At 41.2% G+C, this 72089-nt stretch overlaps 3 protein-coding genes across 5 annotated transcripts; all 3 read left to right on the forward strand.

The window, feature by feature from the left end:
• Positions 1-7093: 7093 nt before the first annotated feature.
• LOC139461010 (orexin receptor type 2-like) lies at positions 7094-32246 on the forward strand. Of its 3 annotated transcripts, none has more exons than XM_071242485.1 (3): positions 7094-7280; positions 21996-22141; positions 30785-32246. In XM_071242485.1, the coding sequence occupies exon 3, from the start codon at positions 30897-30899 to the stop codon at positions 32097-32099; it is 1203 nt and encodes a 400-aa protein (XP_071098586.1). In that variant the 5' UTR covers positions 7094-7280; positions 21996-22141; positions 30785-30896; the 3' UTR covers positions 32100-32246. The 3 variants fall into 3 exon arrangements, with proteins under 3 accessions (XP_071098586.1, XP_071098604.1, XP_071098597.1); XM_071242496.1 differs by lacking the exon at positions 7094-7280 and adding an exon at positions 10537-10564; XM_071242503.1 differs by lacking the exon at positions 21996-22141.
• A 16340-nt stretch (positions 32247-48586) lies between these two features.
• On the forward strand, positions 48587-51938 carry LOC139461025 (nematocin receptor 2-like). The gene is made up of 2 exons (XM_071242515.1): positions 48587-48788; positions 50810-51938. Exon 2 carries the CDS (start codon positions 50842-50844, stop codon positions 51922-51924), a length of 1083 nt encoding a protein of 360 aa, XP_071098616.1. The 5' UTR covers positions 48587-48788; positions 50810-50841; the 3' UTR covers positions 51925-51938.
• A 2705-nt stretch (positions 51939-54643) lies between these two features.
• LOC139461032 (rhodopsin, GQ-coupled-like) lies at positions 54644-59750 on the forward strand. The gene is made up of 2 exons (XM_071242528.1): positions 54644-54709; positions 58603-59750. The coding sequence occupies exon 2, from the start codon at positions 58635-58637 to the stop codon at positions 59748-59750; it is 1116 nt and encodes a 371-aa protein (XP_071098629.1). The 5' UTR covers positions 54644-54709; positions 58603-58634.
• The last annotated feature ends 12339 nt before the right edge of the window (positions 59751-72089 follow it).

A 72089-nucleotide genomic window follows, 5' to 3' on the forward strand; every position in this document is an offset into this window, starting at 1 on the left:
CGATGCCGTGTACTCCGATGCCGTGTACTCCGATGTCGTGTACTCCGATGGCGTGTACTCCTATGGCATGTACTCCTATGGCATGTACTCCGATGTCGTGTACTCCGATGGCGTGTACTCCGATGCCGTGTACTCCTATGCCATATACTCCTATGGCGTGTACTCCGATGGCATGTACACCGATGTCGTGTACTCCTATGCCGTGTACTCCGATGTCGTGTACTCCGATGGCGTTTACTCCGATGGCGTGTACTCCGATGGCATGTACACCGATGTCGTGTACTCCTATGGCGTGTACTCCGATGGCGTGTACTCCGATGGCATGTACACCGATGTCGTGTACTCCTATGGCGTGTACTCCGATGTCGTGTACTCCGATGCCATATACTCCGATGCCGTGTACTCCGATGTCGTGTACTCCTATGGCGTGCACTCCGATGCCATATACTCCGATGGCATGTATTCCGATGGCGTGTACTCCGATGGCATGTACTCCGATGGCATGTACACCAATGTCGTGTACTCCGATGGCATGTACTCCGATGGCGTGTACCCCGATGTCGTGTCCTCCGATGTCGTGTACTCCGATGGCATGTACTCCGATGTCGTGTACTCCGATGGCATGTACTCCGATGGTGTGTACTCCGATGTCGTGTCCTCCGATGTCGTGTACTCCGATGGCGTGTACTCCGATGGCATGTACTCCGATGGTGTGTACTCCGATGTCGTGTCCTCCGATGTCGTGTTCTCTGATGGTGTGTACTCCGATGTCATGTACTCCGATGGCTTGATGGCGTGTACTCCGATGCCGTGTATTTTAATGGCGTGTACTCCTATGTCGTATATTCCGATGGCGTGTACTCCCATGTCGTGCACTACGATGTCATGTACTCCGATGGCATGTACTCCGATGGTGTGTACTCCGATGGCGTGTACTCAGATGGTGTGTTCTCTGATGGTGTGTACTCCGATGTCATGTACTCCGATGGCTTGATGGCGTGTACTCCGATGCCGTGTATTTTAATGGCGTGTACTCCTATGTCGTATATTCCGATGGCGTGTACTCCCATGTCGTGCACTACGATGTCATGTACTCCGATGGCATGTACTCCGATGGCGTGTACTCCGATGGCGTGTCCTCCGATGTCGTGCACTCCGATGGGGTGTACTCCGATGGCGTGTACTCCAATGGCGTGTACTCCGATGGCATGTACCCCGATGTCGTGTACTCCAATGGCGTGTCCTCCGATGTCCCGCACTCCGATGGCATGTACTCCGATGGCGCGTCCTCCGATGTCGTGCACTCCGATGGCGTGTACTCCGATGGCGTTTACCCTAATGGTGTGTACTCCGATGGCGTGTTCTCCGATGGCTTGATGGCGTTTACTCCGATGGCTTGATGGCGTGTCCTCCGATGTCGTATGCTCTGATGGCATGTTCTCCGATGGCATGTACTCCGATGGCGCGTCCTCCGATGTCGTGCACTCCGATGGCGTGTACTCCGAGGTCGTGTACTCCGATGGCGTATACTCCTATGGCGTGTACTCCGATGGCGTGTACTCCGATGTCGTGTACTCCGATGGCGTATACTCCTATGGCGTGTACTCCGATGGCGTGTACTCCGATGTCATGTACTCCGATGGCGTATACTCCTATGGCGTGTACTCCGATGGCGTGTACTCCGAGGTCGTGTACTCCGATGGCGTATACTCCTATGGCGTGTACTCCGATGGCGTGTACTCCGAGGTCGTGTACTCCGATGGCGTATACTCCTATGGCGTGTACTCCGATGGCGTGTACTCCGATGTCGTGCACTCCGATGGCGTATACTCCTATGGCGTGTACTCCGATAGCGTGTACTCCGATGGCGTATACTCCTATGGCGTGTACTCCGATGGCGTGTACTCCGATGTCGTGCACTCCGATGGCGTATACTCCTATGGCGTGTACTCCGATGGCGTGTACTCCGAGGTCGTGTACTCCGATGGCGTGTACTCCGATGGCGTTTACTCTAATGGTGTGTACTCCGATGGCGTGTACTCCGAGGTCGTGTACTCCGATGGCGTATACTCCGATGGCGTGTACTCCGATGGCGTGTACTCCGAGGTCGTGTACTCCGATGGCGTATACTCCTATGGCGTGTACTCCGATGGCGTGTACTCCGATGTCGTGCACTCCGATGGCGTATACTCCTATGGCGTGTAATCCGATGGCGTGTACTCCGATGGCGTATACTCCTATGGCGTGTACTCCGATGGCGTGTATTCCGATGTCGTGCACTCCGATGGCGTATACTCCTATGGCGTGTACTCCGATGGCGTGTACTCCGAGGTCGTGTACTCCGATGGCGTGTACTCCGATGGCGTTTACTCTAATGGTGTGTACTCCGATGGCGTGTACTCCGATGTCGTGTACTCCGATGCCTTGTACTCCGATGTCGTTCACACCCGATGTCATGTACTACGATGCCTTGCACTCCGATGGCATGTACTCCGATGGCGTGTACTCCGATGGCGTGTACTCCGATGGCGTTTACTCTAATGGTGTGTACTCCGATGGTGTGTACTCCGATGGCGTGTACTCCGATGGCGTGTACTCCGATGTCGTGTACTCCGATGCCTTGTACTCCGATGTCGTTCACACCCGATGTCATGTACTCCGATTGCGTGTACTCCGATGGCGTGTACTCCGATGGCGTTTACTCTAATGGTGTGTACTCCGATGGCGTGTACTGCCATGGTGTGTTTCATTGCCCGGCTGTTTATATTTTTTAGAAGCCGTTGTGATACATCATGAATACTGGAGACTTCGGCGTTAAGCGGCATTAATAATTTCCCTTGAATTTCAGTTCACGCCAGGAACGGAAAGAAAACAATTTCGTAACTGAAAATCATAACATGGCAACATAACAAATGATAGGCGCGTTATAGTGAGCATACACTTATGAATGACGAGTATAGGTGTATGGGCCAGATACAGATACAGTCCACTTCCGCACTTTTATGTTAGGTATAATCACCCACCCCTGGATGTATTCAGTCAACAGCCCCTTGAAATTCAGAACGTAATGACTTGATATTTCGTATCCAGTTTTTTCTTTGACTCTTGTTTGTCACAAATAATATCCCCAGGTCAACCTATTGTTCAAGCTCAGCACGACCAACGCAATGGCATTATTTTAATTCCAATGATGTCAACCAACGCATTATGTTTGCTAAATGTACACTATTGCAGATTCACAATGGTCGGTCATTGACGTACCGACACCCTGACCCTAACTCTCAATCAACAGACGTGCTTGTAGTATAGGTCTTCAGTAATCCATGTTTGTCGTAAGAGAAGTCCAGTGATTGACACCACGAGCATCGATCCGTGCAATTGGGATCAATGACATGCATCAACCAAGTCAGCGAGTTTGGCCACCCGATCCTCGCCTCTTACGACAAGCATAGTCACCTCTTACAGTAAGCATGGTTGGCTGAAGACCTACTCCACCCCGGATCTTCACGGGTCTTGTGCATAAGAATCGGAATTATTGCTCAGACTGGAAAAGTCAAAACAACGAAATCTGACAAAAAAGTTTGCCTAAATTTCAGGTATAACGATGATAAGACATGGTTCAAATAACAGTCAAGTAGTCAATTCCCTTCCACTGATTTACCCAACTGAACTAGAAATAAAGGAGACCATTGAAACCAACTCATCTTATTCACAGAAAGTATTTGAGACAAGTGGAATTAATATTATGTGGATTCTAAAAAAACTTGACTTTTTACAATCTCACAAAAGAACCAGGTTCAATTCTGTCAAGAACGTTTTTCAACTTTGTACACAACAATCCTACAAGACAGTTTGCTGATGTGTTGAAGATTAACATATTGGCAACATCGACTGAGACTGTAGAGTGGCCTGATCCTTGCCAGTTAATATGTTGTACATACACAAGAAATCTTACGAACAGCTTGACAGATCGTTTATCTATGTTATCTATATAAATATGCCCCCAAACGCCGCCGTCAGATTAATGTTGGGGTACTTCTCAGGCTGTGAGCTTGTGTCTTCAGTACTCGTGAACGGTATTATCCTGGCTCTGTTCTGGCGATCCGCTCCAACAAATATAGATCTAAGAACGTCGTTTTCGCTACCATCTAGAGGTATATTTATTTGAGTCCATTTGCAGAAAAAGACCCACAGGTAGGCTGAAGCTCGTTTACTGATATTGGTGTCATGACAATTATATGACTGTGATGATTATTACCAATGATGATAATGCCATTCGCCAAAATGAACACGAAACATCCTCTCTGAACTCTCTAGATTTGTGTTTGTTCGGATTATAAGGTACTGGCAAAATCTGAGAGAACGTTCATCGTTTCAAGTTACGCGTGCCGATGGTTGTGTCATATGGATCGGACATATGTGTCTGATTGTTTTACACTTTCATAAGTTTAGTGGCCCTTTAAAAACTTTACAACGGAGGTAACCTATTGACAATTAGTAACGTCATAGAACATTATATTTTCATGACGCCACAAACAAGAAACGTGACGTCAATGACGTCACATTACAATAAAAGAGACGGCAGCCCGTCTTCAGGGAATTGAGGCCTGCTGTCATGTTACACTGACATGTAGATTTCTGGTAACGCGTGTGCATTTGTATGATATTTCTATCCATTTGAGCTTCAAAGCATATAACATTTGCCCTAAATGATTTCGAGTCCGTAATATTAGAAGGCAGTAAAATCGTATTTTTCTACACGCAACTGCCTCTATAATCTCACGTTTTCGTTACCGTTGAGAATAGTGATTATACGTAATAACTGTATTCTTTCCATTTGTTCAGTGTAGCGAGCTTCCTCGCCAATATATTATCAACATACACCCTGTATTCATTTAATCAAACATGAACATGTATATTTATGCATAAATTAGGCAATTATGTTAGATGAAAGATTTTTTCAATGCCAGTGCCGAACGTCCAAATGTCATGCGCTGATGGCATGTTGTCTGTTTGTCCACCGTTTATCTGTTATTTTGACCGTTACCTTTCGCCCTCTTTTCAACAATAGGGGAAGGGATAAGACTGAAACTTCAAGAAAATGCCTTGTACCATAAAGTGACTCAAATGTATTCATATTTTAAAAATATAATTATTTGAAACCAAATTATGAAAATGTCTTCTCAGACATTACGAGGCTAGCACGATTTGTTTCATCCGAATGGACTTAAGTTTGCGTCAATGTTCATACACAGAACAGGGGCGGTCGGGTAGCCTAGTGGTTAAAGCGTTCGCTCGTCACGCCGAAGACCCGGGTTCGATTCCCGACATGGGTACACTGTGTGAAGCCAATTTCTGGTGTCCCCTGACGTCATATTGCTGGGCAATTTCTAAAACCGGCGTAAAACCAAACTCACTCACACTCAAACGCTGTGAACTCTGACAAGAGGCAATATACTGCGAGTCTCGTCTCCCACAATACGGTGTAATATGCCCTGGGATATGGCTGATTGTTTCTCACCGCACCCCGACTGTTTGGGGCAGTTCTCTTAATATCAACCACTTGTTTGTTCACATTGGCCACCTCGTATAGTTGAGTGCGACGTAAAGCAACACTGTTCATAGTCTGACTATTCAGGTCAGCTCAGGTCGATACGTGTGGTGTCGACATTGTCAGAACACGAAGAAACGTAAACGTGTATTTAAAAAGTCGTAGATTTTAAGACCACATGTAGTCTTTTCTTCCAAATCCTTCTTTTTTCAAGTATGTTATGTGCTCTCTGACCCACGCTGTGATGTTGCTAGAATATCGCTAAATGCGGCGTAAAACCTCACTCACTCTTGATTTAGGGCGAGCTTGGACAATTTGCTCCCTGGTTTCTGCGAATGACAAGAGTTACTTCCCCTCCACATAGTGATCGACTGTAGTATACATTTATTAACGCATTCGGCGGGAATTGAATTTGTCTCAGCTTTCCTACTTACTACAGTCTGTACTTGTTACATGGAACCTTTTTTCTTCCTAGCGGATAAAAGTAGCTAAATATCTGATCCTTATGCGTAATCGATTAAAAAACAACATTAAAAAAACGACGCCACAAATAAATGTGATTATAATGCAACAATTCGCGATATTATTCTTGTGTCTTGTTTACTGTTTGTTTTAAGAGGTTTTAAGTGGTTTTTATTCAAGAATTGAAATATATTGAAAGTTGTAAAACTTTCCAGTCGTACTGTGTTAATTCCCTAATTGTTTGGTGATTACAAATATAAGTGCAGAAACGATAATGAGAAGTGATAGTGAGGGTCATTCTTCCTCAATAGGGGCGGTCGGGTAGCCTTGTGGTTAAAGCGTTCGCTCGTCATGCCGAAGACCTGGGTTCGATTCCCGACATGGGTACAATGTGTGAAGCCCATTTCTGGTGTCCCCCGCCGTGATATAACTGGAATATTGCTAAAAGGGGCGTAAACTCAAAACTCACTCTTCCTCAATAAACCTTTAGCTAGCGATGAACTGAGATACATACACGGATTACAGTGAATCATTGGATAGTAAACAGTAATAGTATTCAGATTTTCTCTCACGATTAAAAAATATGCATCAAACTTTGTTATTGTTCCTGCTCTTATACCAGTTGTGTTGTATTGTGTATACGAGATTCCACGTGTATATCTTTTTATGAACATAGTCTCTCTCTCGTAATTCCATTTTAAAATGGCGTGTGTGTATTTTTTATGATTCAATGGCATTGTATAATTTACTGTAATATTTGTTTCTTAATATAAACATTTAGGTAAGACTTTAATATATTGTCTGTCTGCCTGTCTGTCAGTCTGTCTGTAAATACAGAGTTTTATAACTCAATGTCATTGGGTGAATTATCGTCAATACTTCCTCCAAAATACAAACCCGATAAGCGCGACGATGAAACAATCGTCTCGCAAGGAACAAGGGAAGCAACTCTGTAATGCTTCTGTGGTCTCTATTTCTCATAATCGTTTATCAAAGGGGAGTATTTCGGGAGACGCGGCCCCGCAACCCGGTGTGACGTACGTAGTGTATTTATAGCGTCGCTACTGTCTCCCAAAACTTGCATGTGAGTGTATTTCTTCTTGACGTAAGCATCTGGGACAGTGTCGAGAGTTTAGTTCCGGGAGTCGCCTATCCCTGTGATAAGCAGGGGTTGATTGACAGATATGAACACGTTTGAGACGGTTTGCGATTGTTGAATGAGAGCTGCGTGGTTCAGAATACAAGGAAATGTGAACTCTACGATAAGGTAAGGACGTGAACTTTGAACTAATCTTGTGTTTATATGAGCTAGAAGACACCGTTCTGTTACAGTTAGAAATAGTCGACATGGAGTGTCCGTGGAAATATATTTATAAGGAAATCAAGGGAAGAACATATTCATAGCGATTTTTTCATAAGTTGGGATGAGGTATGTGTTACATCGCTGCCCCAACGTCATGATAATTCACACTTGTTTACCTAAACGGCTTTACAACAGCCGTCGTGGAAAATCCAGTTTTGTCGAGAGGCATTCGAAGGTTGTTTTTTTTTTAAAAATTGACATCATTCATCAAATGTTAATGATGTGAATGATAACATATATCAGTTGAATTTTTGTATTATTTCGACATGTATTATGATTCGATGACTTACGGGTAATCAGATTTCGTTTTTCGTAATCAAAGTTTGATGACTGCAACTTTACTGAAAGAGTGAACCGTATGTGTGTCTGTTTGTATAACGTGCCTGGCTGAACAAACGAGTAATGATATTCAGAGTAAACATGTCGACATGAGAGGCTACTGGGCATATCAGCAGACAGAATGTTTAAGTGTATGACGCTAGCTACCCCGGAATGTCTGTTATGTGTACACAAGCATGACGACGATATTACAGAATACTGCAAACAACCTGTGTGTAGGAAGCCGTGGAAGTGTACGCCCAGCTGTTATATACACCTGCGTTACGTTACGTGGGACACCGTGCACCATTCATGCTGCTGTTCGCCTTCAAGCGTGAATCCTGTGTAAGGATGGTCCACACAGTTTACTGTTAACTATGAAGTACTGCTATCATTGGTTCATCTACAACTGTGTTGTAAACTGTCGGGACAAAGAAACTACACACCCATGTTTAATGGTGGTTATCAATGAAAAAATAACAAGAAATGGTTATTCGATGGCGATGTCTTTGATACGGATATTATAGTTGTGATTTTGGCTTTAATTTCAGACCCGTGAAGATCCGGGGTAGAATAGGTCTTCAGCAGCCCATTCTTGCCGTAAAAGGCGATTATGCTTGACGTAAGAGGCGACTAACGGGACCGGGTGGTCAGGCTTGCTGACTTGGTTCATGCATGTCATCGATCCCAATTTCGTGAATCGATGCTCAAGATATCAATCACTGGATTGTCTGGTCCAGACTCGATTACTTACAGACCGCTGTTATATAGTTAGAATATTGCTGAGTGCGGCGTTAAACAACAAACAAAAATCTTAATTTCAAGATATATAGTAAATTATATTTGTTATATTATTATGATTTGATTTGATTTTTCCGCTTCGACCGGTTTGTAGTTTAAAAATGTATTTTCTTAGTTCCTTTGAATATTTATTTTAACTTACATGGTTTTAACTTACTTGGAAGTGATTGTGTGTGTCTGAACTGAAACCTTCGTGTTACTCTTCACTGTCAACTGTGTCGTTCATAGCGGACCTTGTGTTGTTGAAGATGCAATTGCTTTAGTTTAATTCACGGTTTAAAAATATATAAATACTTTGCATTTTGGGAAGTCTTGATATCAGGGGATGTATTTAATTATGAATTAGTGGTATTATTTCTGTGGATGTGTAAAATCGCGACGGCTGAGAATGTGCACCCTTTACCGAACAAGTGAGTGAGTATGGTTTTACGCCGCTTTTAGCAATATTCCAGCAATATCACGGCGGGGGACACCAGAAATGGGCTTCACACATTGTACCCATGTCGGGAATCGAACCCGGGTCTTCTGCGTGACGAGCGAACGCTTTAACCACAAGGCTACCCGACCTCCCCCTTTACCGAACAAGATGCACGTGGTTATCAAATGAAAATATAAATGTACAGCTTTATGGAAAAGTGTGTTTTACGGAAAGTGGTGGTGCACTTACCAAAACATTTACTCAAGTATGCATTGTATTTTTTTGAAAACATATCATCAAATGATTAAGTTAAATGTTTTTGACGTAATCAGTAAGCTTCAAAATGGGGGAAGGGGAGTTGCGTGGGAGTTAGGGGAGGGGAGGGGAGGGTAGGAACGGCACCCCTACATCCACCCTGGTTCCGCCTATGAGGTACACGTGTTCGGGTGGATGTGTGTGTGTGTGTGTTTGTGTGTGTGTGTGTGTGTGTGTGTGTGTGTGTAATAACATTTAACTGATCCGTTTGTATAGGAAAATACTATTACATTTACACTGTCAGTATGACTAGACGTGGCTGCCTATATGTTCATGTTTTGACGGGGCTTTGAGATATGTCAGTAATTAATGTCACTTATTAAATATGGTCATGCTTAAGGGGGGGTTGCACATCGTATATAATGCTTCTTATCCTGTTATATGACACTTAAACACGTATGAATGTGTTCCAACAATATGTGTGTGTGTGTGTGTGTGTGTGTGTGTGTGTTACAAAAAAACTGTTTACGTGTTTTCATTGCATGTAATGGTCCCACATTAATTTGATCACATTATACGGAAAATTTATCAAACCCTTTTTTTATCCTCGTTTAACCTTCACCCTTACTGTACGTCTGAAACTATCACAGTACATCTTTCAACGTCTACTACAGGGTTACAGTGTTATTTGGTCAGGTACATTGGAATGTGCATGCACCACGCCATCTTCCCGAGGCAAGAGACTTAACTGACTTTAAAAGTCTGGTTCGGACTTTTATAGTCAGTTTACTCCCTTGCCTTGGGAAGATGGCGCCACGCCGGGTGCCACATGAGGTAAAGTGCCCTACGCTTCCTACATTTAAATTCATCCTTCCCTAACCGACTTTGATTAACGATGGCGTTAAAAATAGTTATCAGCTGATATAGTCCGAAATATCTCGGTAATGGCCAGTACGATTTCTAAGTGTCTGCTTGATCTGCAGGCAATAAGATGAATGATCTTGCACTACAGTTTGATGTATGGGTAGTGGGTTTTTCATGTCATATATGCATGCTGGTGCTGGCTATATATTAATTCTATTGGGGCTAAACAGAGAGTTGCGTCCAGGATCCACTGTAAGTATCACGGGGCGTTTGGGTAGCCTAGTGGTTAAAGCTTTCGCTCGTCACGCCGAATGCTCAGGTTTGATTCCCCACATGGGTGCAGTTTCTGAAGCCCATTTCTGGTGTCCCCCGCCGTGATATTGCTGGAATATTGCTAAAAGCGGCGTGAAACATTACTCACTCAACGACCTTCATCGCGTTTGGTTTCAGTCCCCACAGCGAGGGAGTTGAGGTAGCCCAGTGGTTGAAGCGCTAGCTCTTCACGCCGAAGATCCGGGTTCGATTCCCACAGGTAAAATATGAAAATTCCTTCCTCGGTGTTGCCACCATGATATGGCTGGAATATTCCTTAAACGGCGTAAACCAATACTCACGCATTGTATGTTTTTGTCTTGTTAGAAACTGTACTTAAGGACTATCCCTGTCAAATAATCGCGTAGTAAGAAATATTTTGTTTCAAACTGGACCGGTTGTTTCGGGCAAATGATCAATTCCTCCAATCTTAATGAAAACTATTGCGACTGTCTCAAAATTACACCTTCATTTCCTCCACTGTGGATAATAAGCCTAAGCCTGCTTCAGCAACACGAGCCCAAAGCCAATCTACATATTTTAGTTGCCTAGCAACGAGATAAATGATGACAGAGAGTACACATTTTTTTAACCGTAATCAACTAACTGTTACCCGACAACTGTGAACATTTAGCAGTCGTAATCCTGGCATAGTGGTGTTCTACATCCGTCTTGTGCCCGGACGGAAGCTTCACTTCGTGAAACCGCAGCAGGAAACCAGCGAAACAAGTACTGTACTTATCTTACCTTACATGTAACATACTTGACTTGTATTGTTCAGTGACGCTTTGATAAATATTAGTGTACCCCTCGACGGCGATATGAAAATGAAAAAAATATATACCCAGCCGTTCTGTCAACAGACATTTTGACGATGTCTGTAAGCTTGCAAATTCAAGCCCGTTACAGCGAAATTTCGTCGCGTTATATATATTCACATTGAAACTGACTTTAGATGTACGTGAGGCGCATAGCCTAAACTTCAACCCATAGTTGTCTTTAGCTCACCTGGCAATATGGCGACAAACAAACGCATGGCATCTCAATCCCCGTTTGTTGTCAAATTATGGTGAATGATAAACATGGGGTGAACACGGCTTGACGTACCCTCTGTGTGGCTGTTTGCCCCTCGTGAAGCCTACAACTTATGATGTTCCACAATACAGATGGGGCAATCATGGTCACGGCTTAGCTCACCTTGCCTAGCTTTTTCTGTTGGGTATGGCAATCGGCAAAACCTTTTATATTTTCACCCAAGACGCACCGGTGTGACTTTCCTGGGAATTCTGGTAGAGAAAAGATCCCCAGTGCTGACTGTTATATTTCAGCCAAATAACGGCACTTGTAACAATATTTCAGCCAAATGACGGCACTTTTAGCAGTATTTCAGCCAAATGATGGCGCTTTAGTAGTATTTCAGCCAAATGACGGACGGCGCTTTGAGCAATACTTCAGCCAAATGACGGACGGCGCTTGTAGCAGTTCTTCAGCCTAATGACGGCGATTGTTGCAGTATTTCTATCGTATCACGGTGGTGGACATTAGGAATGGGATTCAAACACTGTGCCCATGTCGGAAACTGTACCTAGGTATTCGGCCATGTAGACTTCCTTCACAGAGTAATTAGTGAGTGAGTGAGTATGGTTTAACGCATCTTTTAGTAATATTCCAGCGATATCACGGCGGGGGACACAAGAAAAGGGCTCCACACATTGTGCCCATGTGAGGAATCGAAGCTTGGCTTCGGCGTGACGAGCGAACGCTTTAACCACTAGATTACCCCACCGCCCCTTGACAGAATAAGCGCTTGAAATAAGACCATTAGCACCTCCTGCCTATTCGACATGTTTTATTGTTAATTGTTTGCGTCACTGTATGATGCGAGCAGACTGACTCTAGACTCTAGAAATACTCATTAACATATTTGACCCGTGAAGATCCGGGATAGAATAGGTCTTCAGCAACCCATGCTTGCCATTAAAGGTGACTATTGCTGAGTGCAGCGTTAAATAACAAACAAACAAACATTAACATATTTAAATTGCCGACTCTTATTACAATCAGTGTTGGTTACAAGGGGCATATTCGTTCCCAGAATCTCAATGGGGCACTCGCTAAATGTATTATCATAGAGAACTAGGGGGTTGGCGAGACAAGCCACCCACGTTTGGCACATGAGTGGAGTCATCAACGCGGTATACATGTCCGGCTTATGTAACTATGTATGGCTTCTGTATTCACATTCAACGACAGGATATGACTTTTTCCGTTCTGGTTTTGGTTTACATTGGCATTGTCAGCACACTCCCTTCTATAGGCTTCACCGCGTCACGCTGGACCACAGTGAGTGAGTTGGGTTTAACGCCGCTTTTAACAGTATTCCAGTTATATCACGGCGTGGCAGCTTAATGTGGGAGGAAAGCCCGAAGTGATGCAGGTCTCAGACGTTTACCACTTAGGTGAAACCCATGAGCACGGGTATGGTGCTGACAAATCTAGAAACATAATCGGGACGAACCGGGATTCGAATCCACAATCATAGGTTTCTGGCATGCCCAAGGGACGCAACTCTGCACAGCGAATCGCGGCGTCTTAGACGACTAAACCCTATGTCACTGGATTGTCTGGTCCAGACTCGATTATTTACAGACCGCCGTCATATCTCTGGAATATTGCTGAGTACGGCGCTAAACAACAACAACAAAAATCAAATGAAAAAAGGCAATATGAATCGCGGATCCGCTGCACCTCTTGGTATTTGTGGACAGAATAGACCCCACAAGTACCCAGTGCTTGTCAACAGAGCTGTCTAATCTGAAAATCGGTTGGTTAGAACTTATGAACACGTGAATCGTTCTAACCCACCGAAGACTGGGCTAGGGACGCAACTCTGCATATCAACTAGTCAACAAATCTCCCAATGTATATTGATCGTGCAATGATGTATTAGAATCTAATCTTCGGTAAACGTAACACATCGAGATTCCGGGTTGGAACATAGCTCCCCAGCAACCGATGCTTTAACTTGGCAACGAAATGGATCAGTTGGTCAGGCACGGTGACTTGACTGCGTGTTATCGTGCCCCGACGGTGTGGGGGTTGCTCATGATATCAATCACTGGTCCAGGCAATTTACAGGTGAAAACTTTATACCTGTAATACCGCTCGTGGCGACTGTAAACAACAATCAAACAAACAAACAAACTTAAATGTATGATTGTATCGTAATGGCGCCCAGTACAAGTATTGTGTACCCGTGAAGACTCGGGGTGGAATAGGTTTTCAACAACCCATGCTTGCCGTAAAAGGTGACTATGCTTGTCGAAAAAGGCGATGAACGGGATCGGGTGGTCAGGCTCGCTGACTTGGTTGATGCATGGCATCGATCCCAATTGCGTGGATCGATGCTCATGATATTAATCACTGGATTGTCTGGTCCAGACTCGATTATTTACAGACCGCCGTCATATAGCTGGAATACTGCTGCGTGCGGCGTTAAACAACAAATCAATCAACCAACAAGTATCGTGTGTGTAGTCCAGGCCCGTGGCTCGTAAATCAACACAAGAACAGAAACCTAGGAACATTGGCATGAGGAATTTACATTTTAAGAAGCTAAACCAATATGAGTCATAACAACCTGGTGGAGTGGTTATCGTGACAGCCGTTTTTACGTAATATAATGAATTAGCTATGGTATGAAAGATCGTTACAGTCGTTGACTTGAATTATGGGAATATCTCTCTACCCGGAAGTCAGAATAATTTTCGATCAAGTCATGATAATCCTAGTCGAGATTGCTAACACCACTAATATTCGCTTCAGGCGCTTGTTGGGCAACAACGTGAAATTCTGACTAGACTATTAATACAGTAATGTCACAAGGCGAGTTCTTTAGTTTAAACGTCGCTAGATCAAGGACGTTGCCTCTGTGAAAAGCAATTACTAAATGGCTGAAATATTTCCGATGCGATGTACGCTCATACTACCTCTCTTCGGTGTGACAAGTCGATACAATTCTATAAAAGTCTATAAAAGTCGTTTGATTACAAATAAATATGTCAAGGCCGGGTAAGCCTGGCCAAATCATACATTCTCAGGCTTGAGAACTGGCCTATAATGTCATATTACCAATTATGTCCCTTCTAAGCCTCTCCTATGGACCAATCAGATTCCACCTCTCGTATCACATGCGTTTGCTTCACACAAAATGGTGGCGCCCAGTCAGGACGATTTGATCGATAATCAAGATCTATATTGTGATAAAACGGGTCTTACGTCGCGAAATGCATCAAATCACGTGAGCTCCTTGATTAAAAAACATGAAAGGATTTGGAAAATATCTGCTGACAACGAATTGGCGATGCACATGCTTTGCAAACCCTGCAATCGATCGAAATCTGCACGACAGTTTACGAACCGGATTTTGATTTCGGATCGCGATTTTGATTGGACTATGCATAGACTCGTTAGTGCAGACAAAACGTAACTCCATAATACCAGCCTAGTTCGGCAAGGGTGGAAACTGGACTTTTATAGTCAGTTAACTCCCTTGCTTCGGGAAGATGGCATTGCCCCTGGTCAGTCTGTATCTACACTAAAGCGCATAACTTGCAGTCACCGTTTTCATAGTCATCGGGTACCTCACACCAGCACGTACTAGTATGTATCATTGAACTCGCCACTAGAACTCATTGTAAGCCGAGACAGGACAAGCACATATCCGTCGTACTACTTGTCGCAGACCACCCGCTACCCCTTTCTTCACAATGGCACGCGCCAGTGGCCGGACCTCATACATAATCATACGGGGTTAATTGTCAGGCCACAACTCAACTTATCCTGGCTTTGAATACACATTGCCATTAAGAAAGTGGTCAAATGTAACAAATGTTATATTTGGGATAACACTTTCTTAGTACAGATTCTCGTACTTGTTTGGAGTTGAGTCCCATCCGGGATTCGAACCCACACTACCAGAGTGAGGCACCTAATCCCGGATGGGACTCAACCCCCCAAAAAGTACGAGAATCTGTACTTTACTAAGAAAGTGTTATCCCAAATATAACATTTGTTATAATCCTGGCTTCCCAGTTTTGCAGTGCTAAACTTTGTTTATTTGTTGTTTAATACCGCACTCAGTAATATTCCAGCTATATGGCGGCGGTCTGTATATAATCGAATCAGGACCAGACAATCAAGTGATTGACATCATGAGAATCGATATACGCAATGGGGATACGATGACATGCATCAACCATGTCAGCGAGCCCGACCGCCGGATCCTGTTAGTCGCCTCATACGACATGTATGAGCCTGGGTTGCGGAAGACCTATTCTTACCCGGATCTTCACGGGTATGTTGTGATAAGCACACGTTTAAAAATACTAAAATGGCGAAGTGTGTGTACTATAGAGGGGAAAACGACTATATCCCAACTTAACCGAATGTTTGGCAAATCGGACGATTTCTCGACGATTGAACAAGTAACGTCAATCGGGTAGAGTTGCATTGAGGCCTAGACAAGATACATTACATTAATTTCACTACGCAATAGATTCAAATGTTCTCCCGTTGTCAACAGAGCTTTCTGCACAATAACAGGAAGGCGAATTTCAACATCTACCGTTAAAACCAGGTTCTATGCAGCGTGCCTGAAATGTGTGACCCTTACAGTTTCCCATAGGCGGCAAAGATGGGGGTGGGATAGGCAACACCAGGGACGGGCTGTGCGCCAATGGCGTTACGTTATGTTTACAGACGAATCAGGGTTTTGCCTCCATTCACAGAAAGCGTTAGTTACGACATAGCGGCGAGCCGTATGCCAGGGCTACAACTCTTGACCATGATCGTTATGGTGGCGGTAATGTCGTGGTATGGGGCGGTATCACACATAGCAGGCGAACTGATTTGGATGTTAATGGACATTTGACTGGCCAGACTCGATTATTTACAGACCGCCGTCATATAGTTGGAATATTGCTGAGTGCGGCGTTAAACAACAAACCAACAAACAGTAAGTCCTCAAAGGGTATCTGTGGGATGTTCTCGGTTGGAGAGTGTAGACCCAGTTCCTGCCAAAGTGGCCAAGCTTGGGGTAGCGAGCTGGCGGGCAATACAAATGGCATACGCATAATCAACAGTATGCCATCAAGGTGTCGTGCATGCATCGCCCGACATTGTTGGTACACCATATACTGATCCACACGCCCGAAATTCTAGAGACATTTTCCGTCATTACACCTTCACTATCGTTTCATCAGTTCCCCTTTTTATTGTCGGTAGTATAGTAAACGACATGACAATCTGTCTCTCGATAGCGATGATTCGACTAATCAATTTATGTGAGGTACAGTAAACTACGGTTATAACGAACTCAAAGGGACCACTAATATAAAGCAGAACTACAGCAAATAGTCGGGACTAAAAAGTAAGTTCGTTATATCCGTCAGTTCGTTATACGCGTGTTCGTTATAAACGTAGTTTATTGTAGTTAGTTGTCTGAATATATCCATGTTGTTTTGAAATAGTGTAGGAACCTGTCATGTTGTAAATTTCAAAAACTGTATTAATTAAAATAATTGATTACACGAAATACCAACAATTTGAGCAAAAACATCTAATATTTACAAGTTTTTTTAGAAAATGCAAACCACCTCTACAAATTACTTCCCTGACGATCTTACATGTAGGTCTAACGGTTCATTTCTGTGTAGTGTTTGAACGTATTATAAAGGAGTTATTATTTTAATTTAATTTTCTAATGGGACAATTCTAGTCGAGGAAGATGATACGATAACCTTTTTCTCAATTGTATATAAAAAGGGTATAGAACTGCCTTTTTTGGCATGTCAGAATATTTTTCGTTGATTTGTCCTGAGCATTTGCCACAATTCAACCATATCTCTCAACGCACAAGCTTATCAACCCACATGTAGTTACCACACGATATACATGTTTAGCACTTGGATAGAATCGTCTGATTGTGCCGTACGCGTGACCAGCTCTGTGCTACTTTCGATCTAATGTCCATTTCGTAAGTGCTGTGGACAATATAGAAATGATACTACAGTAAACTATGTTTATAACGAACACGCTTATAACGAACTGACGGATATAACGATACATCCGGATATATACTTTTTTGTCCCAACTATTTGCTGTAGTTATGCTGTATACTAGTATATAACGAACTACGGTTATACCGAACTAAAAATAGTAGTCCCTTTGAGTTCGGTTTTACTGTATTTACGTTAAAAAAATGCATTTCCCCTTTCAAACACTGTATGTAAATTGTATTAGCTTCCAAAGATCTGGTCTGTTTTTCTGTTGACCATCAGTATATATTGAACACAAGATATTATTTGGTTGTATATGCCCATCGCAATCCATTACTTTATGACGTTCAGAACATGTCCAAATGTAAACATGACTAGACGAGTAGCGGATCTGAGAAATACATCAATATAATTGGTTGCTGCTAATATTTGTCTCTGGTGCTAGTTGGTTTTTATATTCCTGCATACGACCTTTGTCTCGTGTGGGCGACTTCTATCGACCCAGACAGTGTAAATGTGGCTTGGAAGCTGCATAGAAGCATCCGTCTGTCAGCTCTTCTGGCGTGTTCAGTTTCACCATCACTTGGAGTTCTCCGACGTTGATGGACGACAGGTTACAGGTAGGAGGTGGCGTTTCTGTACTAGTTGCATTCTACAGTGATTGAGAGGGTGAATGTTTGTTTATTTCGCCCGGCTCCCAAGGAAACCTTCCATTATTATAACATAGAAAATTAGGGTATACGTATGTTGGTTGATTGGTTTGTTGTTTAACGCCGCACTCAGCAATATTCCAGCTAATACCCAAATACTTACTTTGGCACTTTATAAAAAAACACACTACTGGGCGCACTCTTTCCTTTTTTTCGCCAAGTGTTATGTAGAAGGTAGTGAATACACCTTTCTCAGATAACAGAATTATTCAATATCGGTTTTATTCAATATATGTTTTAATATACCGACATAATGTATTATGTAATCTAGTTTAAAAGGACAAATAAACGTGGATGTGCATTAGAATACGTGTATCTCGCCCCAGCAGTGACATGTAGAACGGCTGATCATAAACGATAACCGGGTGCGGGGATACGATGACCGCAGCTAACATGTGACTTCCTGGGCTCAAACAGATTTCCTACATGCAAGAACGCGGGCATTAACGAAGTATGTGAGAATGTCCATTACATGAAGAACATTTGAGAACTTGAAAGAGAGGGAAAACTCGTTTGTGTTCGTTTATGGAAAAATGCGTTCGATTGCAGAATCGTTTGGACTTTCCCATCAATGTTCGATTATTTCAATTATCGGAGCACCATTAATATTTTGCAGGCTACACAATTGAAGGGATCCCAATACGATGTCGGAAAATCACGATAGCACACTGGATACTATCCCGTTGAAACGGTCAAATTACGATATCGTATTAGATACAGTTTTGTTAAAGCGGCCAAAGTGTTATGATCGAACTTTCCAAATATGAAAAATATATGTTTTGGTGGGATAACGATTTTCCCCAAATTGCTTAAAACTTCGAATTGCCAGATATATGAGATAAGGGTTTTTCCCCTCAAGGGTTGAAAACTCGAGCGTCAATCAGATCTCAGCTCTCGTTTCCCGCTGAACGAAGATCTGAGGACCTTCCATCCGACCAATCAGAGCGTCGCTTACCAGATCGAAAAGTGACACTCGGAATTTATTTTCTAAACATGCAATCTCGAAAAAGTGAACATGGGGTATTCCGAACGACAGTTACTAGTGCTAATTTTTTTAAACGGAAGATACATTCCATATAGTTCGTGAGAGTTACTGCTATACGATTTCGGTCATCTATTAGACATTCCAGAAAATGTTTTTAATCAATTTTGTACATTTTTAATCGAGAACTTTGTCAAAATATTTTTCTGGATTGGAAGTCGCATGTTTGAAACTAGTGCCGTAAAGCTCGAGAAAGCTGCTTTCTGATTGGCTAATGTTGACTGCTTGTCAGCCATTTCATTGGTCGGTAAAAGTTCGCGAAAGATCGTTCTGATGTGACCTGTGACCTCAGATCTTTGTGTAGCGGTAGGGAGCACGAAGATCTGATTTGAATGATTGTGTCAGGTGAAGCAATATTACCACACAAATGCCCACAATTGACGTCAGTAACAAAAGGCTGATTTCAAAAAGGTATGTATGCAGGTTTGATAAGTTCATGCAGTTTCTTCCTTCGTGTTCATTCTAAACATGACAATGGTAATATATAGAATAACCTGGAATAGCCTTTGGGGAGGCATTTAATTACGTTCTGACCTAGCGACAGATAATCCGTCGAGGCGAGGGTTACAGTGATAATACAAAGGGGATGTATGATCCTCAGTCACAACATTACAGCGTTCATTCACAAGGGACTGGTAATCCTAAGAGGCGGGGGACGTTACAGAGGGTGGATAATCCGCCAGTTCTCGAAACCCTTTGTCCATTCACAAACTGCCTGACGTCGTCAGAGGTTTGAACACTTGTAAATTGATATTCCCTCAGTTCGTGTTGGTTGTGGGGGATAATCGAACTGGATTGGTAGATCGGATGTTGCTTTGTCATCGTGACTGTGAAAACAGGGTGCCATTGATTTAGGTTAGTTCTACTGTAACAAGTATTAAACGTTTGTGAATCGGTAACAGCCATGTGCAGAAGAAGGTGTGCATCCGTGTCTGATGGTGACTGAAAGGGAGCGGATATGAAATGGCTATTCGATGGGGAAGTATTGAATGCGGGCATCGTGGTGTGTTGGACCTTCAGTTTCAGCGACTGTTCTCAGCCTTGTACTATTGAGGACGTCTATAAATGGTTTGTCAACTCCAATTTTCAAGTGTTTACTTCCTGTTGCCCGGCAGTTTTCATGACAATTCCGTCAGTTGATGAAGTGCTTGGAACCGGCCTGGAAGAGTGAATTTTATTTTTCTAGACTAAAATAGATACAATTGATACAAACTGCCAGTCACCTCTTACAGAGAACGGCAATGACTCGACAGTGGTGTGTTGTGATAAAATGTGAATTTTGTGTGTTTTGAAACTGAAATAAAAATAATAATAATAATAATAATAATAATAAAGGTGTGTGGGACATAATCTCAATGTCAGTGTTGTTTTTGTTGATGTTCTATACTGCTGGACGGTACTGAAATGAGTGTCAACCAAGCGAAGTGCCATATCATATCGGCCCAGACTCAAGAAGAGGCTATCTGAACGACCACTGCATCGAGTTTATGTGCAGTGTGTTGAGAAGTTCAGCAACCTTGCCGAGTCCTTCTCTTGTATGAGGTCAGCTGGCCAGAAAAGTGAAAAAAGAAGGCTGTCACTTCCCACTCCAAACCGTCCATGTGTGATTTTGCATCAAAATGTTAATATGAATAGCAGATTATGTAATGAATTTAATGAGACTGTCCAACACATCGTCAGTGGATGTCTAGCTTTGGCACAAACGCAGTACCGTAAGCGACATGGTGGAGTGGCTCGATCATGTTATTACCGTCTTCGCCATGCTTGTGGTTTTGACACAGAGGGACCGCCCCCGTGGTCTTGTGGTAGAGCGTCCGCCCGGAGAGCGGAAGGTCCGGATTCGATCCCCGGCCGCGTCATACCAAAAGACGTTAAAAGATGGTACTTGTTGTTACCCTGTCTGGCGCTCGGCATGAAAGGGCTTAAACAAGGACTGGTCGGCTCGGAGCCAATATACTGTGTCTGAGTGGGGTATTCATGTTAAATTGAGGCCTGGTATCTCAGTGAGCTAGTCACTATAAATCGGCTTAATTCCGGACTAGTACAAGCAGCCACACACAAACTCGTGCATACAAGCGCTAAACCCCATTTCACGTCACCACCTCACCCTTACAAGACACATTAAGGAGGGGTTATCACGTTATAATTGCCTATGGCAAGTGATGTTTCATTCACATATGACGTGATAGATTCGAGTAAGGTGTCCATATTCTCAGATTACATTACATTCTATGTGTATGTTATGTTCTGAGACGAATTGTTGATGGTGAAAAAGCATACAACTTATTACCTTAAATAAAAACTTGAGATTTCTCTGGGTCGAAGATATCGCTTAATAGGTAAATATGTTTTGGATTTCTCATCATGACCCAGACATAGCATGGGTCAAGGTGCTGAACAAAATATCAAGATATAGTCAACACGATCTCTGAATAAAAGTACGAGTTTAAAAGAGCTAGCAGCATGACTTGAATAACTTTTGCCTCTATTTCAGGCCAAGTTTTAAAGGAATTTTGTTTTCACATCGTATAAAGCAGATGGTCTCTGTATAACGTAATTGTATTTTCTGATGGATACACGGCCTCCGGTGATCTCATCGCGTTCGAAAGTACATACCAGCCGGAAGTATTTTGCACGAATAGTGGGGAAAACATGGTTCCTCACTATCAAGAAACCCTTGGAACGTGATACTAATGAATAGCAGTCGTCTTGAAGCCTTCCGTAGACTCACGGTAACATTATTATAAAGCTGAACGTAGAGGCGTGAAGACTGTGATATCCCATATGTTCACAGTTCGTATTACATCATAACGCTGACACAAGGTCAAATCTCATTTACAGACCACCTCAAGTGCGGAGAGCTATTTGTTAACACGCTGACACGCCTGATTGGTCCCTGACCTTGGACGAAATTACCGGAAGTCGCGACCACGTGACCCCACGATCGTGAAATCGACCCAGTGACAGACGATTCGAGAGGGAAAGAGGTATGTGGTATTTGTTCACGTTATCAAATGGGGATAAGTTGTTCGTATTCAAACACTCGGCGTGGTGGTCGTTGGAAGTGGTCCAGGTGGATTTGACAAAGACGTGAGGTCGTGATTTGTGAATCGTGCGTCCGCTGAATATCAAATTCAATTGATTCCCAGTGCTGTGAATATGATTTCGTGAGACTCACTGATTCCTTATCTCAACTGATCGAATTTCAAAAGGAAAAGATTACCATTGTTTAGAGATTTAATGAGTAACGCTCTGCGCGTTAATTCCCGGTTGTTCTGTCTGTTAACACATGAAAAATATACAAATATGATGTTATCTTCAAGTACTTACATAAACAAGTGCTACCCAACACCTAATTATTATGTGACGTAGTCATCTTGTTTTTTATTACTGTATTTTTGTTATGTTGATAATAAGTTCATTGTACCACCGTTGGTGTTGTAGTGATGTCGAGGGGTTCGTGCCCTATCGCAATTCGGCAGATTCGTATGTCGGCACTTTCGATACCTCTGCTTCCTGTTGTATCTCGTCAGTTTCATATCCCTTTGTCTATTTTGTACCCCGTTATGTTTCATGCATTGTACCTTGTGTTTGAGCCATTGTTATACAAACACAAATTTGCTTGTCACTTCAACCATCACTAGGGGCGGTCGGGTAGCCTCGTGGTTAAAGCGTTCGCTCGCCACGCCGAAGACCCGGCTTCGATTCCCGACATGGGTACAATGTGTGAAGCCCATTTCTGGTGTGCCCCGCCGTGATATTGCTGGAATATTGCTAAAAGCGGCGTAAAACCATACTCACTCACTCAACCATCACTCACTTTGTGACACGAACAATTTAGTTAGACATGTGACAGTTGACAAAATTCGATATGCAAATGCCTGCAGTATTTCGCTTCGCTAAGTATTTTATTTCAGTACGTGCTGGTGATATTTCATCACTCATATAATTTTAACCGTTAATTTAAGCTTTTTCTTATCCTAAACATGAATATATTTAATAAAGTATTAAGAAAAAGTAATTAAATTTGTCATCGAAGAAACTGACTGCACAGGTCGTGGTTGTTGATCGTTCACATTTATTGATATCAATAACGAAACTGACGATGGGATACGAAACTGGTGAGATATGGTAAGAAATATGACATGACTTGTTGCCGTGCCGAGAAACAACGAAACATGACGTTTCTCATGGCTGACCTATTTCCACGTGACAAAGAACTGACCAATTTAGGAAACTGTGTTGATCAGTGTTTATTATCTTTAGATTGTGTGTTTGTTTAATTAGATACGGAAAAATATGTACGATATATTTGTCACTCGATACTCTTTGTCAGTTTTCGATTAATTTAATTTATCTGCCCGCGACTAATCCACATAATGACATCCATGTAACATTCAACCTACTTAGTTTGGACCCACGTTCTTGCCTGTAAGAGATCTGTTTACTCGTGTGATCCTCACACGATACATGTATCCGTTCATCGTTTATAATCAGCTGTACCCGTGAAGATCCGGGGTAGAGTAGGTCTTCAGCATTCAGTGCTATCATTGGTTCATCTACAACTGCGTTGTAAACTGCCGGGGGAAAAGAAAGTACACACCCATGTTTGATGGTGGTTATGAATACAAAACACAACAAAAAATGGTTATTCGATGGTTATATTATAGTTGTGTTTAGGCCCTAATTTCAGACCCTTGAAGATCCGGGGTAGAATAGGTCTTCTGCAACCCATGCTTGCCGTAAAATGCTACTATGCTTGTCGTAAGAGGCGACTAACGGGATCGTGTGGTCAGGCTCGCTGACATGGTTGATGCATGTCATCGTATTCCAGACCGATGCTCATGGTGTCAATCACTGGACTGACCGCCGTCATATAGCTGGAATATTGCTGACAAACATACAAAACAAAGATGTCACCACTGGGGCTAGATATTGTTTTCTATCCAGCAACGTATATTTCTTCTCTTACTTGTTAAACATATAGATGCTGTACTACGTTATATTGGGTTGTGTTCAGATATCAATTATTCAGAATGCTAAACGAACAGTTTATATGAAGTCCATTAACGTGTCAGTGTATTACATTTCCGGATCTTTGTATTTTCCCACATCAGTTATCTTCATTTACCCAATCTGTGGTATCGGATTATATCAGGTCGCTAAACAGGACATACACGAGGGGGAAATAAAAGGTGCCTCTGTTATCGCAATGACTTCATGCGATGATAATGTCATTATATGTCCGTCTTCCGTGCGTGAGGATAGTAAAGTGCCAGGCAGTGGATATGAGGGAGTGGATTTGGCAGGTTACAGATATTACATAGTTATTAATGATTAATCTGTTACTACTTAAATGTATTGAACTGTACTACTTACATAGAAATTAAAATATTATTTAAAAATATAGTATAGTCATGACCATAAAATGACTTAAATTACTATAAAAATCCAGTTTCCACCATTAAGCTGAAATTTACAGGCTCGTGTTTAGCCCCACAAGTGACTATTATGAGTTATGTCTCCTATTGACCAATCAGATTCCACCTCTTATATAAATTGCATTTGTTTCAAACAAAATGTCGGGGCCTACCTCGCGAAGTGCATCACTAGAGCACCTTGATTAAAAAATATGAAAAGATTTGCAAATATCTGTCGACGCCAGTTGGGGGTACACATCAAAATCGCGTAACGAAATTGACATCCTTTTCGAAAACAATATGGCGACTGTCGTGCAGATTTCGGTCGATTTCAGGATTTGCAAAGCATGTTTATCGTCAATGGGCGTCGACCGACATTTTCCAAATCTTTTCGTGTTTTTAATGAACGTGCTCAATTAGTGTTGTCCTACAACCCACATGCACTGGGTGTCCGAGACAGGGAATGTGAAACTTTTCTTCGATTAACGTGATCAGATCGTCTTGGCAGGGCGCCGCAATTTTGTTTGAAGCAAATGCAAGTGATATGAGATGTTGAATCTGATTGGTCAATTGGAGGGACATAGATGGGACATAACTCGTAATAGCCACAAGTGGCTCGCAATAAAAAGATTGGGCCTGGAAATTCCAGTCTAGTTCGACAAGGATGGAAAATGGACTTCCCTTGACTCGGGAAGATGAAGAGTTACGGACACAGCTGCCAACTGTTGATTAATTAACATAAAGGAGTTTGCATTTGAAACAAATGGACGCGGCAAACCAGAATAATGTCAGTTTTATAGAATAATTAATTTGTAGTTGAAACAAATAAGTGTAGTGTTGTCAATTTAAAAGGTCTTGAAATGGCGAAGGTCAATTTATGTTGGAAAGTCTCAATGCTGTGAGAAGGTTCCATGTATAGCGAGTAAAAATCGACTATGCTTGTCGTAAGAGGCGACTAACGGGATCGGGTGGTCAGTCTCGCTGACTTTTTTATGCATGTCATCGATCCCAACTGCGTGGATCGATGCTCATGATATTGATCACTGGATTGTCTGGTCCAGACTCGATTATTTACAGACCCCCGTCATATAGCTGGAATATTGCTGGGTGCGGCGTTTAACAACAGACCAACACACCAACCATGCATAGCGAGCATTACGCAACACACATTACTTTTCGGTCTATCGCCTCGGGCGTCTACGTTTTGGGAGGGAAGTCCTACTCTTACCGCTGATCCCTTAATCCGCACATTCATCAAATCCACATTTCGGATTAACGGGTGATGTGTTTACTCAACATTATGTACACGAACATGTAACTAGTCAGACGTACACGATCAAGGTGGTAAAACATGCCTTAAAACAATACGTGCAGGAAAGCACCCTTCTTACAATCACCTGTAATAAAGAACTGCTTCTCTCATTTACGATACGCCCTCGCCTGTGTATCGCATTTCTCACAACATAACCCCATTACGTGACGCAATGCAATACACGTCTTACTGCAAGCAGGTTGTGTGCGATGGCCGTCCTGTTACGCATAACACGTGGGATTGTTTATAAACGCGGAAGTCACTTCGAGGGGCTTCACTGCACGTGTAATTTGAGAGGAAAAAATGTTCACTTCCTTTCCTTGAATATATTTTTAGTTCCAAGCCGTGGGGCATATTTTTTGTGTGTTGATTAATGTTTACCTCGAAGATGAAAGGCACTTGTATAAGGCTGGTTGCAGACATCCACGCTACTGTAAGCACTTTTGCGAGTTCGTTGACTGCGATCTACAACTCTTGGAAGAGGTGGTTTTTTTCTATTTGCGTAAAAAATAGCTGCCCTTCTTTTTGATGGATTATATGTGAATGTTATAGTGCTTTGTGACTGTACATGCAGGTGATGGCTATTGAAACACACCTGGTTTATGTATTGTAAGTCATGCCAATTTACATGGATAATATACAAATGATAAACCTCGCATAGCCTCCTTCCTATAAAGTAGACTTGTACAAGTCTCTAAGGCAGTGATTGTTAGCTTAAACCATTACTTCTAGATTTTATTAAGAGACTGGCGTACTGTCCGCTTATCTAGTCTTGCCTATCATAGGGGATAGAATTACTGTACCCCCCCCATGGACTTACGATTCATTGGTGTATAATTTTCTTAATAAATGTACTTGAATTGTTTTGTTTTCTTTATTTTTATTTTAATGGTCTGGGGTTAGGTGGGATGTCATTCTTCCCTAGTCCTCTGGAAATCAAAGAATATTCAGCATATTTTGTTCATATTGCCCTCAATTGGTTACAACTAGACTTGCACAAGTCTCTAAGGCAATAATCATTAGTTTCAATAATAACTTTTAGATTATATAAACAATCCGAACAAGTTGTCCCTATAAGATACTGGTGTCCTTAGAGACTGGCCACTTATCTAGACTTGCCTATTATAATTACTATACACCCATGGACATATCTTTCAGTACAGCCTTAGAGCAAGGCTAGGTTAAAAGGTTTCCGTGAAGATCCGGGGTAGAATAGGTCTTCAGCAACTCATGCTTGCCGTAAAAGGCGACTATCCTTATCGTAAGAGGCGACTAGAGGGGTCGGTTGGTCAGGCTCGCTGACTTGGTTGAAGCATGTCATCGATCCTAATTGCGTGGATCGATGCTCATGATATCAATCGCTGAACTGTCTGGTCCAGACTCCATTATTTACAGACCGCCGTCATAAAGCTGGAATATTGCTGAGTGCGGCGTAAAACAACAAACCAAATACAACGTTTCGACAAGGTAATCGTGCTCAACCTTACCCAACGGCACAAGATTTGTGTGTTGAAGTGTCGATTACTTTCACGTCGCCATGGTTAAGCTGTTTTATTTCTGGTTGTCGCATATAATAATATACACGCATTAACCCCATAGCCAGTGAAATTCGTAGAATTGCCACCTGTTTAAGCAACGTCGCATGCTCCCAGTATAGCTGTACACCTATTGTATTCCGACACGACACGTGTATTTCCGTGTTCGTGACTAGTCAATTAGTATCACCTACAGCCCACACAAACGTTTTTTTTTGTTTTCCGTTAAACTTTCACTCATGACACACGTACGTGAGGGAATTCGAAAAACCATGAAAAACAAGTCGAGTGAAGTATTTTGGGGTACAAACACGTTGTTGTTTTGATACAGTTTTGTCGTTTGTCTAATTGGAATGGATATGTTATCCTGATGTCTAGCTATAGTGCATATAAGTAGCATCTGTTTGTTTTTGCGTTGTTTAACGCGCACTCAGCAATATTCCAGCTATATGACGGCGGTCTGTAAATAACCGAGTCTGGACCAGACAATCCAGTGATTGACATCATGAGCATCGATGAATTTGGTAAAGATCGAGACACACATGTGCTTCAGTGATAAGTCATATTGTGCAACACTCGTAGATATATGTCACTCTCTCGGCTGTAACACAAATGTATAACTGCTTTGGTTGTAACTTTGGACTTTGTTCCCACTGAAGAGGGCCGCCAAGACTGTCGGTCAGCTCGCATGACTTGCCACACTGTCTAGAACTACATGTAGGGTAAACTTAAGCCAAGTATATACAGACGTCACTGACACTTTTCGATAAACAAAACAACAACAAACATACTAACATGGGTATGAGGGATGTCGCACTTTAATTTTTCTTGGGACACGGAAACAACCAGACATTTCAACGTAATTTGTCTTAAGAGTGCAGTGATTACCGGGCATAAATTGAATTACTTATTTTGAAGTTTGAAACCTTTACATTTATGAAAAAAAAGGAAACAGATCTTTTGAAGGACTATATACGGTCAATCGTAAGCCATGTAAACTCATAAACTATAAATAAAGAAAGAAGTCTTACATTTTTTTTGTGCTTCTAAAAATCCGGATATAATCGAAAAACATGATCACATTATAGTTTGCCTTGATAATAAAATGATTTCTGTATTATTAGTTCAGTAATTATGTTGCGAAAAATACAAAAGAAAGGGGAAACGGCCCTAAAAACGCTATACCCTCACGTTGATTGATTAAAAAGTAAACGCTATGCCCTCACGTTGATTGTTAAAAAAGTAAACCATACCATGCTTGATATTGTACAGGGTAGTGGCATGTGGTGATTCTCAACCCCGAGGAACGCACCCAGTATGAGTCACTTGCGTGACATGCGCCGCTAATTATTAAACCTCTGTATCACGACACCCTTGGCCATATCTTGGAGCTTCACAGACAGGTATTTGATATTATGCACCTATCCCAGCGATGCGTGAGTGGTGAGTTGTCAATAGCTGTAATCTATGTCAGCTTGACCCGATCCTGCACACAGTGGCGCTGACATCTCGCAGGTTCTGGGCGTTGTGTTGACCATTGTGTAACGCATTGGACGACGGGGTCAGTAGAAAGTCAACATATTCAAGGGCGAGATGGTATAACATTATAATATATAATTTGATGGTGTTGATCATTTTGTTAAACAAGACGGAGAGTACAGTGATTAGTTAAAGGACTAGCGGAAAACGCTTATATCGTATTGTACTACATGTGGCTGTAGATTGCAAAATGCTTTTATTTGAATACTGGGAAGCCGTTGTGGCCTTGTTCTAATGTGTGATCATATTCATATCAATTCATGGATTTATGAACAGGATCGGCCATTTCTAATAGCTCTAAAATGCATTATTATTCCCTATTTAAAATGTTATTCTGAGCTGAACCATATTTTTTTGTTTTAACTACAGTAAACTACGTTTATAACGAACACGCTTATAACGAACTGACCGATATAATGAACATTTTTTTAGTCCCAACCATTTGTTGTATAAATGCTGTATATATTCATTCTTATAACGAACTACGGTTATTACGAACTGAAATTAGTGGTCCCTTCGAGTTCGTTATAACCGTAGTTTACTGTATTGGTCGTTTCCGCTGCAGCTCGCATTCTTTACGCGTTGAAGCAGGACGGTGTAACAAAACACCAAGAGAGTTGAGGATCTAAAAAATATGTAATGCTGACTGTGTAAATTAATATCACTTTTTGTTACTTTATAAAGAATATGTTAATTAAAGGCAACACCATATCCGGGAAAAGTATTTTGTCCATCCTACACTAGATAAATTTAATACTTTAAAGTGTTACTATGACCAAACTACAATTAGACATATTGCAATGTATTTGTATTACGCCTTTAATTATCGCAAATCTCTATTAAATGATGTGGACCATTTAAATGTTGGCCTACACATGTATGAATAAATGAAGACATATCAATTATCAATGCTGTTAAAATAAGCATGATATCTGATTAATTAAATGTAAGCATTGTTATCTCATCTATTACCAGTATTTATGAATGGGCCACACAGACGATTGCGCGTGTCTATGGGGCTTTTACGTACGACTCGTTCACTTTCATCGTCTTTCGAATCACAAAAGGCCGATCCATTTTACTCTGCTGCCCAATCATGCCAGTTCTACTCTGCAGAAAGTTTGACAATTATTAGAGGTTTCTCGGAAATCGAGAGACACTATTAAAATGGGCATTTAGACTATTATGTGACACATGTATTGTATCTTTACATTACTGCGCCAGTCTTATCCAAAAATACATTAATCATTGTTCGTGTGGAATGAGAGTCCATGAATTTCAAATGGTTTAATGTACTATGAACATAAATTTGGCTGTTAGTTACTCCTTTATTAACGCAACCCTACATAGTTGTGGTTGTGAGTAGTCCATAGTTCTATATATTGTTAATATTAACCTCTCTGATTCATGTGAGTGAGTTGTGCTTAACGCCGCTTTTAACAGTATTCCAGTTATGTCACGGCATGTCAGCTTAATGTGGGAGGAAAGCCCGAAGTGATGCAGGTCTCAGATGTTTACCACTTTAGTGAAACCCAAGAGCTCGGGTATGGTGCTGACAAACCTAGACACATAATCGGGGCGAACCGGGATTCGAACCCACGATCACAGATTTCTTGCGTACCCAAGGGACGTAACTGCACAGCGAATTGCGGCGCCTTAGACGACTGGACCACCCGTGTCCCTCTGGTTAAAGAATACACTCATTTTTGTGCGTATATAGGGATGCATTGTTTTATGTATTCACCTTGCTTCGTGCTTTGTTTTATTTAATTTGAAATATTTCGTCAAAATATATTTGCTTATCCATATTTTACTTCATTGCAGAAGACAAAGACAATGACGTGGATGGATTACCTCCCTTGAATACACATCGCGATCTGCAGGATAATACAACAAATCTCATATTCAGAGGACGTATTCGCTATAACCACAAGTGATGATTGGAGACAGTTTAAATGTCACCCCAAAGACAACTGTAATTCCTCAAGGAAATGGAACTTCTTTCCCCGGATTATACGATAATGACACAAGCACTAGTTTCCAGGCAACGGCCAATCACAGCCAACTATTGCATCTGGTTAATGACGAAATTGCGACAATACTTATCCCCGCGATGGTGTGCATTGGAGTATTAATGATATCGGGATTTATTGGAAATATTCTCGTGTGTTACGTTTTCTCAACAAAACTCAAACACAGCACTCAGAATTTTCTTTTTGTGATCTTGGCGATTTTTGATCTTATGAGTTGTTGCGTTGCCATGCCAACGGAGATTGCTGACATGCGCTTTTACTTCACCTTTGACTCTGTTATTGCTTGCAAGATCTTGAGATTTTTAGTAGCTTTCCCAACTCTGGCGTCAAATATAGTTCTGTTGATCATCGCAATTGACAGATACAGAAAAGTATGTCGGCCCTTGTATCAACAGATTACACGTGCTATTTCCAGGAAGGCCGTTCTCCTAGCTGCATTTGTTGCCATATTGTATGCCATACCTGCCCTATTTATTTACGGTAAACGTTCAGCCGTAACGAGAATCCCCGGCGTGGTTGGAAACGACTGTTCAACCAGTGACGCCATGGAAGGGAAACTCTACCCCATGATTTACGAGATTACTCTGAGTGCATCTTTCGTGATATTTACTGTGACGCTCCTGATACTGTATATTCTGATATGGCGAGAAATTAAGAGACACAAGCAGTACATGAAAAAGAATGCCAACTACAATTACGCCATGGTGCTGCTGATGGCGAGAGACAGATCTGGGGAGAGTTCGTCGTCGCCCCCTGGAACGCCTCGTTCTCGATCTCAGTCACATGACATGTCTAATGTCACGACCTCTAGCCGACCTCTTGCTTACAGGGGTCAGAGGACAACAGTCATTGCATTTCTTGTGACGTTTGTTTTTATACTGAGTTTCGTGCCGCATCTATGTCTTATCATTGCACGCACTGTCTTGAAGGACTTTGATCATCATCTAAATGGTCCCAAGCTTGTGTTGTATAATTTATTTATTCGGTCGTATTTTGTGAACTCAGTGGCAAATCCAATTATTTATGGAGCTATGAATTACCAATTTAGACGTGAATGTGTCAAAGCGGTCAAACGATTTTGCTTTTGTACTGTGAAGTCGAAATAAATATTTTTTGTTTGCTTTAAGCATGCCATCTTATATCCCCATGTCACTGAACCTCAACGCGAGATTTCAGAAACCGACGAAACGGACTCAAATATCAACAAAAAAGTTGTCACTATACAAAGGCTCATGTCCTATTAACGGATCCAATAAAACAGAAATATTACTTTCTTTTTTATTAATTTTTATTTAAAATTAGTCATTAGTCCCGAAAACTTCCGGTTTCAAGGGTTGATGAAATAATAAGCAGTATCCACTGCAATACGTGTGTACAAAAGCATCAAATGAAAGAGTACCCTTATTCTGGCCATTTGGACATGGGGCCATTCCTGACATACTCTTTGTAGTGAGAGGTCATATTGTTTTTGTAATGCAGTTACATATCACGGCGTGTCGGCCAAGTAAAGGTTGATCGTTGAAATGGCCGAGGATTCTACCTAACCATTTCAACGATTAGATTGAGTGAGTATTATTTTACGCCGCGTTTAGCAATATTCCAGCAATATCACGACGGGGGACACCAGAAATGGACTTCACACTTCAACGATTAGACGCCATGGGCCGAGTGCGGCAAATCATGTTTCAAAATTTACAGCACCTAAATTGTTTAAAGAAATGTTTTTTTAAAAGTATTTTGAAAGATATTCAGAAACTCTATGGCCAACTTCGAGGATACTGTGTGAGTCGCCCCTGCGTGGTGCACCAAGGGGGAATCCAGCATTTGTAAGGGGGGGGTGGGGGGGGGTCCAAAATATCAAAATCCTCTCTCAGATAATATGTACTGCCTACAACATACAACATTTAGATCTGCCTATGTGTAAAATATGTTCCCCGAGCCTTTCGAACGTGTGCCTCGCACTTTGCCGACTCGGGTTATGAAATGCATGTTCCGGGCACGCATATACTTCATTTTGGACCAACTCGAGCACATTTATCAATCATCTCAACATTACATGTTAACGGGCCTATAATTATTATTTATGTCCCTGATAATAGTCATTTCTTTTCTGTCTGTTCGTTTCGTTGATCGAAGAGCTACCACCAAATCACCAGAACATACCAATACTACAATGCATACAGTAGCATACTGTATAAAACTGCATAAAACACATATTTTGCAGTTCATATACGGATAAACAATTAGTCCTGATGTCAGTAAATGTTTAGTAGTAAATTCAGACATTTTCTCCCATGTCGCCTAGGCAGAAGTCTTCGGAAGTAAGTCTTCACGGTTTCGAATCCCGCTGGCGAAACATGTTTTACATGAGAATGTTCATCAAGGTAAATGATAGGGGAAATAGAAGTTTGATGAACCGTCTCCTGGATTGCTAAGTCAAACGTTCGTGCATTGTGATGCATCCTAAACTGTGATTTTATGCTGCTTCAGGTCTCCCCCGTAAGGGCCAAAACTCTGTAATGCGTGAGTTCCTCCACTCCTCATTATCGATATTCCCGTGTATCATATATTCTTTCCATAAAGTGTCATAAATAGAGGAAAGTTCATGTGTCACTCGTGAAAATGGTGCTGACAAATCTAGAAACATAATCGGGGCGAACCGGGATTCGAACCCACAATCATAGGTTTCTGACGTGCCCAAGGAAAGCAACTCTGCACTGCGAATCGCGGCGCCGTAGACGACTGGGCCACCCGTGGACCACACATGAAATATCCTATTTATTATATACTTTTTGTGAAGTTGTCTACCGGCAAATTAAATAATTACATTACTAATCTAAAACCTTGAAACGTAAATTCTCCCTACCTGACACACAGGGACGGTTCACCACCCCTTGTATTTGAGACTAAGAAAGTAGTTTGCAAATCTTAAGAAATATAAACGAAAGTAACAACATATATCTAGGGTCAAGAAAATTCTGTATCATACATGAAGATATGATTATTTACAAAATCAACTTATACACACACAAAAATTCTTGACTACGAGACCGCTGTTGGAAGCGAAAGAATACACGCTGGTCCAGTAACAAAAACGAACAGTATTGATTAACGAGTTAAATGGGAGATTTGCAGTTTATAAGAAAACATTTTCGAGAGACTAACAAACTGCATAATTGACCATCTGTCATTATTTTGCCTTGTCAATGTGGAACTAACGTAAAAAGGACGTCAACAGTGTGTGTACGGTTGTGACACTAGTACTTACGATAAGGAAACAATTTAAGGGGAGGTAACTCTTGTATGACAATAATTCCGTCAAAGTGTTATGTTCACAGCAGTGAAATATCAGTGAGTGAGTGAGTATGGTTTTACGCCGCTTTTAGCAATATTCCAGCAATATCACGGCGGGGGACACCAGAAATGGGCTTCACACATTGTACCCATGTCGGGAATCGAACCCGGGTCTTCGGCGTGGCGTGCGAACGCTTTAACCACTAGGCTACCCGACCGCCCCCTGTGAAATATCAAGTTTTATGTTCACTGTAGTGAAATATCAAGTGTTAAGTTCACTGCAGTGAAATATCAAGTGTTGTGTTCACTGTAGTGAAATATCAAGTGTTATGTTCACTGCAATGAAAATATCACTTTCCTAAACTTCAGAAACATTCACACTGAAGTATATAATAAGAGAAGATATATAACGCGGGATGGACGAGGATATCCTTCCCTTTAATTATGGATGGCCATATCATTGCATTTACTACACAAGGATGTGCTAATGAAATCTCGGGAAATTAGAGAGTTTGAACGTAAGGATGCACAATGTTTATTCAAATTTGGGTTTGGTGTCGTTTTGAAAAGGTATTTCAGTTCTAGCACGGCGTGTCAACTAAATATATATGGGAACATTACACTCATTCGTCATCTATAGGAGCTGGGCTGAGATTTCGTTGAATGAAAATACTCGAAATACCCCGTAACGTCACAGCCAAATGATTTCACAATTTGAGTCATACAGACCTTCCATACATCCATTTATTACGAAGGTGTTCGGTTTGGGAGGACTTCGTTTGTTTCGAGTTCCTATTCTAAGGCATATTATGACACTAGCCGAAACAGACAGCATTCGATCCACTGCTATTTTTATTCGGCCTATATGCAATAGAGTGGGAACTGTTTATATCAATCTATATATATTGACTAACTCGACCTCAAGAGACATATAAATTCTTTACACGTGTTCCTGCGGTCTACAAGGCCGAGTGTTTGTTTGTTTGTTTGTTGTTTAACGCCGCAATCAGCAATATCCCAGCTTCATGACGGCGGTTTGTAAATAAGTCTGGGTCAGACCACAGGGGCTTGAAACGCAAAACAAAATAGCAAGCTACAAAATATATTTAAAGCCCCTACATTTAGCTTCACAATGAGACATAGATGTACTGTTGGAGCTAGCATCTTCAGAAGATCTTTCGATTACGAGCCCAAATCCCTGGTTAGAATTTGAACCTCCAACTTACCGATTTTGTTTGTTTATTGGATCGTGTACACAAATACCACGCGCCAAAACACGTTGAATCGATGGCACCTGTCAGCCCGCCTTCGTCATCCTTTCCGCGACACATACATCTGAGGGTATAATGACTTTTACGTACATTTATTTGTCTCACAAGCCCCTTACCGTGCCCTGTCCGCCATAGACGACTTTGACCATGACATACCCCGCACTGAAAAAAGTCGTGACATTCAGTATGCCGAGTAAGCATATTTTCTTTATAGCCAATCAGATCGCTTGCTTTTTTCAGTGCGGTGTATGCCCCAGCAGTACGGCTTCGATTTTCTTGATCTATGTCTCAGTTTGTAGGTAAATGTATTGGCTTGAAATGAGTATATAGGTTTTTAGGGGTATATATAGTGGATATTGTTGAATTCGTCCTCGAACGAACTTGGTGAGTTGGCCTCGTTGCACCCCTTTCCTTTTATATAGTATACTGACACTACGTTACAAACCCCCGTGGATCAGGCAATCCCGTGATTAACATCACGATTATCCATCTACGCAATTTGGATATTTACATCAGCGAGCCTGACCGCCAGATCACGTTAGTCGTCTCTTACGACAAGCATGGGCTATTGAAGACCAATTCTAACCCTGATCTTAACGGTAGAGCAGGCCGAGTTTTAGACTAACATCTAGTCTCTGAAATGAACATATTTACACCAAAAAAGTTGTTTAATTATAGTTATTAAATATAATAAAAAGGAGCCCGGAGACTTTCTTCATTTTCAGAAACAGGAGTAATCTAGACTTGCAAAGCATTATAGACTTGCATGGGCTGTATTGGATATATTTGTTCAAGGGTCTGTGTGACCGCCAACAATATTTAAGTTATATCACAGCGAGTCATATTGATGTAGGAGGAAATTCCGAAGTGATTCAGTTCTTGGACGTTAACCACTTTGGTAAAGCCCACGAACACGGGTATAGTGCTGACAAACCTAGAACTATTATAAAGGTGAATATGGGAGTCGAAGAGTCCTATCTGGAAATGCCCTTCCAGATTAGGCTGACACAGCGTGATTTACCTGAAAACAGGCGTTAAACCTCACTCACTGACTCACTCACTCACTCACTCACTCAAAAAGCAATAGTCGCCATTGTTGATTAAATGGGCCGTGACGTCACACTACATATCCTCTTTGTATCGATCAACGGTCAAGGTCACAGCGTGTGCTTCCTTTGAGGTAAAGAGGCAAACAGTTTCCTTGTCAGTCATACATTGTGCACTTTTACACTAATTTGTTCAGATTAGTACAACTGAAAGTGTCCAAATTGTACAATTCATTTTCAGTGATGTAAAACCAAATGGTGAGTAGGAAGTGCAGATGTATTCAAAATACAGTATGATCGATTACCGTGATTATGTTATGGACTGTCCACGAGACAGAAATGAGTGAGTGAGTGAGTTTGGTTTTACGCAACTATGAACTGAATGTCCGTAACGTCACGGGACGCCAGCTTGATGTGGGAGGACATCCCGAGGCGATGCAGGCCTTACACGTTTTACCACTTTGGTGAACTCACGAGCAGGGGTATGATGCTTTCAGACCAAGACACATGATTAGGACGAACCGGGATTCAAACCCACGACCATAGGGTTCTGGCGTTACCCTACAGAGCAAGTTCCGTCGCCTTGGACGGCTAGGCCACCAATGCCTCCAATGGATAGAAGTGGATACACCAGGACGTGTTAATAAGATACACACGGTTCAAATTGCAGAGTAAATGTAACAATTTGATTTCAGGCCCAGTTATGTCGAAGTTGAAGGGACCTACGCAAATAATTCGATCTATCCGATGTTCGACACAACCGAAAATGATGAATAAAGAAGGAATACGCTGTGATCAAGCTCTTACTTCGAGATAACCGAAGTTCGACACATCAAAGTTCGACACAATGGTATTTGACTGTATACTAATATTTGATAATACATAACATTTGCTAAGGATAAAACATTTGGTGGCCAAGATACAGTTTCAAGTTGTTTTGTTTGTTTGTTGTTTAACGCCGCACAATACTCAAGCTATACTATTTTAACTCTTGACTATTAATTAGGCGAAGGGGTCAACAATGTCCAAACAACGAGCACAAGGACTGAAATGGATGGAACAGATGTGATTAAGTCGCAAGGAGTGAGTGAGTTGGGTTAATTTGTTTGTTTGTTGTTTAACGCCGCACTCAGCAATATTACAGCTATATGACGGCGGTCTGTAACATATAGAGTCTAGACAAGACAATCCAGTGATTGACATCATGAGCATCCATCCACGCAATTGGGATACGATGACATGCTTGAACAAAGTCAGCGAGCCAGATCACCCGATCCCTTTAGACGCCTCTTACGACAAGAAAAGTCATCTTTTACGGCAAGCATGGGTTGCTGAAGACCTATTCTAACCAGGATTTCCACGGGTCTTACTGGATGTTACTGTTCAAGAAACAGAATATTTATATTTGCATGTTGAATGCACTTTGACAAGAAAGTTAAACAGTCTCACCATTAAGTGATCAATAGAACAAATTATGTAGTACTGATAATGTAACACATCGGAAATAGACCCCTATAGTCTTATTACGTCACACTGTGACGAGGTGAGGTTACGGGAGGTTAAATGGGGTTTAACATACAGCATGCTACGCATTTATGATTAAAGAAATATAAACTGCAAATATAGTTGTATGTTATAAAAACCATATAAATAATCAGTCGATTGTTCAAAATTGGCACACATCGCTGTCTTTGACCCAGGTCCCATGTGGCATACATGGAACTGTAGGTGGTCAAGGTGGAGGTCATCTGTTCCCAATATCTTGTATGGTCACCATTAGAGTCCATAAATGACTGGCTTCGTCGTCCCATGGAAGCAATCAGATCCCGAATTGTGGCCTGGGGAATGTTCACCCACCCTGCCTGCAGTGCTTGAGCCAAATGTTGGAGGTTCTGTGGTTGTTGCTGCCGTGCTCGGTGTCGTTGATCCAGTGCATGAGACCTGGGGGGCCTGGGTGCTGCGATTCCTGGAAAAGGCTGTTGTCTGTCTTGCCGTATGAGGTCGGGCGTTCGCATGTTGCATAATGGGGAGGACGTGTGGCCGAAGAATTTCATCCGTGTAACGTACCCGTTGTGCCAATAAATTCCCCCAAACTTGCAAGCCTGTTCTACCAGTGTAGGAGATGGCTGAACACATCACCACAACATCACCATCTGTCCACTTCCTGTATGCAGTTCCGTGTATAACGTTCCCCGCGACGCCTGTAAACACGACGTCTACCATCCGCACGGCGAAGCAAAAACGTGACTCGTCACTAAACCACACTTGTCTCCATCGCAGTTGTGGTCATACTCTGTGACCTAGGCACCATTGAAGTCGCAGCCGACGATGCAGGTGCGTCAATATGGTCGTCCAGCACGAATACCTTCAGCGTGTAAACGGTTCCTCACTGTCTAGGCTGATATCCTACGCAATCCTGGTTTTGCCGTAGTTGTCGAGGTAGCCGTTCTTTCACTTCAGTGACGTAGCCGTATGAATCTGTCCTGTGTTCAAGTAGTGATAGATGGTCTACCGGATCTGGGAAGGTCATGACGCTGTCCCGTGAATCTGATAACGGTTCCAGTCTTGTAATGGTGGTTGGTGCTACGTGGTAAAACCTGGCTACAGCTGAAGATGTTTCTCCTGTTTGCAGTCGACCGATGGCGTTGCTGCGTTTGGCTTCCCGTCAGTCGTGGCATGTATTCGCTGTTCACTTGCTGTAAGATTGTGATGGCATAGAAAAGAAAAACAAACGTTTTCATAACCCAACATGTTATGTTGCACATGCATGTTATGCTGGCGTGTTTCGGCGCCAGGCTCTCACGTGGTTGTGTTTTTTGCGATTTTCCTATCTCTTCAGCACATTTCTGCAGTATCTCATTCTTTCCACACAAGTCGATCCCAGTCAATGCAGAAATGACAATTCCTTTTTGGTATTATTTTGTATGGATGCCGAAAACACTATGTCAGATATTTACAATTTTACTACTTAAAACTCACAACGGAGCTGACTGATAAACAAACAGCAACGCCATCGAACTTAAAATTGAATGACGTCACAAGCAAGATTGCTGAAGTTACAATGGCCGCGACCCGTGAAGCGCCGGGGTAGAGTAGCAACCAGTCTTCAGCAACCCATGCTTGCCGTAAAAGGCGACTATGCTTGTCGTAAGAGGCGACTAACGAGATCGAGTGGTCAGGCTCGCTGACTTGGTTGATGCATGTCCTAATTGCGTGGATCGATGATCATAATATCAATCACTGGATTGTCTGGTCCAGACTCGATTATTTACAGACCGCCGTCATATAGCTGGGATATTGCTGAGTGCGGCGTTAAACAACCAACCAACCAACCCACTACAGTGGCCCACAGACTTCTGATAACATGCGGGCAATTTTATGACAATTATATCCATTTAGCTATAATACCTGTTGAAACGTCCACATTTAATGCATTATATATTCCATTGTTAACGATTGTCATTTTATACCAGTTGTAAGTGTCAAGTTTTTATTTTGACATCACATGTGCGATGAAGATACCAAATGGTGTACATTTTTGGCATAATAAATTCGTTATAGTGTCTTTAGCTGCAGTTTACGGCGTTATATTAGGTTAGCAGAAAAAAATATTTCTCTGATAACTAAATATCACACCGTATACGGCAACTAAAGACACCATAACCAAATAGGGCGGTCGGCTAGCCTTGTGGTTAAAGCCGAAGACCGGGTTCGATTCCCGACATGGGCACAATGTGTGAAGTCAATTTCTGGTGTCTCCCGGCGTGATATTGCTGGAATATTGCTAAAAGCGGCGTAAAACCACACTCACTTGCTCACTCCCCATAACCAATAATATCAGCAGAGGTGGAAGGATTGTTCGTTGGCAAGTTGCCGTGGCACATTGACGAATACAAGTAGACCACGGACTCCACTTGCACCGCATCACGTCACGTGCAGTGAAAATGAATCCCATCCACGTCTTTTTTGTTTTTATTTTCTCGAGTTTGTTTAGCAGTAACCGGTCCTGCAAATGTTCGGGCTTCGTTCCGACATACTACTGCCACACCTTTGAAGTACCGCCAAAGCGGCGTTAAACTAAACTTACTCACTCATTCATTTACAAACTAACTGACGATCCCGGTTAGAATTGATCGTCAGCAACCCATGCTTGTCGTAAGAGGCGACAAACGGGGTCGGGTGGTCTGGCTCGGAGACTCGGCTGATATGCATGTCATCGTATCCCAACTGGGTAGATCGATGCTCATGGTGTGAATCACTGGATTGTCTGACCCAGGCTCGATTATTTACAGACCGCCGTCATATAGCTGGAATATTGCGGATTGCGGCGTTACACAACAAACAAACAAACAAACAATTTAACTGGAATACTCCTGAGTGCGGCGTTAACCAACAAACAAACAAACAATTTAACTGGAATACTCCAGAGTGTGGCGTTAAACAACAAACAAACAAACACTTTATTTGTAATTAATTACGGCGGTATGTAAATAGTCAAGTCTGGATTAGCCAATCAAGTAATTGAAATCATGAGCATCCATCCACGCATTTGGGATACAAAGAAATGCACCAACCAAGTCAACGAGTCTTGACCGCTCTACACAATTGGCATACGACGAAAAGCATCAAGGTGACCCCACGATCCCGTTTTTCGCCTCTTACGACAAGCGTGGGATGCTGAAGGCCAATTCTAACCCGAATCTTCACAAGGGGACATCAATATATAAGACAACGTACTTTCAAGAGCAACACGAACCTGCCGACCTATGACTAAAAGTTTGAGCTCACGACGTGAAGACATGTGTGAAGTGATAAGAACCCTCATTACACATTGTGGTTGTCAAGCTGAAAATAGCTACCTGTTTGTGAGATTTAAGAGAGATCAAATGAGACACCAAGGTTTATAATTATCTCAAGAAGTTGGTTTTCGTGCACGGCACAGCAGGGTTTTCTGTGTGTTCTGGGATGGTGGCTTCAGATGATATCATAATTAGCTTAACGAGTTCGATCGAACAGCTGCTATAGTCAATCCCTGTGTCCACTTGGGGCTAAACTCCTTCCGTAAACACAAGGAGTTAGAAGTAAATGTTTGTCAGTTTTATCTTTACAGTTTCATGGTTATCCTTACATCACCGTCTGCCGCACCAACCGAGTAGAACCAACACTATATAGTTGTTATTTAGCTTCTTCGAATTCGGTTTTTTAAACAAAAACACCCACACAAGAGGCAAGTCGGTTCGATGCTGTCAGTGGGTGAGGCGAATGGGGTTTAAAGTCGCCTTCAAGATTGCACTAACATAGCGACGCGCGTGTGTGTGTGTGTGTGTGTGGCGGGGTGAGGGGTGTGGGTTGAGGGGTTGGGGGGGCGGGGGGGGGGGGGGGGGGGGTGATGTATGGCTGCTTCTACTAGTCCGGACTAATGCCGGTTTATAGTGCTAGCTCAATGAGATACTATGCCGCAGTTTAACATGAATACCCTTTTCAGACACAGTGTACTGACTACGAGCCGACCAGTCCTTTTAACTCCTTAATGCCGCGCCAGCCAGGGTAACATCAAATACCATCTTTTAACGTCTTGGTATGACGTGGCCTGGGGTCGAACCACCGACCTTCCTCTCTCCGGGCAGACGCTCTATCAACTACAGTCAGTAAACAGTGCAGTACAGTGCTGTAAACTAACTTGTTTTTTTTTTCAAAAGAGTAAATATTTTTCAGTAATGACAGAAATTCCAAAGCGCTCTTCTCCAGAAATGTCCATTTTCTTAGCGGTAAACATGACCACTGAGTTTTGATCACCATGTTACAATCCGGGTAAGAATCGACAGTCAGGTGACTGCGAGCGGTTATATTTAGCAGTGACCTTGGTCAAGAGGGCTTTAAATACTACATCTGCAAGTACTTATCTTTTAGTTCGTGTTGGTGATGTACGTGTACGCTGCACATGCTGCTAAAAATAGTCATTCGTAGTCACCACACTGCCGATCCTCAGGCGAACACACCAGACCACTAGTCAGTTTGTATGCGAAGTTGTATGAATATATTTGGGCTGTTTCGGTTTTTTAGTCCTAATTAAAGCCCAACACTGAACTCACTTAAAACACACAAATACTAATTTGTAAAATTATCTCTTGGTTACTCTACATGCAGAGTTTCCAGCATACAGATACGTTGTCGCTGGCTTCAGGGCTAAGATCCGCAATGGAAACAGGGCGGATAGTAGCCCGGACGGACGTCCGTTCCATTCCCGATGTAAACAGCCTGTCGGATATATATATATATATATATATATATTATGTGTCACTCATGATAATAATAATAATAATAATAATAATAATAATAATAATAATAATAATAATAATAACAAGAAGAAGAAGAAGAAGAAGAACAACAACAACAACAATATGCGCCAGATTCCATTCACCAAGTGAATACTCATAGCGCTACACCATTATCACCCCGGTCAATGGATCAGTGAGCACTCGATTTAAATATCTCCTTTTTACCCGTCACGGGTTGAGAGAAACATATTTCACGAGAAACACAAAATATCCTATTTATCATATACTTTTGTGTGGTTGTCTACCGGAAAATAAAATTATTTTATTACAGATCTAAAACCTTGAAACTCAAATGCTCCCTACTAAGAAAGAAGTTGTGTTTGCAAAATCTTAAGAAATATAATCGAAAGTAACAAAACATATTTAGGGTGTTGGTTTTCGTGCACGGCGCAGCAGGGTTTTCTGTGTGTTCTGGGATGGTGGCTTCAGATGATATCATAATTAGCTTAACGAGTTCGATCGAACACAAGGAGTTAGAAGTAAATGTTTGTCAGTTTTATCTCTACGGTTCCATGGTTATCCTTACATCACCGTCTGCCGCACCAACCGAGTAGAACCAACACTATATAGTTGTTATTTAGCTTCTTCGAATTCGGTTTTTTAAACAAAGACACCCACTCAAGAGGCAAGTCGATGCTGTCAGTGGGTGAGGCGAATGGGGTTTAATGTCGCGTTCAAGATTGCACTAACATAGCGACGTGCATGTGTGTGTGTGTGTGTGGGGGGGGGGGGGGGGGGGGGTATTGCTGCTTATACTAGTCCTGACTAATGCCGGTTTATAGTGCTAGCTCAATGAGACACCATGCTGCAGTTTAACATGAATACCCTTTTCAGACACAGTGTACTGACTACGAACCGACCAGTAGTTTTAGCTCCTTAATGCCGCCAGCCAGCCAGGGTAACATCAAATACCATCTATGACGTGGCCTGGGGTCGAACCACCGACCTTCCTCTCTCCGGGCAGACACTCTATCAACTACACCCAAGAGTCAGTGCAGTAAACTAACTTTGTTTTTTTCAAAAGTGTAAATATTTTTTCAGTAATGACAGAAATTCCAAAGCGCTCTTTTCGAGAATTGTCCATTTTCTTAGCGGAAAACATCATTATTGAGTTTTGATCTCCAGGTTACAATCCGGGTAAGAATAGACTGTCAGGTGACTGCGAGCGGTTATATTTAGCAGTGACCTTGGTCAAGAGGGCTTTAAATACTACATCTGCAAGTACTTTTCTTTTAGTTCGTGTTGGTGATGTATGTAAGAGTGATTAGTAAAGTCAATACTGTTCTAATCATAACAATAATTATCCCACCACCCTCGATCTTCCCTCAATCGCTTATATTTACCAATCATTATGGGAGGGCGTGGTTTGATCAATGTTGGGGCTCTTCATGGTAGAATTGTTTTGTGCACTTTGTACATATTTATTTGTCTGATGATCCTCTTGTGAAGCATGTCAAGGCTCATGATGAAAACAAGGCATTCCACAGTTTTCGTAAACGAGCCAAGGATGTGGGACATAATCTCAATGTCAGTGTAAAGTTTGTTGATAGCTCTGTACTGCTGGACGGTACTGAAATGAGTGTCAACCAAGCGAAATGCCATATAAAGTCGGCCCAGACTCAGTGTTTAAAGAAGAGGCTATCTGAACAACCACTGCATCGAGTTAATGTGCAGTGTGTGGAGAGGGTCAGCAACCATACAGAGTCCTTCGCTTGGATGAGGTCGGCTGGCCTGAATAGGGAAACAGAAGGCTTTCTGTTTGCTGCTCAGGACCAGTCACTTCCCACTCGAAACCGGCAATGTGTGATTTTGCATCAAAATGTAAATATGAAATGTAGATTATGGAATGAATTTAATGAGACTGTCCAACACATTGTCAGTGAATGCCCAGCTTTGGCACAGACACAGTATCTTAAACGACATGATGGTGTAGCTCGATCATTTTATTACTGTCTTCGCCATGCTTGTGGTTTTGACACAGAGGTCCACCCATGGAATATGTAGACGTATCCATGCCAACAAAACTGATGTTGTCCTTTTTGATAAATCCAATGAAATCATTCATATCATTGAATTTTTCTGTCCCCTTTGACACTAATGTGATTGACAAGATTCAGGAAAAACATGCGGACCTCGCTTGCGAAATGACACGCTTGCATTCCAAGTACCAAGTTATCCGACTCCACATTGTTCTCGGTGCCTTAGGTTTGGTACCTCCATTCTGTTGACTGACATTGGGAGAGTACCCGGGTTTGCTACCAGGAATACATCCCTTCTGACAATCTGGGTAATGCAGAAGGCTGCAGTGTTGGGGAGTCTCCACATTCTCCGAAAAGTTCTGGGTGGGTTTGTCTAGGCAGCACTTCCTGGGAGAAGTCCCATTCGCTGTCTGGGCTGCGTGTAGAGGTGGCAAGGGCCCTGAGATGATGATGAGCCTAACCAGCCTGACTGTGCCAGGATCACCCAAACCCTCTTTGCTGCATATTTTTATTTGTAAATAATAATAATAATGATGATGATGATGAAGATGATGACGACGACGACGACCACGATGATGATGATGATGATAATAATAATGATAATAATTGTTTTTCGTTCGTCTCACAGCTCAAACATTATGTAGGTTGTTTGTGAAACATTTTTCCTCTGGCTTGGTGTTTATACAGACAAGACAAGTAACCATGGATGTCTATCTTTGTACATTACATGTATACTCTGAGGCGCGATTTAACGTTACCGTCAGCTTGAAACGTTATGATGAGACCTGCTTGCAAATTCTCGGCGTGAAATATTTGGACAGATGGAAAGTACATTACCCTTTTTACGCTAAAATCAAAGTTCTTCGAGAAACCCCGTTATAACATCGACGAAGCGTAGTAAGCTAAACATGTTCATTCGAAGACTCGCAAAATAGACATCCTTTTGTTCAGATAAGCTTTCTATGACCACGCAGAAGAGGGTTTTAACATGTCTACCCCAAAGTTGTAGTTAATGTGACTCTTCATTTAAAATACACCCGTGAATGAACGAGAGTTGTTTTAAGAGAGGAATATTCCAGTATATAACGTCGGTATGAAGAAGCGATCTGGGTTAGCAAACTAGTTGTTGATGTCATGAGCACCCATCCGTGCCGTCGGGATATGATGACACACAACAAGCCTGGCCACTCATCTTACCATAAAATCATGCTTGAATCTATTCTACACATGAAATCATAGGGGTTCGTATTTCACCAAGTCTTTCACAAGCAACTTACTTTGAAGTCACTCCCAAATGAAAACCCAGTTCAATTCTTTGTGTATAGACACATAAAACAGTTAAGCACTCAGCATATAACGTAAAAAAATATGATTATTTATAAACTAATTGTATGCCTGTACTAAAACAACATTTTGTAGCACGCCGTCGGGGTACGATGCCACACAATTAACCAAGTTAACCAAGTTAATCCAAATAATTCTTACACTGACCGTAATGATGTTTGTGTGCATGGGAACTATTACTTACGCTTTAGACAGCAACATTACAGGTTCTACTACACCAAATCAGAACTGGTTGTGACAGTGCGGTTTTCGTAGGGCCTTCAGTACAGATCAAGAGACATCTGCAGGCTGTGATTGGATGATATCGTGTAAGATTTTTATGTCTTTTAAATGTACATCCATCCAGCAATTAAAACTGCCCATATTTTTCCATATTTGGTGCTGACTTTTTTAACAAGATGACTTGTGCTTTATGTGAGCACAGATATTTTCAAGTAGGCGACATTTGGTGCGGAACTGGGGTTGGTGTGTTTAGCTTCCTGTACTCGGAAAATGAGCTGACTAACCTAGCCAAAATTTGTGTTTTTATTGCAGCTTTAAGGCCAGACTGTGCATATATGTAAATGTACTGGCTGTTGAATGCCTAGTTATTTTTTTAAAAGATATAACGTTACTATAGAAGTCTATGGGAAAACATTTGGCTGTGTGTAACCTACAGCGATATTCCGGCGACATTTGTAACCCACAGCATATCGACAGGATGCGCTCTTAAGTCGACGCAATGACCGCAACCATCATAGAAATAATTTGATATGTGGTATGTTGTAATTGACATTGTTGTTAAGCCACGGGAAAACCTTATTTTGCTCCTTGTATTCATTGTGTAAGCAAAAGCGAGATGAATTTCATTTGTTTAGTATTGTTAATCATTTAACAATTAACACGTGTAAAGATATCTCAAACCGCCAACGAATCTTACCAATTATAATGTTTCCATAAATATAACGTTCATTATACACTGGTACAAGAATGTTGTTGTTGTTGTTGTTGTTGTTGTTTAACGCCGCGATCAACAATATTCTAGATATGTGACGGCGGTCTGTAAATAATCGAATCTGGACCAGACAATCCAATGACTGACATCATGAGCATCGATCCACGCAATTGGGATACGATGACATGCATCAACCAAGTCAGCGAGCCTGGGTACAAGGATGAAGTATATAGGTACACGAATGAGTAGATACGCGTTTTCACCAACATTTAGGCTTAGTAAAAAAATATATCCACAAAAAAAGTAAAATTCAAATGGAGCCCAGAACAATGCTTAATTTCAGATCATAGGCAATATAAATCACTCTAGACTTGGCTGGGGTTCCTTGTTTAATATAGTCTTTAGGATCTGGAGACAGATGAATAATCTATGTGCTTCCATAGGTCCCTTAATTAGGAGTGTCAGAATTATAAGATCGTAGATAGAACACAAGATTCACCCCCGTTATGATTCTTATTTTTGTCACCAATGAGGTCAATGTCTAAGACCTACACCAGCTGGGGCTCGGGGCTTTCTTCCATAATAAACACGACCCGTGAAGATCCGGGATAGAATAGGTCTTCAACAACCCACGCTTGCCCTAAGAGGCGACTATGCTTCTCGTACGAGACGACTAACGGGATCGGGTGGTCATGTTCGCTGACTTGGTTGACGCATGTCATCGTATCCCAGCTGCGAAGATCGATGCTCATAATGTCAGTCACTTGGTTGTCTTGTCCAGACTCGATTATTTGCAGACCGCCGTCATATAGCTGGCATAATGCTGATATGGCGTTACATAACAAACAAACAAACAAACAAACAAACAGAGACTTAACTGACACGCCCTGATATAACGTAATAATAATACTGTTCAAAGCATCGCCAACTCCAAGTCAACAAGTCCAACTCCCTACCTGGTTCATGAAAACGGAAATGTAAACAAGACTGAACCTCTATGTTTTATCCAATGACTTTGTTCTATCAGCAACAGCTATGAAAACATTGTTAAGCAACGTAAATACCTTGGCAGGTTTGACACCCCTTCAGCTTCAATCATTTTCTGAAATGTAAAAATCTGCGTTATAGTGAGGGAATATTGTCGAGTAACGTCTGATGTACATCCAGGAACATAACGCAGCATGTGTATAATACGAGGCACGTCTCTCTCTGAAATGAGTTCATTTAATAACATCCTGCGTTATGTCGAGGGGCCTGTGTATACAGCTATGCAGACAGCGCTACGCTGAAGTTTTATGACATTGTAAGAACTGAATGAACTTCCTCTCAACTGTTAAATCAGTCTGCCTTGTACCAAGACTTGGCTCTACTGCAAGCATGCAGATACAGTCATGGATGACTAGTCTCGTGGAGTCTCACGAGATGAAATCATGGACGTGATTTGCTGCTTTATATGAGATGAGATCAGGATATTACCCGAACTCATAACAACAGGACACACAACAATTAGGGACTATCATTATGCAAGCAGCGATAGAGGAAAGAACATGGTTATCGATTTGGGATTAGGATTCCGATCTAATATGAAGGTAAGTCGTGGTACTAAACTATTTCTGCCTTGTGCATGTATGCATCGTTTACATCAGAATACTATGGAGCTGAATACTAATTTTGGAAAGAAGAGTGTGTGTTTGTTTTAAAAAGATATCGATGCATGAAGTCAAAACTTTGATATTACAATGGGGTGATAAATTGATTAAACAAACCATCTTAATTATTTAAGGAATCGGGTCATTTTCAAGAATAAAGTTGAATAGTCTTTGATTCTATTACATGGGATTCCGGGTGAGACATTATTCCCAGCAAGCTATGCTTTTCGGATTTTGTATGAATTTCGTATAGAGATTAGATCATTTTTCATCTAGAGTTGCAAAAACAGATATTTTTTAACAACTTTGAGCTTGAATAATTTCTTTAAAGAGACACCTGCTACAATGTATTTTTTGGTGGCGACAAATCTTTATTTTCAATTATGTCTGAAGCATGATTATTTTTTAAGACTTTTCTGGGGCAATTTGTTTTCTTTCGATAAAATCGGGTGGTCAGACTCGGTGACTTGGTGGATGGAGCTGCATCGTACCCCTATGACATGGATCGTTGCTCATGGTATCGATCACTGGGTTTTTTCTGGTCAAGATGCGATAATTTACAGGCCGTCGCGCTTTACCAGTGAGTGCAAACAAAGCAACAGTGACGAGCTTATGATAAAATGAACTTAGACACGCTGCATCTTCACTTGATTCAGAAACCGTGGCATCTGTTTCATAATGGTACAACAGAGGTTAATGGAGATACGTGTGATGAATACTTCTTGCATTCATTTGCGGCTTAACCTCAGGCCTTGAAGTATATAATGTAAGATTCCTTGTAAATTTGCAAAAGTGATTGAGAAATTAATGTTTTTTTGTTTGTTTTTTTGTTTAACGCCGCACTCAGCAATATTCCAGCTGTATGACGGCGGTCTGTAAATAATCGAGTCTGGACAAGACAATCCAGTGATTGACATCATGAACATCGATCCACGCAATTAGGATCGATGACATGCATCAACCAAGTCAGCGAACCTGACCACCCGATCCCGTTAGTCGCCTTTTAAGACAAGCATAGTCGCCTTTTACGGCAAGCATGGGTTCCTGAAGACCTATTCTACCCCGGATCTTCACGGGTAGAAATTAATGTAATTATGCAGACGTATTTACATTGATCATGTAAAAATGCTCTCAATCTTAGATATATTCATTTTTATTAAAAATATAGTCTCGAATTCTCGAATGTTTCAATGCTTAATTGTGTATGCCATTGCATATTTAGAAGCCCACGCATGTACAATAGCATTGTTACGTTAATGACGGTGTGTGGTGATATTTTGCTGGACTAACACTTTGTTATGAAAACATTAAAAATTTTTTTTAAGAGAACCTTTCCTCTTCAGTTATTTTCTGTTGTGGAACAAAGGAAACTAGACTTGGTTCAGTTTGATCTAGACTTTTATATATTCCACAGTAGACATGGCGCAGGACTAACATTTTGCTAGATTGGCGATTTCTATTACAGTCTTCACTTAACTTCAACTGTGGCCATATCGAACATAAATCATATGACCTAGTTTTATTCAACAGTTCTACCTGATATGTCATAAGGTTTATGTCACAATCAAAATTATCACTAAATTATCAAAATTATCACAAGTGGTCTGCTTGTGCTCCGGGGTCACTTAAATTACCACAACTTACTATTCCACAAGCATTTAGCTCCAACAACAACGGTACATGTATGGATATGTCTGACATTCTTCTGATTGTGTGATTGGTTGGTTCTTCAGAACTACAGCATTCTGCGTGAATACTGAGGTCCAACAAGTTCCTACTTTCCTACACATTTCCCACTTGTATTATTGTTTATCATTTATGTTTTTCACATCTCTTTAGTTTTTAACTACTATTTTTTATTACAGTCGATGTTTTGCCTCCTATTACGTTTGTCATATTTGTCCAAATGCAAATGTTACATGTTGGTGTGTTTACTTAAGAAACATATTTCCCGGTTCCAGACATTTTCAAGGCATCATCTCTGAAAGCCATCATGACGGCATTCAACTTCAGCCAACCAAATGATTCAGTATCAAAGGAGGACCTCTTGTGGGAGGAAAACGAAAACATGACAAAGACTCTAATCCCTGCCATGGCATTTGTAGGATTTATAATGGTGACTGGATTCTTTGGGAACATTTTAGTGTGCTACATATTCACAAGAAAGATCCCTTTGTCTGTCAATACGTTTCTTCTCGTCTTCCTCGCGGCACTGGACTTGGTGAACTGCACGTTGGCCATGCCCTTCGAAATCATGGACATGCGTTATTTTTACCTCTTTGAGAGTGAGGTAACATGTAAAATATTTCGCTTTATTGTAGCATTTCCCAACATCGACTCAGCCTTTGTGTTGCTGATCATTACAATAGACAGATACAAACGGGTGTGTAAGCCCATGTCAATTCAAATGACATTTAGGGACTCCAGGAAGTATGTTGCCACAGCAACTGCTGCTGCCATCTTTTTTTCTTTACCAGCTTTGTTAATATATGGAAAACAAACAGTGAAAACAAGCATAGATGGACTGTATGGACACGATTGTACAACAAGTGACAGTATGAAGGGTTCAATATTCCCCTTTATTTACCAGATATTTGGAGGAAGTGTCATGTTACTTATATCTGTGGCTATATGCTATATGTATATCCACGTTTGGAGAGAAATACGGAAACATAAAAAGAACACCTGTAACAACACACAATTTGTTCTCCATGAAAATTCAAAGAGAGGGAATATTTCAAGCACCAATTCCGATTTTCAAGATGAAGAAGTACCAGATGTAGGAAACCCAAAGCACAAATCAATCCGGGGAAAACGCATAACCGTCATTGCTTTTACGGTGACCTTTGCCTTCATACTGAGTTATCTCCCCTTTGCTGTAATCATGGCGGTGCGCAGTTTTCTACCTTTGACATTTCATCCTAATGGGGTATGGTTTGTGACGTACAACATCCTAATTCGGTCGTACTTCATCAGTTCAGCGATTAACCCTTTAGTGTTCGGATTCATGAGCCTAAGGTTTCGACAAGAGTGTTTTAATGTCGGTATTTTCAAATGTTTTTGGAAAAGACGATAGTGTTACGTTTAATGCCTTACAATAAATTTCTGGAACACCATACATGATATGTTTGTATTTCCTTATCCAATGTCGCTGGTGATAGTTTTACAGTCATAAAACAAGTAAATAAAAATGAAAAATAGATATGTTGAAATACACGATATAGTTTTTCTAGGTCCTAAAGGACTGAACATATATGACATTATTTGATCATCTTCCCGAGGCAAGGAAGTTAACTGACTATTAAAGTCTAGTTGTCACCCTTGCCTAACTAGACTTGTATTCCGGAGTTACATTTTGGCTCTGCATAGTCAAACCAAAATCGCCTAAAAAAATTGAAATCCGGTTAGTAAACAAAATGGATTTCAACATGCAGGTGTCCGTCGTCTGATTCGATCAGATCGTCTTGACTGAGCGCCGCCATTTGTTGGACGCAAATGCAAGTGGTATGAGAGATGGAATCATATCATATCATATCATATCATATCATATCATATCATAATCGTGGTGTGGAATTGGAACATCTTTGTGACATAAATATTTCAGGTAGTATCACCATGAGTTTTGAATAAAAAAGACCCAGAGTTTGCATATTAAATAATATTTCTTTCGATTTTTAATATGAATACGTACATGTGCATATAAGAAATTAGACCCAAGCACCATTCACAGATGGAATAATATATCAAGGTTATCGACTAAGGCAGGAAGTAAATCGTGAAAACGGAACCAACTGCGGTCCTTGGTCGTGATACGTGAGAGTAAGGACACATGTAGAATAAAATGACCCAATTTGGAAAATAAAGCAAACAGTAATAAAATCAATTACGTTATTTCCGTTCCACAAATTTGCTTTTGGTTTCGTGATAAAACTGATAATGCTGTTCAAGTTGTTTGCAATTGGTATTTATTCGATGGTGATGTATTTGAAACGGGTGACAAAGCTGTGTTTCGGTTTACAGTGTTTCGACTGTTGCAACCTAGTAACGTTTTGATACTGTTTGTACATTTTGGCTAACACATAGTTTTCAAGTGTATACTTTCTTTAGCCCCGCGGTTTATATTAGGAACAATTTATGAAATGTCGACAATGTCAAGTTGCGTTAGACGCACAATGATCTAATCATAGCACCCCGCTATAACGATCGAGCTTCTCGCATTCTACAAGTATGCACAATATGCTCTCGACAAAGGAAAACCTTAGGGCGGATGTAAGTCCTTTTAGTGTGTTGCCTTCCCAGTCGCTTGTGTATGGTTCTATTTGTTGGTTGTTGTTACAGTCCTGCTCTATCATTGTTGCCTGTATTTAGTCGTGTCTGGAGGCCCGTGAAGATTCCGGGGTAGAATAGGTCTTCAGCAACCCATGCTTGCCATAAAAGGTGACTATGCTTGTCGTAAAAGGCGACTAACGGGATCGGGTGGTCAGGCTCGCTGTCTTGGTTGATGCATGTCATCGATCCTAATTGTGTGGATCGATGGTCATGATGTCATTAACTGGATTGTCTTGTCCAGACTCGATTATTTACAGACCGCCGTCATATAGCTGGAATATTGCTGAGTGCGGCGTTAAACAACACACCAACCAACCAACTTAGTCGTGTCTGGACCAGAAAACCCAGTGATTGATATTATGAGCAATATCCCATTTTATTTGTTGGTTGTTGTCCCATTCTATTTGTTGGTTGTTGTCCCATTCTATTTGTTGGTTGTTGTTACAGTCCAGCTCTATGATTGTTGCCTATATCTAGTCGTGTCTGGACAAGAAAACCAGGTGATTGATATCACGAGGAATGGCCAATGCTATCGTGTCACCAAGACTCACCACCCGTTTCAGTGAAGCTGGCTCTCACAAGGAAGTTATATAACCCTGGCCCGAGTGGGAAAATGCACTTTTAAACCTTACTGAGTATGTATGTGAGGGGTGCTGTGTACATCTGGGTTAAGTCAGTGTGTGAGTGAGTGAGTTGGGTTTTACGTCACTTTTAAGACTATAACAGTTATATCACGGCGTGGCAGCTTAATGTGGGAGGAAAGCCCCAAGTGATGCAGGTCTCGGTGAAACCCACGAGCACGGGTATGGTGCTGACAAACCTAGAAACATAATCGGGGCGAACCGGGATTCAAACCCATTATCATAGGTTTCTAGTGTGCCAAAGGGACGCAACTCTTCACAGCGAATCGCGGCGCTAAGTGATACAGGTCTCAGGCCACGAGATGATGCTTACAAAACGTGAAACATAGTAAGGGGGAATCGGGATTACAAGCAGGAGTACCCTAGAACATACCGATGCTAATCACATGTATTGTGAACCCCGTTAATACGGACCGTACCATTCTCGTTGAAACTGTACGGATTTCAAATGTCCTTATTTATGAATAATGAATATGAATAATCATGACCTTATATTCTTAGACCGACCCATCAGTGGACGGAACTTCAGTGCGATCAGGGTTTCAGTGATCTGTGTAGAGATATGTCTTTTTTTTACAAGACGTCGTGATCTCGCCGACAGCTTCAAGGACCAGCTGTGCATTTGTTTGTCAACTCTTTCCTTATCTGGATCGTCTATGCATATGACCCTTGAACGCGGATGTCAAACTTTGTTCTATTCATGGATAAAATATTTTCCTTGTAATTCAAACGCCAGCCTTTGTCCCTTACAAGTACGACGTTAATAGATATGAAAGATACCATACCAATTAGAAATTTATTTTTAGCTTCGTTTCGAAGTTTTGTCCTGGTAAACAGAACACACCCATACATCAAACTGTGTTATGAGGATGTAAAACGGCTCTCCCAAAAGTAAGTATGACAACAGATATATCGCCAGGACTTGATAGCCATACATCGGCATTATTTGTTTGTTTAAGTGCGTGACCAGGTTTGGTTTAACGCCTATTGAACAGTATTTCAGTCATATCTCAGCGTGTTAGCTTTATGTGGGGGCGGGGAACCGAAAGGGATATTCGACTTTGGTGTACGACTTTGGTAACATTAACGAGCACGGGCATGGTGCTGACAAACCTAAACCCATGAATCTGGATTCGAACCAAGGATCATAGGTTTCCGGCACGCCTACGTAAGCTTAAGAAACTATATAATATATGATTGAGGTGCTGAACAATATTTGGGGGAACCATTTCAGAACATGCATCATGCCCAGTGACAAGTGTTGTTCTTTTTCTTTATACAACCTGAGACGTAGTTATCTTTCTGTAGGGTTTTCACTTGGTTGGTTAGTTTGTTGTTTAACGCTGCACTCAGCAATATTCCAGCTAAATGACGGCGGTCTGTAACTCATCGAGTTTGGACCAGACAACCCAGTGATTAATGTCATGAGCATCGACCCACGCAATTGGGATCGATCACATGCATCAACCATGTCAGCGCCTTTTACGACAAGCATAGTCGCCTTTTTATGGCAAGCATGGTTTGCTGAAGACCTATTTTACCCCGGATCTCCACGGGTCGTAGGGTATTCAGGAACATATTGTTTTTTAATATAAAGTTATGATTACAATGACATAGGTTGGTTTATCGCATTGATAACACTATCCATTGTGTGATAAATAAGAGTCACAAAACCCTTCCATGACCATGAGAAAACCGCTAAAAGCAGAGTCCAATGTACGATTCCGACAATAGTCTGTGCATGTGTTTATGAATCCCTATCAAATGTTGATGATATACCGTGTACGCAAAAAGATATCCAGACCTACTGGTGACACCCATCAAAAACACATGCAAAGGCAAGTCAAATGTTCACCTGAAAAACACGCAGGAGCATAAAGTACAAGTCAAGATAGGGAACTACATCGGACAACATTTTTGTCCCTGATGCGTCTTATTTGGAAATGTCCTCATCCTGTCCACCATCAAATCTTTTGAAAGCTTTACGAAGGCCTTGAATTGTGTAACCTTGATCAAACAAGAGTGGTAGGATCATGATGCTCTTTGGAATCTTCCTAGAAAGAGATTGCTCGATTGTACCTTAAACTTTGAAATGTAGACACCAAAGGTTGGAGCTTCTAGGACCTACATACGCTGATCGGATGCAAAAAGCCTCAAAGTTTATAAATATCCCTTCCGGACATAGAAGCTGACAGTAATCACAACAGGCTCAAGGTTTATATCCTGAGATAACAGTATCCTTGTGCCTCGTGTATTAGGAACCTTGCTTTGCTGGACCGAATGCGTCTGGCAACAACATAACTGCCTGTCATAATTCAGGTGATAGGAGTGTTTTAAGGACATCAACTAGGATCGGATTGAACGCGAAAGGTAGCTATATATAAATATATATATAAAAAATATGTATTTAACTAAATGTATTTTTCTTCACTTTGACAGTGCCACTGAACTTCAGACCTTCCTGTTAAGACGGACATGGTATTAATGTTGTAATATTGCAAGAATCAAAGCAGTGTAACATGCACTCACGGGGATATTTGTAGCACATTTCGATATAACAAAGTTACCGGTTAGCATAAGTTAGTCGAATCTCTGTAATCAAAAGGATTTGCAAACTGATATGTATTATGAATTGGCATTTACACACCAAATTGAATAATTATGCAAAAAATATTTCAAAAACAGTTTTGTTTATTTCATATACAGTACACTACGGTTATAACGAACTCAAAGGGACCACTAGTTTTAGTTCGTTATAACCGTAGTTCGTTATAAGCATATATACAGCATATATACAACAAATGGCCGTTATATCAGTCAGTTCGTTATAAGCGTGTTCGTTATAACCGTTGTTTACTGTATTTGAAAAGTAGCCATCTCGAGTATGAAGACAGAAGAAAATTATCTCGGATGTATTTTCCTATTTTGCATTCAGAAACACATGCTGACGATATACTTTAGTCGGAATCGTGCACTCGACTTTTAGGAGAAATCTCTTATGATTATGGAATGAATTTTGTCACTTTTGTTTATCGACTAGGTCCCATTCAACTGATGCTTGTCGTAAAAGACGACCGAAGGAATTAAGTGGTCATTACAACCCACACTGTAAAGGGTTACATGGCGGTAGTTTCACACTGTATGTAATACCAGAAAAATTACGATAGATCTAGACCTTCAACTGATATGGTGGCCCAGAGGGGTCATTGCTTCATGGCCTTCAATTATGGCCGCGTGAAAGCGGTAAGACGAGACGAGAAAGCGATATGATCTTTACTCTTGTCGTTGACCTGAGACGCCCTGAACAGGGTCGATCGTCAACATGTTGGGTTTGTTGGTACCTGTTCCATAGTCTGCTAATCACAGACAGTTAAACATTGAACGTATTGGTCACTGCACGCTAACTGTCAGTTTCCAGCTTGTCAATAGGCCGCATCGCTAGTTCATACTCAAACAATGAATAAAATCAAGTAGCTCACAACTGTATGATAACCAGATTCAAAACGATTGACAGAAATAATGGTCCATTAATTATATAATTAATGATATTAAACGACCTTTTTTGAAAGTGTCAGAATCAGGAATGACACCCTACGCACGTGCAAACGAAAGGATGTGTTTTTGTATATAATTACGTTTTACAGACGTGAACATTCTTGCATAGGATGGTTGTCAACACTTATCTTTGGTCGACTACTGGGTATTAACGTATATATTTTATGATACCCTACTTTTTTAACGGAATATAGGCAGGTGTATGCATTCCTCCCTGTCATATTATTAGCAGGATGTATTATTTTGACAGGATTTGGGGAAAACAACTATATGATACGGTTTTGTTCACAAGAAATGTACCTTTGTTTTCACGTACCTTCCTTTTCACACTTGTGACTCCAGCTATACTCATTTACATGTAATTGGTTGTTTGTTCAGAACTACTTTTTAGCAAGGACACTATTTTACTTGTCACTTACTGAATAACTTCTTTGATAGGCATTTAGAAGTTGGAGTACTAAGTAAGGATAAGAAATTTATGGATGAACAACTTCTTTATTACAATTAAGAGCGACGTTTCGGTGTAGGTTCTAACACCGTTATCAAGCAAGTGATTTACTTACTTACTTACTTACTTACTTACTTACTTACTTACTTACTTACTTACTTACTTAAGTAAGTAAGTAAATCACTTGTTTGATAACGGTGTTAGAACCTACACCGAAACGTCGCTCTTAATTGTAATAAAGAAGTTGTTCATCCATAAATTTCTTATCCTCACTTACTGAATGTTGATGAGGCGAAACAATAATACGAATTCCTTAACATTTCACATATCGATATATACTACTGTATATAAGAGCCTTTTTTCTAATTTTCACATCTGGCCACAATAATTTTCTTCCATAGAAACTCCACTGTACAGCCAGTGAATGTACACAAAAAATGGTTTGCCTCCTATAACTTACATTTATTTTTCATGATGTAAATGTGACGTGACTTCACAATGGCATTTAAAAAGTGGTGAAATGTAATGTGTGGTCTAAACTGCCAGTTGTCGGACTTTCATTTTTGTGGAAGCCTCGGTGGCTGAGTGGGTTAGATCGCTGACTTTGTGTGTTGGAAATTAGGTTCCACACTCTGAGAGTGTGGGTTAGAATCCCGGATGGGACCCCAAAATGTACTCGAATTTGTACTGTAATGAGAATGTTTTATCCGGAATATAATATTTGTAATATAAATGTTACATGTTGGTGTGTTTACTTAAGAAACATATTTCCCGGTTCCAGACATTTTCAAGGCATCATCTCTGAAAGCCATCATGGCGGCATTCAACATTAGCCAACCAAATGATTCAGTATCAAAGGAGGACCTCTTGTGGGAGGAAAACGAAAACATGGCAAAGACTCTAATCCCTGTCATGGCATTTGTAGGATTTATAATGGTGACTGGATTCTTTGGGAACATTTTAGTGTGCTACATATTCACAAGAAAGATCCCTTTGTCTGTCAATACGTTTCTTCTCGTCTTCCTCGCGGCACTGGACTTGGTGAACTGCACATTGGCCATGCCCTTCGAAATCATGGACATGCGCTATTCTTACCTATTTGAGAGTGGGGTAACATGTAAAATATTTCGCTTTATTGTAGCATTTCCCAACATCGACTCAACCTTTGTGTTGCTGATCATTACAATAGACAGATACAAACGGGTGTGTAAGCCCATGTCAATTCAAATGACATTTAGGGACTCCAGGAAGTATGTTACCATAGCAACTGCTGCTGCTATACTTCTGTCTTTACCAGCTCTGCTGATATACGGATCGGAAACAGTGAAAACAAGCACAGATGGACTGTATGGACAGGATTGTAAATCTAGTGACACAATTACGGGTTCAGTATTCCGTTTTATTTTCCAGTTACTTTTGGGGGTAGGTATAATTATGACCTGTGGAATTTTATGTTATATTTATATCCACGTTTGGAGAGAAATACGGAAACATGAAATGAACATTCGGAAGAAAACGCAGTTCGTCCTCCTTGATAATTCAAGGAAACTTAACATTACAAGTGCAAGTCCATACCATCAAAGTGAAGATACAGAAGACGAACCAAAAGGAACACGTGAGATGACCAGCGGGAAACGAATCACCTTCATTGCTTTTACCGTGACAGTCGTCTTCTTGTTGAGTTATCTGCCCCCTGGAATCATCATGGCGGTCCGTAGTGTTCCCGATCAGAAATGGCCTCTGAGTGGAGTTTGGAGTAGAATCTTTCTTCGGTTCTACTTCCTCAGTTCTATGACAAACCCCCTTGTTTACGGGTTCATGAGCAAAAGGTTCCGACAAGAGTGTTTTAATGTATTTGTTCCAAAACGTCTTGTAAAATGGCGAGGTCGCCGAAGTCCGAGGTTTCAGTCAACCATAAACTATGAATAAAACTGCCGATTCGACGGGTGCACTTTTGTGGGTACAAAGTTCAATCGGCACATATTTTGTCCCTCAAATCGCCCATGCGTTGGCTTAGGCATGAACGTGTCAAAGCTACAGCAATCTTTGAGAAACAATATTTAATAATCATGATTATATGTTATATGACAGGATATTGTTGTGGCTACTGGTAGACTGATAGCTATTATATACACTTATACATTGTAGTCATCATCCTGATCCAACACAGTGTATTCATGACAGGAGCAGATTCTCAGTCGCTTTTCAAAGAACATACATCCACTTAAAAATGTCAAATTTATCGACCGCCTCCATGGTCTAGTGGTAGAGCGTCCGCCCTGAGAGCGGAAGGCGCGGGGTTCGATCCCCGGCCGCGTCATACCAAAAGACGTTAAAACATGGTACTTGTTGTTACCCTGACTGGCGCTCGGCATTAAGGGGCTAAAACAAGGACTGGTCGGCTCGGAGTCAATATACTGTGTCTCAGTGGGGTATTCATGTTAAACTGCGGCATGGTATCTCAGTGAGCTAGCACTATAAATCGGCATCAGTCCGGACTAGTACAAGCAGCCACACAAACACACACACGTACACGCACGTCGCTATCTAAGTGCAATAATCTTGGGCGCGACGTTAAACCCCATTTCACCTCACCTCAAATTTATCCCTAGATATAAAACTTTCTTGAGCCTTATAAAACAGTCTGGGTTCACTTGTATGCTATTACCATATCTTTATATTCGAATGGCTCTTCATATATTTCGCCACATTTCCCTGTGCACAGATGCGTCCAGAAACCTATCCCTGTGGGTTCGAATCCCGGTTCGCCCTGATTATGTTTCTAGGTTTGTCAGCATCATACCCGTGCTCGCTGGTTTCACAAACGTGGTAAACATCTGAGACCTGCATCACTTCGGCCTTTCCTCTCACATTGAGCTGACATGCCGTGATATAACTGTAATACTTTTCAAAGTGGCGTTACACCCAGCTCACGCACTCACTGTTATTCATATTCTTATCACCCTTGTCTGTGAACTGTGTCTTGTGTAAAACAGCGACAGGTAATTGGATGATTTTTAAATTACTGAACTTGTTTTACAAATTAATATGTATCTATTCTTTGCATTGACACGTCGTGACTATAAGAAGTGTAGTAATTCTGGGGTAAGTGGTAAACTGGATAAGTAGATATCTTTGGTTCAGGTTGTAACCACTGAAACAGATTCGACTGTTTGTTTTGTTTGTTTATTTGCAATATTCCAGCTATATGACGGCGGCCTGTAAATAATCGAGTCTGGACCAGACAATCTAGTGATTGACATCGTGAGCATCGATCCAAGCAATTTGGATACGATGACATGCACCAACCAAGTCAGCGAGCCTGACCACCCAATCCCGTTAGTCGCCTCTTATGACAACATAGTCGCCTTTTACGGCAAGCATGCGTTGCTGAAGAACTATTCTGACCCGGATCTTCAAGGGTCGGTTCGACTGAAGGAAATCACAGCTTATACCACCTAATGATTACAATGGTGTTCTTTTGTATTCATATCGATTTGTACTATTTCGAGGAATAGATTACATAGATGTAATGTTACGTATATGTATGTGGTCATATAATATACTCCACAAAAGAAACGCATGTTGTACATAAAATATGGATAACATTAAGACCATAAACTATATGTAGATAATGTTAAAAAATGATAATAAAGAAAACAAATGTTTGGTGACAACCATTCGTGTTTATTGAAAAATCCCCCGGAAAAAAGGGTACCCCCAAACAGTGACAAGTGTCATTGTATACGCATATTTTTGTTATTTGGCGTGATGTACCAGCAGCTGCATTGTCACTTTAAAAACAAAATTTCCACTCCAAAGTAAGGATACTGTTCACCCTTTAGCATACACCCTTTGTTTCGTTTACCTCCGCTGTCTGTATAAGGGTGGTCATATTGATCAAATCCAATGGTTGATAGTAATAGAGACTCTCACCCGAGTGTCTTTTGATATCAAATATATCAACACGAGTTGATAAAAGTGGAAAAATTCTGAGGCTTGCCGAGGATTTTTGCCACTTATATCAACGAGTGTTGATATACTTGATATTAAAAGACACGAGGGTGAGATTTTATTAATCATCCAACATCATTCTTTCAACTTTTTCAATTTGTAGACAGTAATTAGCAGTTTCTTCAGTGTAAAAAGTACTGCAAACAACTTCAGTAGCAGAGCCATCAGTGATGTCATTTGATTGTGACGTCATGGTAACCAGTGACGTCACAATGGTCTGCAAAGCATTGTGATGTAATTTCATTGCAGCGATATCTACAGTGTAGATATCGCTTAATCTCATCCAAGCGATATCTCCTGTGGGAGCCAGTTTTGAATGATAAATATAGAATACTAAACGAGCTCCCGTGTAATACCAATGTTACACGAGAGCGAGTTTAGTATTTTATTTATTACTTGTCATTTATAATGTTTTTAGAATTATACTCTTGAGTGTAAATAGGCTCTCACCTACACGATCCATGCACGGCATAATCCAATTGAGTTTAACAGAATAATACTTCAAACACGTCAAAAGTTGAAACGTATGAATTTAATATCATACAATGGTCCACCTTTAGATTTCAGGCGTTCGTCCCACAAAATTATCGTAGTGCTAAGGCTATCACAACTCACATAATTTAACTTAGACCAACGACTGTCGTTGCGCTAGAGTACGATCGCCTTGTGGAACGGGGCCTTGCAGCTCAAAGTTTACAATGACGTCACAATACCCGATGACGTAATTTCTTGAATTTTGTTGCAAGATCCATCGGCGAAACAATGCCATGTGACGTCAGCCTAGCAACAAGGTTGCTGAGGTCATCGAGTGTACATAAGCTCCTCCCAGTGATCTATCATCTCCACACACAATGTCGTTGAATACGCCAAGGGATGTTGAGAGCTTTCAATATTTGTTCGTGAAACGTGTTCCGAGAGTACATAAGCACGCGTTTTGGTATTACACAATGTGTAATAAAGCTGTATGTTTATTAAACGGGTGATCTTTTCACGGGCAAGTAATAAAGATCAATATCCCACATCGTCTTGGTACGATGACACACAATATGCAATAAGTCAGAGTTTAAATATAGATAGATGATTGTATGTCCTCCTTTAAAGGGAATTCCATGTTGGGTCTTTTGTCATGAGAGTGAGTTCGATCAACAACGTTTAGACGTAATATAAATAGATGATTGTATGTCCTCCTTTAAAGGAAATTCTGTACAGGGTCTTTTGCAAGTAGAGTGAGTTCGATCAACAACTTTAAGACGTATTATAAATAGATGATTGTATGTCCTCCTTTAAAGGAAATCCCATATAGGGTCTTTTGCAAGGAGAGTAAGTTCAATCAACAGCTTTAAGGCGCATTATAAATAGATGATTGTATGTCCTCCTTATAAGGAAATTCCATATGGCTTCTTTGGCGAGCAAAGTGGGTTCGATCAACAACTTTTAGACGAAATATAAATATATGATTGTCCTGTTAAAGTAATTCCATTTTCAGATTTCTAATGGAAATTTGGGTACCGGCAGAGTTTCTTGTGCGTTAGTTTGTTTTGTTTTGTTTGTTGTTTAACGCCGCACTGGGGAATATTCCAGCTATATGACGGCAGTCTGTAAACAATCGAGTCTGGACCAGACAATCCAGTAATTGACAACATGAGCATCGATCCACGCAATTGGGATGCGATGACATGCATCAACCAAGTCAGCGAGCGAGCCTGACCACCCAATCCCGTTAGTCATCTCTTACGACACGCATAGTCGCCTTTTACGACATGCATTGGTTGCTGAAGACCTATTCTAGCCCGGACCTTCTTGTTCGTTAGTTAGAGAGCATGGTTTATGATAGCAATATCACGGCGAGCAACACATGCCATGGCATGACAACTTTCCTTTTGTGTGAAGTAATATTCCTGCAGATCAAGCTTTTGCGATGCAATTGAGCATGCTCTTTCTACCAAGATTTCAAAGAGTGTCATACGAGTCTTCCTCAGAAGCAGTTTGATCAAGATAACAACATTCAAGGCCTCAGTTAAGCTTTCTAAGAGTTCTATGGTAGACATTTCCAAATTTGATGCATCAGTGACAAAAATGATACCATATGTTCCCCTGTATGTTTTACGTTGATAATTGCCTTGCCTTTGCATGTGTTTGTGGCGGATGCCTCCGGTCTGGCAGGAAACGCTCCCCTTTTCGCAACACCTGGTATTATCCCTATTTGATAGTGATTCATAAACATTTCCTCATGATATAGTCGTAATCGTACAATCGGTTCTCAGTTTGGCAGGTTTTTTTATTCCCGTGTTTTTAAGATGAACGATTGGCTTGCCTTTGTGTGTGTTTGTGACGGATGCAGGCTACGTCGTTTATGCAGTGGAGGCCAGTGAGATAAATAAAGAATACATCAAACTTGTTGGTTCAGTTTTATGAGACGTAAATCTTCAATCACTGTTTCGCCAATCAAATGTTGACATGACAAGTGCTTAACGTAAAAATTTAACATATCAATAAAGAAAATGGTTAATGAAATGATATTTGATATAACTAGCGTGGTATATGAGACTAAGGAGATCGACTACAACTACCAGCAAGTATTTTCATTAAAAGCTGTAAATTATGAAAAAAGAAATCATATATGATAAATTGTTTAACCTACTCAAGAGGAGTCTCTAAAATCAAATAAAGGATTCTCTCAAAACAAATGGCCCAGTCGTCTAAGACGCCGCGATTCGCTATGCCGAGTTGCGTCCCTTGGGTATGCCAGAAACCTATAATTGTGGGTTCGAATCCAGGTTCGCCTCGATTATGTTTCTAGGTTTGTCAGAACCATACCCGTGCTCGTGGGTTTCACCGAAGTGGTAAACGTCCGAAACCGGCAATCACTTCGGGCTTTCCTTGTAGGATGTCGCCAGTGGGTTTTTAGTTTTAGCGTTTACAACGTGGTATTTTTGAAGCTGCACTGCCATTGCAGGCATGACTTGGAGATTATTGATTCTTTATAACTTTAACTTGTAGATATAGGTACCACGAAACGTAGCATCAGTAAACTCTGTCTTCGCCGTTCACATTTATATATTGTTATAAGCTGAGGGGCCAAAGAAAGTATACCGAATTTTTATATAATTGAAAAATTGAAAGAACTATTGTAGAATTTATTTATGTCTGTTCGTTCCTGCAACAATTTGTGAAAGGAAATTTATTTTATTTTTAAAATATATATATATTGGTACAATGAAGAAGTAAGAAATGAATGTACAACCACATGACTCTACCATGTTTGAATTGTTGTCAATTTGTGCTAAATAAAGCACATATTGACAACTGCTTTATTGCTTTTCAAAGAATTTCCCCAGCAATATTCCAACAATATCACGGCGGGGGACACCAGAAATGGGCTTCACACATTGTACCAATGTCGGGAATCGAACACGGCCGCCGCTTTTCAAAGATAAGATGTCTAAGATACTCATCATTTGATGCGAATTGGGTGATTTTTTTAATATGTAAAACTTTTTAAATTAAATTATATTTTTAAAAGTATATCCATGTATAAATATTCTTTGAGCGCTGACTTAGCCGAAGTATAGTTCGTTTTGGGATACAATATAGCTAACTTTAGTTATTTTCCATTTACAATCAAACATAAGATAGAATCAACTGATAGGTATGGTTTCTTTTGCTCCTCAGTTTATCAACTTAAGTTCGTCGTTCTTTTTTAACTTGTTGACCTGCTTGATGCATTTAACAGTATTGTTGGAAACGGACCCCGATAGGTCGTCATTAACCTACAGCCTAAACATTTAAGGTCGAAGCGGTGTCGATTCAAGAAGCACTATTCGTCGAAAGTGGATATGTGCTATTAACGGTTTCTAATGGGACGCAAATGGTATGGTAAAGAATAAAAGGCTTCATAAAGAAATATATCATTGGCGAATCTCATTGGAGCAATAACTTATATACACACACCAAACAACAGATAGAACATATTCCTGTCCAATCCTCAAAACTACTGTTGGTGACAAATCTGTACACTTGACTTAGGGGCCTTTTTTGCCATGAGTATTTTGGTTTTTGTTGTTTCAAGGATGCTTGTCGTGGTGTTGTTGCTTCCGAGACTTGCAGACGCGTTGATTATACCTTCTGAATGGACAAGAACTTCGTCGGCGTTTCCAGCTCACCATATGATAGAACAGCACACATTCCCATCTACCTTAAGTCTGGGATCTCATGCCTGTTTATACCGCTGTGCGGCGATGGAGAAATGCCTCCGTGCCTGTGTTCAGATAGAAACAGAATCATCACATGTCTGCTTCTTGTATGGTCATGATGGAGGGACATCAGCAAATAACTCAGTCAACAGCATTGGCATGAGAAGCTATCGATGTGTAAAACGCAGGACTGTCAAATCAGTTGATCAGATAGGACATGTTGGTAGTGATTCCACTCAAAACACGATCACCTCTGAGCATCCTGTCAAATCAACTGATCAGTTAGGACATGTTGGTAGTGATTCCACTCAAAACACGATCACCTCTGAGCATCCTGTCAAATCAACTGATCAGTTAGGACATGTTGGTAGTGATTCCACTACACACACGATCCGTTCTGAACTGGCACACACAACAACGACACGTGATGGTGGACTAATCAAACAGTCGCCATCCAAGACAATTTCAAACTGGTTTTCAGATGCAAGTAATCAGCAAGACTTGACGAAGAGGGCAGATGGAAATGAATCAACGTCAAGTGATCAAACTAAAAACTTAACACATTCAAACCACAGCTTTTATGATGCCAGACCAAGCAATAGGTTAACACATACAGATTTGAACCTTTCGTCAACCAAACAAGAAACGTGTTCATGCTCCAGGGTCACAGAACGCTACCGAACCCTACTGATGTCGAATCCACTGATGGCAGTCATTGAAGTGAGGCGATCAAACGGTATTCAGAGTAAACTGATTATGTTTGAAAACTCAACCAGAAAATTTGTAAATCTGCGCATACAGGTAGAAGGCCACGCCAGCATCCTACAGCTGGACATGCGCACGTGCAGGGTCTATGCCATCACAGAAGAAAGGATTTTCTCGCAATGTCAAGCTGGGAAAAAACGCCACAAGACAGAAGGACACATTAAGGGCCGCGTTGAAGACCAATTCTTGGATGTGTTCCGGAGAATTCATATATATAGTTATCAAAAACAATCCAAACGTTGTATAAATGTGACGGATGTGTCAGGAGAACGCCCCGCTAATACCATTATGTGTGTTAAAGCTAATTTCCGAGTGGTTGTGATTGACCGCCCCACTTCACAAATTTTGCTGATGCCTTTTAAAGGACGTTGGATTTACCTTGTCAACTATACAAGTCCAACCCTCAAACCTCAGAGATGGAATCTGTTGGATAAAACAGCTTTGAGGTTAGCAGTATCTTTCACTGACCAAGTACTGACTTGGTGCAAAAAACAGTTGTTTCATATATACTCGATAGATAGCGGGATACAACGAACATTTAAAGTGCATCACAAAAGAAAATGTTTTGATATTTACCTATGCGAGCAAGAAATCTTCATAATCACTGGAAATCGAACGTTTCAAGTTTACAGTATTACGGGGGTGTTTTCGTACAACTTCAAAGAACGGGGACACAATAAAATACATTTTGGACTTTGCTGAAGAAGAACGCCCTAAAATCACCCATGTATATAAGTATATAAGTATCAGTTTCGATTCTTTTCTGTTCAAGCTGATTCATCAATTCCACGTTTTTTAAATCTTAATAAATTCCGAAATCTACTGTTGTTGCTTCTTGTGTAGTCTTTTTAGAAGGAAACATTCAGTTTGTTTGTCCTCTTGGGGCAGAAATTAGTCATTTTTAAATCTCAAAAGCCTTGAAGTCTTTTCATGATACTGGTATATGTCCCTCACAAATATAGAGTGTAAGCTTGACATCCGTAAAGATCCGGGTTGGAATTACTGTGTGCAGCAACCCATGTTTGTCGTAAGAGGCGGCTATGTTGTCGTAAGAGGCGACTAACGAATCGGGTGGTCAGACTCGCTGACTTGGTTGATGCTTGTCATCGTATCCTAATTGCGTAGATCGATGCTCGTGATATATATCACGGGATTGTCTGGTCGAAACTCGATTATTTACAGACCGCCGTCATAAACAACGTTAAACAACAAACAAACAGTTACTGTGCATACGTATTCGAAACAATGCAAGTAAGTAACCAGAAACCTCCACAACAAATATGACAATGGTTTATTATATATGCAATCCCTTTCTTCCGACTATTTTCAAATATCACGTCTATGCCCATTGTTCTTGCTATTTTGATGTAGTTCTAATATTTTATCAACAGGCTTGCATCGCTTTCGTGTTATCATAAAACCGTGAACCACTACTTCTGATAAGTTGATAATAAAATTGTTATATTGTTAATGTACAATGAATCAAAACAGTACTGTTTTGTTAATTTCACTTCCTTTAACATATTCAAAATTGTATATCTAAAACCATGCGTAAGAAGTACTCTACGTTTAGCTTTATTTCGCCAAGCGACCGTAAAACCTAAATATTTACTTTCACATCGGCAGCATTTCATGAACATCATGTAGAATTCAGGGTCAGATTTACGTTTTAACAGAATATTTGTTTTCTTTATGAGTGAGTGTGAGTTGGGTTTAACGCCGCTTTTAACAGTATTCCAGTTATATCGCGGCGTGTCAGCTTAATGTGGGAGGAAAGCCCGAAGAGATGCAGGTCTTAGACGTTTACCAGTTCGGTGAAACCCACGAGCACGGGTATGGTGCTGACAAACCTAGAAACATAAACGGGGCGAACCGGGATTCGAACCCACAAGGGTTCGCAACTCTGCACAGCGAATCGCGGCGCTTTAGACGACTGGGCCACCCGTGCCCCCGTTTTCTTTATGAATGACAATCAGTTACGGGTGTGACCTTCGTTGCTTTGTAGTACGGCTGCACACAGTCTCGCATTGAGTCAAAAGGGGTTTTAATAAATTGTCTTGGAATGTTATTGGAAGTGTCTGCCACTGACTGTTCAACAACATAAGGATCTGTAAACCCTCGTCTTGACGTCTCCAAACTCGAACACAGCCTTCAGCCTGGCCAATGCAGACAGCCACGTTCACCTGTAAAGACAACATTCTCCAGTGGCTGTTCTTGTCAATCATGTGCCAATATCTGACGTTTGCGGCGATGACCTTGAGTTAATGTGGGCCCACGTAAGGTCGGTGGCATGGGAGATTGGCACCTCGCAACATACGCCGAGCCGTTTATCCACTGATTGGTCTGTTTTCAGTACCCTACGTCATTCGAGCAGTTTCACGTAAGAGTGTATCACCATGTAACCATCTTGCCTTACGTCACTGACGGACGGCCGCTTCATGGACGAATTTAGCTATTATCATATCGTGGACTACATCCCTTTGACTGCGTATGCATCATCGCTACATCCCTGAAACGTAATGTATAAAGGACCTGGCCTCTAAGAGACGTGGACATTAATGAGCTAGAGCTTGGAGACTTTTTAATTTGAAGATATATAGTATATAAGTAAGTTAAAGCTGTGTTTCAGTGTATTTAATCCAGTGGGATCACTCACTCACTCACTCACTCATTCACTCACTCACCCATTCCCTACCACCCTTACTCACTCACGCACTCACTCACTCACTCTCAAGTATTGACTTCACACCCACCTAATCACTCACGCACGCACGCATTCATTCACTCACGCACTCATTCACTCTCTCAAGTATTGACTTCACACCAACCTAATCACTCACTCACGCACGCATTCACTCACTCACTCACCCATTCCCTACTCACCCACTCACTACTATCATACACAGAATGCATGCAAGTATCGGTGAGTTAATAGACCTATGGACACTGACGTCACCAGATCGGACACGAGACTAATAGATTCAAACAGATCAACGCAAGTGTTTTCTTACGCCAATATGAGATCCTAACATCGGAATAAGCCGTACCCGTGTTTATATCATCTTCCCGAAATCGACAACCGGTTCATAAACAACATGGCGACTGCCGTGCAGATTTCTGTCGATTGCAAGGTTAGAGCATGTCTACCGTCAACTAGTCGTCGACAGACGATTTCAAATCTTTTCATGTATTTATTCAAGGTGCTTTGAAGTACTTCGCGAGGTAAGACCCATTTTATTTTAATCAAGACTTTGATCATCGATCAGACCGTCTTGACTGGTCGCTGCTATTTGGTTTGAAGCAAATTCATGTGATATGAGAGGTTGAATCTAGTTGGTTAGTAAGAGGGACCTAGAAGGGACATAACTCGTAATCGACACTGGTGGCGCTACGATCGAGCCACGAAATTCCAGCCTTGTTCGACAAGAGTGGAAACTGCCTTGCCTCGAGAAGATGTGTCTGTATATGAGATTCCTAATATGGGACATCCTTCCCATTTCGCGTTAGTTTTGACCGGAGCCCTTAATAGCAGCTTTCAACTATATTTTATATTTCATTTTATTTAATTTCTGAAATCAATGAGCTGAAACTATCCATAATGGGTACTTCCTTTTTTAAAAAGCGTTAATATAGATAAAACACATTTGCTCAATGTCTTTTTGTACAGGGAGTTGCACGTAAACATCATCGACTTATGTGGAGTTTTAAGTGCTATCAATGTGTATAATGAGCGGAAATACTAAATCCACATATGATACATGTATATCAGATAACTGAGCCGAGTATCATCATTGTCAAGGCTTTTTGTTTATCAAAACGACTTCTACTTACCATTTGAAGAAGAGTATCATTTTACAAAAACTAATATCACATTAGATATCAGTGGAGTGATCAAGTTCCTCTAGCTCAATGACGAAGGTCGTAAACGTTTGCTACTTTCATGACACCCACGGGTTTTGTGCTGAATAAAGTATTACAATCAGGCCGAATAGGGGATTCGAAACTGTGAGTATCGGATCCTTGCTCAGTTCAGGGGGGCAACTCTGCATGGAGAATTGCATTGGCTTAGTTGGCTGGGTAACACCTGTTCTCAGGTTCGTTTCGTTTCGGCTTGTATGAGATGGTCTTAAGGCGGTGTTGTTAAGTGATGGTGTAAATACAATATTATCTATTTTAATGTAGTTGTCGTTCACTGGTAATACTAGGTTACAATTGTAGGCTTTTATACAGTCTTGAGGGAACTTCATAACCAGTACGTTCGAAATGTTTATAAGCGTAATGTGTGCTTTCAAACCTCCGAGTCTTATTCCATGAGATTTGGGGCGGTCGGGTAGCCTTTGTAGTGGTTAAAGCGTTCGCTCGTCACGCCGAAGACCCGGGTTCGATTCCCGACATGGGTACAATGTGTGAAGCCCATTTTCTGAGGTCCCCCGCCGTGATATTGCTGGCTTATTGCTGAAATCGGCGTAAAACCATACTCACTCACTCACATGACATTTACATCTGAAGCAGTACACTGTCAACGGATAGAAAATAATGCGTGTTTTTGCTCTTTCCCCATTAAAGTGATTTACACTGGTCTCAGTTGGGTTTCACCTTGTGTGTCAAATTTTGCGAAAGCTAAATGCATGAAAAGAAATACAATAAAATCATATTTTGTTATGTGAAAACACATACAGCGCTGTGTGCATGTCACGCATATTTCTCGCACGCGTATTAATAAGGAAGCCTTTTGTCGCGTTTTCGCTCATTTTAACGCCTCTTTCACACAGTTCAAATATGTCGACAATTCGGAAACGTGAGATATTTTTACTTTGAAAAATATCGCGTTGTCCCATTGTTTCCCTTTGGTAAAAAGCGAAAATAGTATTTAAAGCCAGACAATACGATAGCACGACAATGCGACAAATTGTCAAAATGTCGCTTTATCGAATTGTCGCGCTTTGGCTAATATTGAAACTTTTTGCTTCTTTTTGTATGGGTCACAAAGCGACCAATTCCGTTCAAGGATTCCATAAATATGTTCTTATTTCCGGAGATTAGAGTCGAATAACTATATCCCTTGCAGTGTTGCAGCCGCGATCTCATTACATGTACATACGTTCTGGTGAAAATCCAGGCTAGAGCAGGTATTCAGCAACCCATGCTTGTCGCAAGAGGCAAGTAACGGGATCGGTGGTCAGTTACTACATCACCCGTGAACATTCGGATTAGAATTTGTCTTCAGTATCCCATGCTTGTCTTAAAGGGGCACTGATCTAACGCAATTCCCCGGGACTGGTTGTTGCCTTTGTTG

Source organism: Haliotis cracherodii, unplaced genomic scaffold (genome assembly GCF_022045235.1).
Source record: "Haliotis cracherodii isolate W230 unplaced genomic scaffold, xgHalCrac1.p SCAF_1, whole genome shotgun sequence".
Classification (NCBI taxonomy): Eukaryota; Metazoa; Mollusca; class Gastropoda; order Lepetellida; family Haliotidae; genus Haliotis; species Haliotis cracherodii.

What these genes read in the sequence shown, in the direction of transcription:
- LOC139461032 (XM_071242528.1), top strand. Translation starts at nt 58,635, where the DNA reads ATGGCGGCATTCAACATTAGCCAACCAAATGATTCAGTATCAAAGGAG.
- LOC139461010 (XM_071242485.1), top strand. Translation starts at nt 30,897, where the DNA reads ATGATTGGAGACAGTTTAAATGTCACCCCAAAGACAACTGTAATTCCT.
- LOC139461025 (XM_071242515.1), top strand. Translation starts at nt 50,842, where the DNA reads ATGACGGCATTCAACTTCAGCCAACCAAATGATTCAGTATCAAAGGAG.